At 34.9% G+C, this 72,089-nt stretch overlaps 2 protein-coding genes across 2 annotated transcripts; one reads left to right on the plus strand and one right to left on the minus strand.

Moving 5' to 3' along the window:
- Positions 1 to 44,869: 44,869 nt before the first annotated feature.
- LOC140874688 (monothiol glutaredoxin-S5-like) lies at positions 44,870 to 45,472 on the plus strand. The gene has a single exon (XM_073278044.1). The coding sequence runs from the start codon at positions 44,913 to 44,915 to the stop codon at positions 45,222 to 45,224; it is 312 nt and encodes a 103-aa protein (XP_073134145.1). The 5' UTR covers positions 44,870 to 44,912; the 3' UTR covers positions 45,225 to 45,472.
- Positions 45,473 to 46,919: 1,447 nt separating this feature from the next.
- On the minus strand, positions 46,920 to 51,941 carry LOC140882312 (zinc finger CCCH domain-containing protein 34-like). The gene is made up of 7 exons (XM_073288251.1): positions 51,588 to 51,941; positions 51,325 to 51,470; positions 50,719 to 50,784; positions 48,906 to 49,025; positions 48,464 to 48,793; positions 48,059 to 48,376; positions 46,920 to 47,896 (listed from the first exon to the last, which is right to left on the minus strand). The coding sequence occupies exons 1-7, from the start codon at positions 51,670 to 51,672 to the stop codon at positions 47,528 to 47,530; spliced, it is 1,434 nt and encodes a 477-aa protein (XP_073144352.1). The 5' UTR covers positions 51,673 to 51,941; the 3' UTR covers positions 46,920 to 47,527.
- Positions 51,942 to 72,089: the final 20,148 nt, after the last annotated feature.

Consider the following 72,089-nt stretch of genomic DNA (forward strand, 5'->3'; position numbering starts at 1 on the left):
TGAAATGGAGGCCTAAGAGTACTTAACAACTCATCAGTTGGCATTATGAGATCATGATCTAAGGGAGTTCATCATAGACCGGTTTAAATTGCCTTGATGCGACTGGTCTTCCTGATGAACGCTGCTCTGTCCAAAAAAATAGGTTTTTAAAGAGGCATAGCCCTACCTACTACTGGGAGTACTCTTAGAAAGTGGCGATGATGTCGCTATGAGAGACTGAACTCTTGGAAATCTGTTTTGTATTTTTCTTTTCTAACACTGTGGACCCAAAAGAACTAAAGGGTACCAAAATCTCTTCTTGTAGGGAAATTGGAAAATTGTTCTCCCTAGCATATGGTATCTAGACAGTGGATGTTCTAGACATATGACGGGGAACAAGGAGCTACTTCAATCAGTCAAACCAAAGGAGAAGGGAACTGTAACCTTTGGAGACAACAACAAAGGAATCATTGAAGGAATCGTCTCAATAGGTATATCTGAATCTTGCCTGATTGATGATGTACTCCTAGTGAAAGGGCTTAAGCATAATCTACTAAGCATAAGTCAATTATGCGATAGAGGTTATGAAGTCAAATTCACTCCCCAACACTGCACTATATCACTCACAACTGACAAATCCGTAAATTTCAAAGGGTATAGAAGTGAAAATGTTTACAAGGTTTCTTTAAACAATTTATCTTTATCAAATATTAAAAGCCTTGTATCCTTGAATGTTGATGACAACATTCTTTGGCATAGACGACTAGGTCATGTTGGTCCTAGTACCATAGAAAAACTTTTTAAACTTGATTTAGTTGTTGGTATGTCAAAACTCAATTTAAAATTAGATTCTATTTGTGATGCATGTCAACTTGGCAAACATACAAGAGAATCTTTTAAAAGCAAAAATTTTATATCAACTTCTATGCCCCTTGAACTTCTTCACCTAGATCTATGTGGTCCCTCGAGGAACGCTAGCCTAGGAGGAAAGCTTTATGCATTTGTCATTGTGGATGATTTTTCACGTTACACGTGGACATTGTTTTTAGCCCACAAAAATGATGCCTTTGATTATTTTAAAACTTTTGTCAAACGAGTTGAGAATGAGAAAAATCTTTCAATAAAGCAGATCCGTAGTGACCACGGAACTGAATTTCAAAATGAGAGTTTTTCAAACTTTTGTGAAGAGAAAGGCATCGGTCATAATTTTTCTTGTCCTAGGACTCCTCAACAAAACGAGGTCGTTGAGATGAAAAATAGGACACTTGTGGAGATTGCGAGGACCATGATATGTGAGCATTCTCTACCAAAATATTTTTGGGCTGAAGCAATGAACACTGCCTGTTACATTATCAATCGCGTATCAATAAGGCCAATTCTCAAGAAAACTCCATATGAATTATGGAGAGGGAGAAAGCCGAACATTTCTTATTTTCGAGCTTTCGGTTCCAAATGCTACATACATAACAATGGTAAGGACAACCTTGGCAAATTTGATGCCAAATCCGACAAAGGTATCTTTCTCGGATATTCTACCTCAAGTAAGGCCTTTAGAGTTTTTAATAAACGCACTTTACTTGTTGAAGAATCTATGCATGTTATTTTTTATGAATCTATGTCTACTATTGTTCGCACTAACATTGATGATGTAGAATTACTCGAAGAAGAGTTGGCTTCCTCAAGCCTAAATGATATAGATGTTTCCATTGAGAAAACACCACTTCCGAAGGATTGGACGCTTCACAAAGATCACCCAATGGATCTTATCATCGGAAGTGAAAGAGTGGGTGCCCGGTGAGCCAACTTGTGGCTAAGGGCTTTGATGACTCTTTGTATAAACAAGCTTTTGTTTAATATAATTTACACTTTTATCAATGGCAATGACTTTATCTTTCTTCATATTGTTATATTGTGATATACTATTGTTGTTTTGATAAAGACCTTGAATATACTATAGTGTATGTAAGATGTGGTAGCACATGGGGATGGCTATCATGAAACACATCTTATAGTCACTGTATATTCTAAACTGTTCCTAGTCGATTGAGCCGTCCGATAATAAGGATAAGGATCGCTCGAGATTGAGACTAGCATTTGCGATGCAGAGTACCACGTTTCATTGGTAAGGAACATAGAGATGTTCGAAGCATGCAAATGGATATTCATACGATGAATGATCAAACTACCCTATCCGGACTTTCCAAGTGGTTATCACTTATCGAGTGGATAAAGTTTGCGGTTTTGGTTGTACACCATTAGTCCTTACTACTTGAAACATCATTGAGACTCTATATGCTAGTACTGTGCTTTGACTCGTTTACCGACTCTATTGGGGTCATCAGGTGTCGGGATTGGGTACAGTTACAACACATATAGGAGTCGATGCTTTGTTGTCAAGGATTCACCACATACTTGCGAGTGTGGATATCCTATGCGATCTGAGGAGATATTAGTGTGACGAATCTCTGGCCAGAGTACATAATGTGTTTTAAGAAATGGTTTCTTAGTAGCACATGCGATGTCAATATTTGATCTTCAAGATGTATTGCATAGTTATCGAATCTCGAACGACTCTCGATTTACCAATGGTTGTTGATTCGATCGGGATATATGGTTAAAGGGACCGTATTGTACGCTAACCACAATCTATTGGTTCTTGTAGGCACTATCAGTGATACCTAGGGAATCATGGGGCGATGTTGCTAGGCGCTCTTACCATGATTCGATGGGCAAGTCGAAAATTGTTGTTCCGAGTCACAAGGAGTTGTGAGCCCACGGCTAGCTGTATCTCTGAACCATTGAGGGTCACACAGAGTAATGGATTTTTAATCCCCGTTGAGATAGTTAAATTTAAAGAGTTAAATTTAATGAACAAAGAAGTTGGACTTTTTATTTAAGAGTAGAGGAGTAAGATTTCCTAAAATGACATAGGGATGGACATTTTTGGAAATCACTGAATTCGGATTCAGAAAAATTTATCTTGATTTTAAAAGGTGCAGAAATGGTTTCTGTGAACATTGGTAAAATCGGTTTATCAATCAGAGTCACGATGAATTTTATATTAATTTCTGAACATGCGGGCTTTGCTTGTCAGGCTTGAACTTATGACTAATGGGCCCTAAGCTGTTAGCAGCCCACATTATAAATAAGTTATTGCAGTACAGAAATTATATAACAAGGGTCACAATTTTCGAAAACCTAGCTGATTTTCTCTCAAAGTGGCCGCCCCCATTCCCTCTCTGCTCAAGAAAAATCCAGCCTGTGAATTTTGAATTACAGTCTGGTTTAACGAATAAAATTCGTTAATTCTCTTCATAGAAACTTCTGATAGATTTTCTAGTGCAATCTATCAGAGGGATTAAATCTCTGTTCGTGGACCTGATTGAAGAACAGTTCGTCCATCAGTTCCAGGGAGATACAACAAGAGCAGAGCAATCTGTTGGTGTCCATAATCTCGATTCGAGATTAGAGGTAAAAATTTATAATTGTTATTTAATTTTTACACACATAATTTAATCGTAAAGTTTTGATACCCATTATGGAATCGTTCCATATAAAATTTTTAAACTTCCGCTGCACCGGGTATCAATTCTGATTGATCTGATCGCCGTTCTACAACAGTGGTATCAGAGCCAGGTTGCTCAGATCAAGCGATTAAATTAATCGATTGTACAAAAATTTTTAAGCCTCGGTTTTTGAAACAAAATAATTTTTTTTTTTAAATTAAAAATTTTTCAGGCAAAAACACGGGCAGCGATTGGATCGCTGCCAGGGGGGCAGCGATCGTCGCTGCCCTAGGGGCAGCCGGGCTGCCCGGCCCGAGCCCTTTTGGGGCGCGGGCAGCCCGGGAGTGTCCCCGGCGGCCCGCGAAAAATTAATTTTTAATTTTAAAATTAAAATTTTAATAAGTTAAAATTCTATTTTTGGTCCGATCGAAAATTGTTTTTGATTGGTCCACGAGGCATCGGATCGAATTGTTCGAGTCCGAAATTTTTAAAATTGATTTTTGGATAAATTTGAATTTTTGGAAAATTTAAATATTTTATCCGTTAAATTGAATTTTGAAATTAATTATTTTTGGTACAATTGATGATAAGATATGATCTTATGAAAATATTGAGTAAAATATGATTTTATGTATAAAATTGGATTTTATATGTAAAATATGATTTTATTTGATAAAAAGATAAAATATGATTTTGTATGTAAAATAAGATTTTATATATGGAATATGATTTTATCCTTTTAATTTAAATTGTCATTGCATGTTATCCAATAAATTAATTTTGAATTAAATATTATTGGATAAGGATGATCGATTGCCATGACCAATTTTGTAGGTGTATGTTAGGAATTTACATTTGTTTTTATTGTTGTTAGATTTATTAATGGGCCTGGTTTATGGCCCAATATGAATTGTCATATGTAATAAAAGTGGGCCTGGTTTATGGCCCGTTTCCACCCCTTAAAATGTATCCCCTACTTGTCATGGTTATTTATTGTAAATACATTAAACTTAGTGGGAGATGAAGATTTGAAGACGGAGGTGGGCCCAGCAGACAATAAAGACAGAAGAAATGTAAATTGGAAGCACAATGTAATAGGATTGCATTGCATACCTGCATATTACCTAGGATTGGACTAAGACTCGTGATTGGCAACCACGGGTCGATTAGAAATGGAATCTATAATCCTATATAATATATGATATTATTGTTGTATGCATGTTTTAGACAAAATTGTGTGAATCCGGCAAGCATACAAAATTTTAAAAATGATGAGACAAATTTTCAAAATTAAAATCCCTCATTTTAAATATGATTTAAAATTGATATCAAGATAAATAAAAGAAATTTAAAATTGTTTAAATGTTCCTACCTTCCATCAACGATCAATGTATGAGATGCTACCCGCGGATACGGTCCGGCTCATATTATTGGGGGGGCCCGTTCGTCGAAAAGCTGTACATTGGATCGACACATGTTGTAAGTTGGGTGGAACTCCCATGGGATCGGCTCATATTATTGGGGGATCCACATGGCGACCGTCCATCACAACTTAATATTGATGGGTCATCTTGACATGTCACAATAAACGGCGTCATATTATTGGGCCCTTATTGGACATGAGGTAAAAACGTGGAGGTTGCTTTGGAAGCAATTGGGCTCTACCTTTTGAAAATTATGGTTGGCTGATATTATTCGGGACCATAGTTTGTCAATTGGACTCCATGTTCTCACTAAGGAAAACAGTTTCCCGTTTTCACTAGAGGGTAGTGAAATCGTTAAAATAGTGGGAGTGAGATTCATAAAATAAATTTCGCCTATTTTATGTCTTAGTAAATTAATTAAACAATCACTGATAATTGTCTGTTTCTTTTCAGTATTTCATAAAGATGAATTCGCGCAATCCACTATTCTCTATCCTCGAACAAAATAAACTGACTGGCGCAAAGTATACGGAATGGTTCCGTAAGTTGAAGATTGTCTTGACCTCGGAGAAGATGCTCTACGTGTTAGAAAAATCTCCTCCGAAGGAAGCACCAGCTGATATAAGTCCAGAAGAGTTGGTCAAACTTGATACATGGTGGGACCATGATATCAAGGCCAAATGCTATATGCAAGCCTCGATGTCTGATGAACTCCAGAGGCGATTTGAGGACACCGTGAATGCTGCTGACATTCACGTACAACTCGAGGAATTTTTTGGGGCTCAATCGAGGGCTGAAAGGTTCGCTACTGTAAAAGAGCTAATGAAGTGTCGCATGCGTGAAGGGACTTCGGTCCGTGATCATGGGGTACGAGTGATTTGGCTCATACAGAAGTTGGTAACGCTTGATTTGGTGTTGGAGCATGAACTCAACGTGGACTTACTACTTCTATCTCTTCCTTCTTCGTTTGACGGATTTGTGGTGAATTTCAATATGAACAAGATAGAGGCCTCCCTTGAAGAGATGGTCAATATGCTTGTAACATATGAATCCACTTTAAAGAAGGATAAACCGGCTTTCTTGGTGGGCTCCTCTTCTTCTGCTAAGAAGGGGCCAAGTACAAAGGGTAAGAAACGTTCTGCCCCACCCAAGAAAACCGAACCCGAGAAGAAGTACAAGACAAAGGCTTCAAACATGGAAAAGTCCAAGGATGTTTTCCATTACTGCAAAAAGCCCGGTCATTGGAAACGTAACTGCAAGGAATATCTAGAGCAGTTGCGAACTGCGAAGGGTATGTTCTATATTGAAATAAATGTTTCACTTAATACTACTTCTTGGGTATTGGATACCGGATGTGGATCTCACATTTGCAATGATTTGCAGGTGATGACAAGAAGTCGCAGGCTTAGAATGGGTGAGACCCAGCTGAGGCTCGGAAATGGTTCCAGAGTTGAAGCTAAAGCTGTGGGAGATGTTTATTTAATTTTGCAGAACAATTTTAAGTTACTTTTGAGAGACATTTTATTTGTTCCAGATTTAATTAAAAACATTATTTCTGTTTCTATGCTTGATAGAGATGGTTTTTCTTGCAATTTTGTGAATGGGATTTGCAATATTTACAAGAATGAATGTTTGATTGGAAATGGACAACTTGAAAACGATCTATATAACTTAAAATTAAAAGACGTTCCAATAAATTATGTTGATAAACCGGTAACAACAAACAAAAGGAAAATCGATAGTCAAAACCCGGCAAACCTTTGGCATGCTAGGCTAGGTCATATTTTCTCAAGGAGAATGAACAAGCTAGTGGGAGAGGGCATGTTTGATATGTCTGATATTAACTCTCTACCTACTAGTGAATCCTGCCTGAAAGGAAATATGACTAAATCTCCTTTTAAGGGGAAACCTGAGCGTAGTCAAAATCTGTTGGATTTGATCCATACAGACGTTTGTGGTCCATTTAGAATTGGTACTCAATATGGCCACACCTACTTCATTACCTTTACTGATGATTATTCAAGGTATGGGTATTTATATTTAATGAAATATAAGTCTGAAGCATTTGAAAAGTTCAAAGAATTCAAGGCTGAAGTAGAAAACAAGCTAGGTAAAAGTATTAAAGCACTTCGATCGGATCGAGGTGGAGAATACTTAAGTACCGAGTTTTTGGACTATCTGAAAGAGAATGGGATTCTCTCTCAGTGGACTCCTCCTATGACACCACAGCTGAATGGTGTATCGGAGCGTCGTAATCGAACTTTGTTGGACATGGTTCGATCCATGATGAGCTTCACTGAGCTTCCACCTTCATTTTGGGGCTATGCGCTTGAAACGGCGGTATTGTTGTTGAACAACATCCACACCAAAGCAGTGGACAAAACACCATACGAGTTATGGAATGGCAAAACTCCTAAGTATTCGTACTTAAGGATTTGGGGATGTCCTGCTTACGTGAAGCAGACAGTGGGAGATAAGTTGGATAGTCGATCCACCTTATGTTATTTTGTAGGGTATCCGAAGAATTCAATCGGATATTATTTCTATCATCCTGCTGAAACAAAGGTGTTTGTTTCAAGGAATGCCACCTTCTTGGAGAAGGAGTTCTTATTGGATAAGAAAGGCGAGATGATGGAACTCGAAGAAATTCGAGAAGAACCCGAAATACAAAATAACGATCCTACACCTCAGGAACCATTGATAGACACGCCTATACCTAGAAGATCCGAGAGGACTTCTAGACCTCCTATTCGATATGGTCTTCTTCTTGAAGGGGATCAAGATGAACCCGATGTTGGGTGTGATCCAAGAAACTTCAAGGAAGCAATTTCTGATGCGGATTCAAATTTATGGCTTGAAGCTATGCAGTCGGAAATAGATTCGATGCATACAAACCAAGTTTGGTCTTTAGTAGATCCTCCCGATGGAATTGTTTCAATAGGGTATAAATGGATCTACAAGAGAAAGCTTGGGCCTGATGGTAAGGTATTGACCTACAAGGCGCGATTGGTGGCGAAAGGTTATACTCAAAGACAAGGAGTTGACTAAGATGAAACCTTTTCACCAGTTGCAATGTTCAAGTCCATAAGAATCCTTATTGCCATAGCTGCTTGCTATGACTATGAGATATGGCAAATGGATGTGAAGACTGCATTTCTTAATGGAAACATTAAGGAAGAGATCTATATGACGCAGCCTGAGGGATACACATCCATGGGAAACGAGCATAAGGTATGCAAGCTTCAGAGATCAATCTATGGTCTAAAACAAGCATCAAGAAGTTGGAACCAGAAATTTGACGAAACAATAAAGGATTTTGGTTTCATCAAAAACCCGGAGGAACCATGCGTGTACAAGAAAGTAGTTAAGGATGCTGTGACATTCTTAGTACTTTATGTTGATGACATCCTACTCATTGGGAATGATGTAGGGATGTTGCAGTCAACAAAGATATGGTTATCAGGTAGATTCTCGATGAAGGATTTGGGTGAGGCATCCTATATTCTAGGGATACAGATCTATAGAGATAGATCTAAGAGAATGATAGGACTTACTCAAGCTACTTACATCGAAACCATATTGAAAAGGTTTTCAATGGATGGGTCCAAGAGAGGACATCTACCTATGTGTCATGGAGTTTCTCTATCCAAGTCTATGTGTCCCAAGACTGATGAAGAGATAGAGAAAATGACACATGTACCATATGCGTCAGCCATAGGTAGTATCATGTATGGGATGATATATACCAGACCGGATGTAGCATTTGCTCTGAGTGTCACGAGCAGATATCAAGCTAATCCCGGTCAAATGCATTGGAAAGCCGTGAAGGACATTCTTAAGTACTTACGAAGGACTAAGAATATGTTCATGGTATATGGAGGAAGAGAACTAAAATTGGAAGGCTATACCGACTCTAGCTTCCAAAGTGACGTGGATGACTCGAAGTCAACCTCTGGATTTGTGTTCATGCTCAATGGCGGTGCTGTCTCTTGGAAGAGTTCCAAGCAGGACACCACAGCGGATTCCACCACTGAGGCAGAATACATTGCAGCATCAGCTGCTGCTAAAGAGGCCGTTTGGATGAGGAATTTCGTCCAAGAGTTGGGCGTTATTCCGGAAGTTGTTGGTCCAGTCCCGGTGTACTGTGACAACACGGGTGCCGTTGCTCAGGCAAAGGAACCAAGGTCTCATCAAAGATCCAAACACGTACTGAGGAAATACCACATCATCCGGGAGATTGTGGAAAGAGGAGACATCACTGTCAAAAGAGTGGCCTCTGCAGACAATATCGCTGATCCACTTACTAAGCCCTTGCCAGGACCATTATTTGACAAACATCGCGAAGCAATGGGTCTACGTAGTATGACTAGTTGGCTTTAGGGCAAGTGGGAGATTGAAAGAGTGGGTGCCCGGTGAGCCAACTTGTGGCTAAGGGCTTTGATGACTCTTTGTATAAACAATCTTTTGTTTAATATAATTTACACTTTTATCAATGGCAATGACTTTATCTTTCTTCATATTGTTATATTGTGATATACTATTGTTGTTTTGATAAAGACCTTGAATATACTATAGTGTATGTAAGATGTGGTAGCACATGGGGATGGCTATCATGAAACACATCTTATAGTCACTGTATATTCTAAACTGTTCCTAGTCGATTGAGCCGTCTGATAATAAGGATAAGGATCGCTCGAGATTGAGACTAGCATTTGTGATGCAGAGTACCACGTTTCATTGGTAAGGAACATAGAGATGTTCGAAGCATGCAAATGGATATTCATACGATGAATGATCGAACTACCCTATCCGGACTTTCCAAGTGGTTATCACTTATCGAGTGGATAAAGTCCACGGTTTTGGTTGTACACCATTAGTCCTTACTACTTGAAACATCATTAAGACTCTATATGCTAGTACTGTGCTTTGACTCGTTTACCGACTCTATTGGGATCATCAGATATCGGGATTGGGTACAGTTACAACACATATAGGAGTCGATGCTTTGTTGTCAAGGATTCACCACATACTTGCGAGTGTGGATATCCTATGCGATCTGAGGAGATATTAGTGTGACGAATCTCTGGCCAGAGTACATGATGTGTTTTAAGAAATGGTTTCTTAGTAGCACATGCAATGTCACTATTTGATCTTCAAGATGTATTGCATAGTTATCGAATCTCGAACGACTCTCGATTTACCAATGGTTGTTGATTCGATCGGGATATATTGATGAAGGGACCGTACTGTACGCTAACCAAAATCTATTGGTTCTTGTAGGCACTATCAGTGTTACCTAGGGAATCATGAGGCGATGTTGCTAGGCGCTCTTACCATGATTCGATGGGCAAGTCGGAAATTGTTGTTCCGAATCACAAGGAGTTGTGAGCCCACGGCTAGCTGTATCCCTGAACCATTGAGGGTCACACAGAGTAATGGATTTTTAATCCCCGTTGAGATAGTTAAATTTAAAGAGTTAAATTTAATGAACAAAGAAGTTGGACTTCTTATTTAAGAGTAGAGGAGTAAGATTTCCTAAAATGACATAGGGATGGACATTTTTGGAAATCACTGAATTTGGATTCAGAAAAATTTATCTTGACTTTAAAAGGTGCAGAAATGGTTTCTGTGAACATTGGTAAAATCGGTTTATCAATCAGAGTCACGATGAATTTTATATTAATTTCTGAACATGCGGGCTTTGCTTGTCAGGCTTGAACTTATGACTAATGGGCCCTAAGCTGTTAGCAGACCACATTATAAATAAGTTATTGCAGTACAGAAATTATATAACAAGGGTCACAATTTTCGAAAACCTAGCTGATTTTCTCTCAAAGTGGCCACCCCCTTCCCTCTCTGCTCGAGAAAAATCCAGCCTGTGAATTTTGAATTACAGTCTGGTTTAACGGATCAAATTCGTTAATTCTCTTCGTAGAAACTTCTGATAGATTTTCTAGTGCAATCTATCAGAGGGATTAAATCTCTGTTCGTGGACCTGATTGAAGAACAGTTCGTCCATCAGTTCCAGGGAGATACAACAAGAGCAGAGCAATCTGTTGGTGTCCATAATCTCGATTCGAGATTAGAGGTAAAAATTTATAATTGTTATTTAATTTTTACACACACAATTTAATCGTAAAGTTTTGATACCCATTATGGAATCGTTCCTTATAAAATTTTAAACTTTCGCTGCACCTGGTATCAATTCTGATTGATCTGATCGCCGTTCTACAACAGGAAGTCCTTCGAAGGGAGTAGCCACTCGTTCTTCTCTTAATAATATTTGCAATCATCTTGCTTTTGTTTCGCATGTTGAACCTAAGTGTATTGATGATGCTTTATTAGATGATTCTTGGATTATTGCTATGCAAGATGAGTTGAATGAGTTTAAACGCAATAATGTTTGGAATCTTGTTCCTAGGCCGCACGATAGATCTATCATAGGAACTAAATGGGTGTTTAGGAATAAACTTGACGAGCATGGTACTATCACTAGAAATAAAGCTAGGCTTGTAGCGAAAGGATATAGTCAAGAAGAAGGCATAGATTATGATTAAACTTATGCGCCTGTTGCTAGACTAGAATCTATTCGCATGCTACTTGCTTTTGCTTGCTCTAGAAATTTTAAATTATTTCAAATGGATGTCAAAAGTGCTTTTCTTAATGGTGAATTGAAAGAGGAGGTGTACATTGAACAACCTGATGGCTTTGTTGATGCATTATTACCTGATCATGTGTATAGACTAAACAAAGCTTTGTATGGTTTGAAACAAGCTCCTCGAGCTTGGTATGAAAAACTATCAACTTTCCTTATTTCAAATGATTTTTCAAGAGGAAAGATTGATATTACTTTGTTTACCAAACATGTCAAAGATGATTTATTGATTGTGCAAATTTATGTTGATGACATAATTTTTGGTTCTACTAATGAAACTCTTTGTCAAGAATTCTCTAAGTTGATGCAGGAACACTTTGAGATGAGTATGATGGGGGAACTTAACTATTTCCTCGGATTACAAATCAAACAGTGCAAAGATGGGTTCTTTGTGAACCAAAGCAAATATATCAAGGAGATTCTAAAGAAGTTTGGGATGGAGAACACAAAATCATCATCCACACCAATGAGCACAGCAATCAGACTCGACAAGGATGAAAATGGTAAATCTGTAGATCAATCTTCCTTTCGTAGTATGATTGGCTCCTTATTATATGCTACTGCTAGTAGACCGGACATTATGTTTAGTGTTTGCCTGTGTGCACGATTTCAATCATGTCCAAAGGAATCACATTTGTTCGCCTTAAAACGCATTTTCAAATATCTTTCAAATACTCCAAATCTCGGCTTGTGGTATTCGAAAAATTCTTTCTTTGATTTAAAAGCATATTGTGATGCCGACTTTGGTGGATATAAGGTGGACCGTAAAAGCACTAGTGAAACTTGTTTCTTTTTAGGAAACTGTTTAGTTTCTTGGTTTTCCAAAAAGCAAAACTGTGTTGCGTTATCAACGACCGAAGCCGAATATATGGCTGCCGGTAGTTGTTGTGCGCAAATTCTTTGGATGAAGCATCAATTGCTCGACTATGGCGTCTCTTTTTCAAAAATCCCTATTTTTTGTGACAACACTAGTGCCATATGTCTAACAAAGAATCCGATTCAACATTCGCGCACCAAACATATTGACATTCATCATCATTTTATTCGTGACCACATCGAACGAAATGAAGTTGAACTTCAATATGTTGACACGACAAATCAAATTGCCGATATTTTTACAAAACCACTAGATGAAAATACTTTTATTCGTTTGCGTGGTGAACTTGGCATGATTGAGTTGTAATCACTTGTTGACATATTCTAAAGATAATGACATATTAAGGGGGAGCTTAATATAAAATTCGAGCAACTTAATTTTGGATAATACAAATTAATTGTATTTATTCAATATTATACGCTCATATTTTGTTATTTATGTGAAATTTATGTGTTGCATTTTAGAAATCATATTTCAATTCTCATGTTTTTGCATACTTTTCCAGTCTTTTTGATTATCACAAAAAGGGGGAGAATTAGTTTGGTTAAATACTTTAACTAAAGGGGAGAGTTAGTATGGTTAAATGCATGAAGAATAAAATCGGTTATTTGATAAACAAACTCTTCTTCACTAAAATCGGTTATTTGATAAACAAACTCTTCTTCACTAAAATCGGTTATTTGATAAACAAACTCTTCTTCACTAATTGTTTAATTTAGGGGGAGTTTTATTCATGCAATTATATTGTGCAAATTTAAATTATTTATTTAATATTGTACATTTATTTCTCCTATTTAACCAAGTTTTGTGATCATCAAAAAGGGAGAGATTGTTACGCCTTAAACGCATACAAATCTGGTGTTATGAGATTAATGTTTTTAATGCATTAACAAGTCTCATAATATTATGTTTTGATGATTACAAAACTCGGTTAATTGTTACTAATCATTTAAAGTGAGATTTTGCAGATTAGATTTATTAAAAAATAATTTATTGGAAGTTATTTTGAAGCTATACATGTATTTATAAAGTCTTGTATTGCTCATTGAATGGATGGAACATTGTTAAGAGATATGAAGAAAAAGACAAGAAGAAGCCAAAGTATGGAGTAGCAACTTCCGAAAATTACTGGAAATTTTCTATGACTCCAAATCGGATCTCCACCTATCATAATCTAGAAAACAAAGTTTTACAAGTACTGTCCACATTTGAGAGCAATCCAACGGCTAGAATGAGAGTTATGAATTTTTCCATATATGCTGCACAGTACCCACTTCTGCAAGGAATGAAACCATGAAGATTCGACTTCAGAAAATAACTAGGCATGTTTGAGAAATCCAAATCAAATCTCCACTGCGCAGATGCCATATTATGATGTTATAAAGCTTATGTCCAAATTTCAGGTCAATCCAACGGATGGATTAAGAAATATGAATTTTTCAAATTTGTTGCACAGAACAGGTTCGAAAACATGATGAAGTGACTTCAGAAAATTATTGGAAATGTTGGACTCGTTCAAATCCAATCTCCACCGTTCGGAATGAAGATCTGGATGTTTGAAAGCTTCAGTTACAATTTCAGATCAATCCAACGGTTATATTTGAAGATATGATTTTTTCACAAAATCCGCTCAGTGCTGGGAAAAAGATGGCAGCGGCGCCAAACACTTTTTTGTCTCTCCTTGAATTCTTAACACACGCTCCAAGCACTTAAATCAGATTCAAATCTTTGCCAACTATAAATAGAGGCCATCCAAGTTCATTTGGAGACATCCTTACTCATCTCTTCTCTCCTTTGCAAGCAATTTCTCACTATCAAAGTGTTTGTGTGATATATTTGAGAGTGTTTGTAAAAATAGTTTGTGAGTTGGTGGTGTGCTATTGTTGTAAACACTTGAGTGTGAAGCCAAGTGTGTTGTGCTATCGTTGTAAGCACTTGAGTTTGAAGCCAAGTGTTGTGTTGAGGCTATCCTTGGAGCCCTTAAGGCCAAGAGTGTTGAGTTGTATCGGCGCGGTGATCGTGTCAAGTTGTAAGGCTATCCTTGGAGCCATCAAGGCCAAGACGTTCGAAGTGCTAGTGGATCCTTGGTTAATCGACTTAACCAAGAAGGGGAGACGTAGACGATTTATCGTCGAACTTCCATAAACATCTCTTATCTCTTTTACTGCTTTATTTACATTACGCATTTATTTATCGCACTTATTATTTGATTGCTTAAGTCTTCCGCTTGCATACTTGCATAATCGCTTTAAATTGCTAAAGTTGACAATAGAACCTAAATCCCCCCCCCCCATTAGGTTCTAACAGATCGAAACACATAGATGTAAAGCTGCGTTTCGTGAGAGATGTGATTGAAAAAGGAGATGTGATCCTTGTGAAGATAGCATCAGAATAAAATCCTGTAGATGCTATGACGAAGTCACTGCCGTATGCTAAGTTCAAGAAATTTTTGGACTTAGTTAATGTGGTGATTGGAAATTAGCCAAGGCGGCTAGGATGGAGAGCAACATTCAACCTAAAAGAATCAAGGTGAAGATTGTTAAAGTATGCTTCTATCAGATTGAATGGGAATAGAGAATAGATCCGATCAAATAGTACTGATCGGATGAGCTCGGTGATCAGATGATTTCATGGCCAGATCGAATATTGGGATCAGATCGATGTGAGGGTCAGATGAGTCTTCGAATGAGTTCATGCAGATAGATCGTTTGAGTATTGTGACTTGGTTAGAAGTCAGATGAAGTTTCCGTAAAGCTGGAAGCTTGCAGGCAGATCCATGCAGATCGAAGTACAAGAGCATATCAGACTGATGAATGTAGGCTTATCGGGTTGGACCATGTTGACTTTATAATTAGGTCGTAAGTTACTGTTGACCTAAAGTCCAAGATGAAAGTCGGTGTAATTCTCTATTTAAGCAGATGGAATATGGCCGCAATGAAGATAACAAAAAATCAAATTCTTCAGAATATATTGAGAGAGAAGAAGGAGAGATTTCGGAGGAGAAAACTTAGGCGTAGATTTTGACGGAAAAATTCAAGTATCAATAGCTTGAATCGTGTCTGTATCTAGCATTAAGAGTTTTCTGGTCTATCTCTGTAATATGCTCTGTTGATTGAGCTTGGTTTGTTCTGTTGGTATTAATAAAGTGATTGTGTTGCTCTCTCGTGGACGTAGGCAAATTTCTTTTCGAACCACGTAAATACTTGCATCGTTTATTTGCTTTCGCGTGAGTTGGTGTTTGATCTGTGTGGGTTGGCTTTATCTGTTCTGGGATTGTGTTGTTGTTCTTGTGTGTTTGTTTGCGTGGTGAATTTTCGAATATTAAATTTCGGATTGATTCCTAACATAGTCCCTTGTAGTCAGTTTTAGGGCTTTCTAGGTGTCCTACTTGAAGGCCGGGAGTGGCGGAGCACTACGGGGATAGTAGGGGAGCTGCGCCTAAGTTTTGAGACAGTTGTCAATAGTGGACTGACGACAGACGCAGGTATGGTCCGAGATCCCTAAAAATATTAGGGAGTATTTAAATGCTTAGTTAAGGCTTTTATAGCATGATTAGTGAGGCATGGATATTCTGCATTGTAGTGTTGGACTGTAGATGCGGGGCATCTAGGAGTGTATATTTGAGGTACGTAAGTACTGAATGAGATTGCCAACGGGTATGCAAGCTTATATGTTGCATTTATGTGTAATGATTGTATGTTATTACATTAATATATTATGGAACATGTGCATATCATATTGAGTATGTGTTCCCTTGAGATGAGCCATATAGGGTCGCTCAGCACTTTTTATGAGACGTTGTGACACTGAGGGTCCTGCCGACCGATGGGTTGCGCTGACTCTAGTGATCAGTGGACATTTTAGATCCGCGTCCAGTTAGGAGTGCGTGGATGTACCCAGTGGTTTGATTCCCCAGTCGGTATTGCTCATATCCTAGGCACCAGTTTGAGCAGTTTGGATTTGTATATCCCATATATGGATACCCAGACATTGTACTTGTGCATGCATCATATTTGTATGTTTACTCGTACTAGCTTATTGAGCTTTAGCGCTCACGTCGAGTGTTTTCTGTGTTTTTCTGTACACCACATTCGACGGGGCAGTTACAGATGTTTCATCAAGATTTGGGATTTGGTGGAGATCAAGCAAGAGCTGCAGTAGTAGTAGCTAGTTCATTATATTATTTCAATTGGGTTGTATATTTGTTATTATCCGGTTGTATTCTGCCGGTCTAAAATTATTTAAGTTTTCACAATTTATCTATGATTATTGTATATTGCATGCTTAATTAAGAACTAACTTCTAAATAGTAGTGGATCCGGGTTGGGTCGCTACAGACTTTAACACTTAGAGTTGGACCCGAGACTGGTTCTTGGATATGAACTCGAACTGGCTTAAACTAGTGATGAGCTCATTCGTGGGGTATCACCGACAAAGATAAAACATTAACCAAATGCAAACTACCATTTCAGCTTTTTATTCGTTAATATGTTATATGCTAACAAATTTGTCATGGATTTGCATTGTTAAAATCACAAGTTTTAACATTTTTCTTCGAAAACTTATTTACTATAACACAATATATATTAATTTTGAATTTGATTACTCTTGAGTTTAAAAAATAAATGACTTGCATGCAAAGGAGTTCAAAAATATTATCCAAAAAAAAAGATTGTATAATTTAACAGTAACACACAAATAGAATAATCGGATTACTATGCTATATAATGGTACAGTGTTTTGTTTATACAATGAACAAATTAATGTGAATAACATTGATTACATTAGACGAATCGTTGATATGCTTCAAATTATTGTCTTTCGACTTTTGTTGTTCTCGCGATTTGGTGCATTTGTCCGAGTGTTCTCAATTTGAGGAAAATCGTTTTAGATACTGTTTTAGAATATTTAAAGGGAGATGTGCTGAATCTCCATTAGATTTTAATGGGTAGATTACGAGAGGAACTGAATTGGGATAATTACGAAACACTAGGGGATCATTTTGGTGTCCTGAACAGAAGAGAAACTATTTTGGAAATAACGACAAACAAAAGAGATCATTAACTCATTTCAAAATCTTCAAGGGAGAGACGGATCGTATCTCCGTTATTTTTTAACGGGAAGATGATGACAGGGACCAAATTGATAATAATTACGAAAGATTGGGATCATTTTGACAGTCCGAAAAGAAGATGGACTATTTCAAAAAAAGAAGCGAACAAGAGGGACCAAAATGAATATTAACCCAGCTAGTGATTAGGAACACGCAATGTGTATACACAATATAATATATTATTAGAGAAAATGATTTTGATTATCAAACATTAATTTTTTATTTTTGTGGAAATAAATTTTTTTTTGTGAAAAAAAATATATAGGCAGGTTTTGGTGGTTTTTAAAACATCAAATGGAAGTTAATTTTTCTCTTGCATTTTAAAGGTTTAAAATTGAAATTATTTAAAATATCAAAACAGTTTTTTTATATATCTCTTGCTTTATAATAGTAATAATAATAATATATGTATAAGCGGTCGAAATATCAAAATTGCTATTTGAACCATACCGAACAACATGTAAAATCAAACCAAATCACATATATGGTTTTGAATTAATTTTCAGCCAACACTCAGTTGGATTGGTTTTAAAATTTTAAGTCCAAACAAACATAACCATAGTCCGAAAACATAGGGTTTTTTTTCTAAATTGCACAGATCTGTATATGCATAAATACTTTAATTTATTATATTTTACTTTTAATCATTTTAGTTTATAATCAAATAAAATGTTCCCTCTACTTGGTTTGGTTTGGTTTGGTTTGGTTATTGTATTTATGCTTTGGTTTGAAATTATGTAAACCCGATAAAATAACATTAAGTTCGAATTTCACCTAAAATCGAACCACAACTAGACTACTCTATGTTATCAAATTTTAGTATGTTATCTTTTTTCTTTCAATTTTAATCATTTTTTTCTAACATGACCATAATGTGATGTCGACATAGCGCTAACGTATGCAATGTCAAATCAACACTCAAATGGAGAAGGAAAAAAAAAGACTAGAAATTGTCATGATTGAAAAAATATAGAACTAAAAGAGAAATTTAACGACATATAAATTTGCAGAAAAGCAAACATTAGCTGTGATAATATATAAAAATATTTTCCACATAAATTGACTTTTATATATATATATATATATATTTTCAAGCACGTCAACATGAGATTGGATCAAGAAGCAATTAATCGATCTAGAAAAATCTATTTCCTTTTAGCAAAATCTTATCTGTAATTTTCTTCTCTATCACAAGGAATAAAATTCAGCAACTTGAAGAAATAATTCCCTATACCTCAGCAACCAACCTTGTGAAGCACTGAAATTCGTACGCCAGAAACCTCCCACGACTCCATTTATCTACGTACGTACCAAAGTTGACATTCTCCGCACAATTAGTTTCAAGAATCTTCTTTCTTTCTACATGAAATATATACATGATTAATTTAATTAATTTGCTTTTTGCATTATTCATTATATATATCGGATTAACCACGATTTATTCGCCATTTTAAACTATCGATCGAGCAAGAACATACAAGATCGTGATCGTAAAGGGAATTTTAGAACTTAAAATCGATTAGTTACATCAACATTTGAAGATTCACTGCTGTCATTCTAGAAATCGGCCTTTGGGGTATTTTAGGGCCGATTATGTAATATGGCCTTACGTAGAGCACTTGCTTGGCTTCAGCTATATATATATGCTATTATATTTATATTCCTTTAATTTTATGGGATATATGTGGACCAGAAAATAAAAGAACTTCCATGCAAAGGATGATCGATATATGCACGTGATCAAAAGGCAAATATGCTCGTATTGTTTTATATATATATATATATATATATAATTCTTGTAAAATTATGTAATAGAAATGTGTATTTAATATTATACTCAAAAATTTAATTGCGAGTTAAGAAAAATAGAAAACGGCAACGGAGACAAGCACACAATGACACAATGTAGATATATATGTTACGCTTGTGGAAGTGTTGATGTTAGCAGACTAAAATTACATTTAACAATATAGAAGATAAAAATCGTAAAGACACAAATATACGAAACCAAAAATACAATTTTCTCACCTTTTTTTTTATCCGGTCATGGGGACAGGTGCAATAAGTGAAATTATATAAATAACAACTATCATTCTTTTTCTTGGTTTATTAATAAATATTTTGAGTTGAATGGATTGTGGAAAGATATGATTTTTGGCATGTGATAAACAAATCATTGTTAAAAGTTGTGATATGATGAATTACGTATTATAAAAGATTTTTTTAGGATTTGATTGTACCGCAAAATTCTATCCTCCTATTGGATAAATTTAAATTCCTTCTCCAGCTCACAAGATGCCTTTTCGAAAGTTACACTAGAAAGTTAAAATGGACCCATTAATGTATCAAATTAAATTAATTCCAACATCTAACTTTCTAACATAAGTACATTTCATAATTGTTGAATTATGCTTCTATCAGATTGAATAAGAATAGAGAAGAGATCAGATCAAATAGTGCAAATCAGATGAGTTCAGTGATCAGATGAATTCATGGTCCAGATCGAATACTAAGATCAGATCGAAGTGATGGTCAGATGATTCTTCGGATGAGTTCATGCAGATCAATTGCTCGAGTACTGTGACTTGGTTAGAAGTCAGATGAAGTGTCCGAGAAGCTGTAAACTTGAAGGCAGATCAATGCAGATCGATGTACGAGAGCAGATCAGACTGATGAATGAAGGCTTATCGGGTTAGACCATGTTGACTTTATAATTCGGTCGTAAGTTGGTGTTGACCTAAAGCCCAAGATGAAAGTTGGTTTAATTCTCTATATAAGCAGATAGAAGCTGGCCGCAACGAACATAACAGAAAATCAAATTCTTCAGAATATATTGAGAGAAAAAAAAGAGATTTCGAAGGAGAAAACTTGGGCGCAAATTGTGACGGAAGATTCAAGGATCAAAAGCTTGAATCGTGTCTGTATCTAGCATTAATAGTTTTCAGGTATATCTCTGTAATAAGCTCTGGTTATTGAGTTTGGATTTGTTCTGTTGGTGATTAATAAAGTGGTTGTATTGCTCTCCCGTGGACGTAGGCAAATTCCTTGTCGAATCACGTAAACACTTGTGTCGTTTATTTGCTTTCGCATGAGTTGGTACTTTGATCTGTGTGTGTTGGGATTGTGTTCTTGTTTGTTTTTCTGGTAATTCTCAAATATCAAAACTCTTTCGGATTGATTCTGTAGTGACCCGTATCCAAAATTAATGATTAATAAGTAATTAATCGTGTGATCATGTTTTGATTTATTAATACATGATTAAGGAAGTCTCTGTTAGATTAACGAACATCAGAAATGGATTCAGAATGATCGAAAAAGGCCCGAAGGGTGACCAGGAACGGAAGCAACGTGTTGTGAAAAATGTTCGCAAGCGTACGAGTGTCAAGTTTTAATATAGTGATAAAATCAGATATCGATCCCACAGGGATTAAAGTGAATATTTAGTACTTGTAATTAAAATAGTCTAAACTTTATCTAGAAAATCAAACTTTGAGAATTTTTGCAGAATAATAAAATAATCAGATGATTTAAAAGCACGCACACAACTTTCAAATGAATATCAATCAGAGAAAAATGGTCTAGAGGTATAGATTTCACCTGGTTTCAACAACAGTCAATCCTAATTAATTTAGTTTCATGAATTCCAATCAATTAATAGCCAAGAACACTTACGTGTATTATTCCCTCTCCCGAGTGCCGAATAAAATATATCAACTACAATTCAATTCCAATATCCCTATTAAGAATCTACTTGCAGTGATCAATTCAAAACAATGTTCTTTTTAAAAGCTCTGTTAAAATTATACACTCTCCCGAGCGATATAAATAAATAACAGTGTATTTTCTAATGGTCATATTCAAAATCTCCTCTCCCGAGTGCCAGATTTTAAATAAATATTATAAATCAATTATTGATCAGATAATTGAAAAGACAATCAATTTTAGAAAAAACAATTAATCTATAAGAAACTCAATTCAATAAAAATCAAAAATTCATGAAAGCGTCTACACCAGATTTCATCCGACCTCTAGACTATAAAAATTAGTTCATAACTGAATTCAAATAAAACCAAAATATATTCAAAAATCTAGACATGAATTCAGAATTAAATAAATAAAAGATAAAGGAACAAATCCGTCGTCGATGTCGTGTCCGGTCTATCGATCTCCGTCTTCGTTCTTCAATTAAAGCTCTCAAATCTTCAGAAATCACGATCAAAACCTTTCTCTGATATGTGTGTGTGATTGTGGCGGCTCTCCCCTAATTGTCTGATCAAAATCTTATATATATGTTGACACAAAAGCCCACTCAAAAGCCCAAGAAAATATTAAAGTTTCCTTCCCATAAAAATTTCCAACTTCAGAATTCGCGACACGCGCCCGCTCCAGGACTCACGCGGGCGCGCATAGGGCTCTGTCTCAAATCTTCACTCTCAGAGAATAGACGCGTGATAGCTCTCTTCCTCTTTTCTTCGGCGCTTGTTTTAGCGCTAAACTTTAAGGCCCAAATGAGAAAGCCCAACACTATTCTCTTCTTTTCTTTGTCTGATCATTTCTTTTCTTCTTCTTTTCCTTTCTTTTATTTTCTCTTTTTCTTTTAATTCTTTTAATTCCCTATTTTCTTCCTCAATTTTTTTTTTTTACTCTCTTTTCCAAATAAATTCAATAAATCACTGTAAACACAAAAACAATAAAATACCCACATAAATCAGCTCGAAACAAATATTTAACAATTAAAATTATATATAAATTAAGTGTATAAAATATACTTATCAAATACCCTCAAACTTAGACTTTTGCTAGTCCCGAGCAAAACTATTAAAAACAACATTCCAAAAACTAATACTCACCAACACCCAACAAGAATAGTCAAGAAATATTATGGAGCAATGGCATCAGCAATGATTTCAAAAAATTTTCAAATTCAATCATATCACACCCAACTAACACTTGAAAGTTTCAGTCATAACAAAATAACCGCATAAACTTACAATCTCCGCAACTCAAGTTCAAAACACTCTTATCCAAGTTCAATTCACACATTCATAGATCATGAGGACTTTTCAAGGTAGCATAGGATCAAATTTAGAATATTAATCAAAAACACTCACAATTAGGTAAATGCAACGAATAATAGTGTGTGCGTGTTTTGATCAAAATTCATAATCATTAAAAGCATCAATCAACAGTCCATAAGCTAAATTCTCGCAACTCTTTTCCACTAGTACATTGGGCAACTGAGACTCGGTCAATAGGACTTAATCAGCTTATAATGTAAGGTCTGGCTTATGGCTACAAACAAAGGATAAGAATTCAAAAATAAGGAGTAATTTATATTTATGCTCTAATTCTAATCTCAACTCCTTTCATTCACAATTTCACACTATTTTTCAGTTCAGTAATTTTTCATATTCTCACAACTTTTTCAACTCTCTTTTCTACTACCTCTTTTCATCTTTTCAATTCATCCACCACACCATTCCATTTTTCACAAATAAAACTAGGAGCATATAACATTTTAGCATTCAAATTACTCCCTTAAAGGTAGGAATTAGTGTTTGGGCTAATTAGGTAGTCAATGTAGGACCTTGAAATAATAACGAATGGGGGTTTAATCACGCGTTTACACGCATGCCATTCGATTTTCAATAAAGCTCAAACAAGGTACTAGGGATAAAATAGATTAATAGGTAGCTTGAAAGGCTCAAACGAATTCAGAAAAATCGCCTAAATCATTCCTAATCTCAGTTATGCCCGTATTTCACCTCGAAGAGTGTTCAAACTAGTTCTAGATAAGTCTCAATCCACAATTAAATCATACAATTCCATCAGTGCAGAAAAGAATAATCATCAGTAGTAAACGATGATTTTTACAACAAAATCAGATTATTCCGTACCTCAATGTACCAATATATACGTGTAAGCTCAAATGGGCAACTAAAGATAAATTTTTAATAAAAATCAGGCCCAAAAATTCCAAAAAATGCCTCAATCATATCTATATTTGTATGTCTCAAAATTCAGAATCAAATATTAAGCACAGAGTATATAGGAAATTGTTCATCTAATTGGTTCCAATTTTTTCTCAAAAATATTTTGTCAAATAGGTAGACAATCATGGATTTCAGTTATAGCATAAAAAATATTTTCATCAGCCATGCATCCATTTCTTTCTCGACTTCTTTTAAACTCAAAACTTCAACTCACTTAAACAACAAATAAACTCAACAAAAATTTTATCTATGAAGCACATAGTAAAATTCAACTAATCAACTATCAACCAAACAACTAAATCAAACATTATGATTCACCCCCCCCCCCCCCAAACTTAATGTAATCATTGTCCCTAATGATTAAAAACAATAAAAATAACAAGGGACTCATACCTTCGACACCGAGCATCAGGACTCGGCGTAACCATCATGGTCATAAAAAATAATATCCAGCATGTAGAACACCATCAGAAACCGATCATCGCGGGAAATTGAAGACGCACAACATGCACATCCAAGTGTACCTGAAAAGGAGACATGCACACGGTGAAGAAACAATAATAAAACCAAAGCAATAAAGACAATAGCAAACTCGTAATGATTAAGGGAAAAGGAACAAATGCGATGAATAGTAGCCATGAAGGTCGATGGTGCATTGAAGAAGGCCCTTGGATAAGCTGTTAGCATGCTGCTGGGAACACATAGCGCATGGGGCATGTTGGTGCATGATGATGAGCAGGTGGGAATTGCTCGTTTGCACAAAGTAGCTGTACAGAAGAGAAGCTGGATGGCTGCACGATTGCTCTGAAGTGAGCGCTGATGAGGAATTTGTTAGCGCATGAAGGAGTAGCAGCTGGAAGCATGCGCGTTTGCTCATGGAAGAAGCGCTAATGGTGGTTGTTCGCGCAGGGAAAGATAGCAACAGTAAGCGCGATTGCGCTGTGGCTTGCGCTCTTGGGGAACACAGATGCGCGTTAGCGCAGATGGAGGGCGCAGATGGTGAGATGGAGGCGCGATAGCACTAAAAATAAGCGCAGATGGTGGAGTGGTATGCGCGATAGCGCTGAAGCTGGCGCTGTTTAGTAGCGCGATTGCGCGTGTTGGAGCGCTGTTCGTGCATCAGTGAAGCAAAGAGGAAGCGCGGGCGCTCGAATGGAGTGGCGCGGACGCGCCTTTTGCTCGCATTTGAGTTTTTGAAGCCTGAAAAATTTTGAAAATTAAGAAAAAAAACTTCAAAAATTGATAATAAAATATACTTAAAAACATTTAAATAACAAAAATTAAATAAACTAAAAAAATAAAATAAAATAAAATAAAATAAAATAAAATGCTTGGGTTGCCTCCCAAGTAGCGCTTGGTTTATAGTCGTCAGCCCGACTTTCACCGGTGTTAGTTGATTTTTTCCTTCGCTCTCACACGCCAAATATATTCACTAAAACTGCAATGAAAACAAAAGAAATTAATTAGAAAATTAAAAATCAAATAAATAAAAACTCTAAATTAAAATCTAAAATAATTGGTAACAAGACTAAAAACTAATCAAAACTTACTCCCCGGCAACGGCGCCAAAAACTTGTTATGAAAAATGCTCGCAAGCGTACGAGTGTCAAGTTTTAATATAGTGATAAAATCAGATATCGATCCCACAGGGAGTAAAGTGAAAATATTTAGTACTTGTAATTAAAATAGTCTAAACTTTATCTAGAAAATCAAACTTTGAGAATTTTTGCAGAATAATAAAATAATCAGATGATTTAAAAGCACGCACACAACTTTCAAATGAATATCAATCAGAGAAAAATGGTCTAGAGGTATAGATTTCACCTGGTTTCAACAACAGTCAATCCTAATTAATTTAGTTTCATGAATTCCAATCAACTAATAGCCAAGAACACTTACGTGTATTATTCCCTCTCCCGAGTGCCGAATAAAATATATCAACTACAATTCAATTCCAATATCCCTATTAAGAATCTACTTGCAGTGATCAATTCAAAAAAATGTTCTTTTTAAAAGCTCTGTTAAAATTATACACTCTCCCGAGCGAGATAAATAAATAACAGTGTATTTTCTAATGATCCTATTCAAAATCTCCTCTCCCGAGTGCCAGATTTTAAATAAATATTACAAATCAATTATTGATCAGATAATTGAAAAGACAATCAATTCTAGAAAAAACAATTAATCTAGAAGAAACTCAATTCAATAAAAATCAAAAATTCATTAAAGCGTCTACACCAGGTTCCATCCGACCTCTAGACTATAAAAATTAGTTCATAATTGAATTCAAATAAAACCAAAATATATTCAAAAATCTAGACATGAATTCAGAATTAAATAAATAAAAGATAAAGGAACAAATCCGTCGTCGATGCCGTGTCCGGTCTATCGATCTCCGTCTTCGTTCTTCAATTAAAGCTCCCAAATCTTCATAAATCACGATCAAAACCTTTCTCTGATATGTGTGTGTGATTGTGGCGGCTCTCCCCTAATTGTCTGATCAAAATCTTATATATATGTTGACACAAAAGCCCACTCAAAAGCCCAAAAAAATATTAAAGTTTCCTTCCCATAAAAATTTCCAACTTCAGAATTCGCGACACGAGCCCGCTCCAGGACTCACGCGGGCGCGCATAGGGCTCTGTCTCAAATCTTCACTCTCACAGAATAGACGTGCGATATCTCTCTTCCTCTTTTCTTCGGCGCTTGTTTTTAGCGCTAAACTTTAAGGCCCAAATGAGAAAGCCCAACATTGTTCTCTTCTTTTCTTTGTCTGATCGTTTCTTTTCTTCTTCTTTTCTTTTCTTTTATTTTCTATTTTTTTTAATTCTTTTAATTCCCTATTTTCTTCCTCGATTTATTCTTTTACTCTCTTTTCCAAATAAATTCAATAAATCACTGTAAACACAAAAATAACAAAATATCCACATAAATCTGCTCGAAACAAATATTTAAAAATTAAAATCATATATAAATTAAGTGCATAAAATACACTTATCACAACGTTCTGATAGTGATGTCATCCGTGATGTCAAAAATATTACTTCATTGCTTACGCACTTGATGGGACATCGGAAGCAACGAAGAGGAACGGAAGCAACGTTCGTCGGCAGAACGGACGCAATGATCCTGATCGAAAGCAACGTTCTGTGTCTATAAATAAAGGAGCCGAGGTTCATTTGTAACTCGCTCATTTCCTCTCTTCTCTCTCGATTCCTTAGCCTTTCTAACTCAGATCTAGGGAAATCCAGGCATCCTATTGGGATTCCGAAAGTGGCATAGCGATCCAGACGTCGTAGCGAAGCTGTGGCCTAGTTTTGAGGCAATTGAAATCAGCGGGCGGACGACGGACGCAGGTATAACTATGGTCTCCTTAAATTATTTAGGATTATGCAATAGCTTAGTTAAGGATTTTAGAGCTTAATTAATGATGCATGAGTATTTGCATTGTAGAGTTGATGATAGGCTTGGAACCTAGAGTGGGACTGCTAGGACCGCCTGTAGAAAAGTACGTAAGTACTGACTGAGATAGCCAGCGGGTTTTTCATGCTGATATGTTGCATTTGTGTGTCATATTATTATGCAGCATGTGCATATCATATTGTGTTTGTCCATCTTTTGAGATGAGCCATGTAGGGCCGCTCAGCTCTGTTCGGACGGTTGATGTTGAGCGCCCCGCTACCGACGGGTTAGCCGGCACTGGCATCTGTAAGACATGGTCTACGTCCGTTAGGAATGAGCAGTGTACACAGGGTTTGCTCCCCTGGTTGTACCACTCATGTCCTAGGCGCCATTACTGAGGAGTTGTATACAGTTATCCCAGATATGGATACCCTGTCATTTGCATGCATCATATTTGTATGTTTTACCCGTGCTTTCGTATTGAGCTTAGAGCTCACGTCCAGTCTTTTCTGTGTATCTGGACACCCCATTCGACGGGGCAGGTGTAGGTGCAGGATTGAGCACCAGGAGCTTGGAGTAGCTAGTGACCAGTGGAGACAGCAAGATTAGTAGGTTTTGCCTTTAGGTTTATTTACTTGATTGGGTTGTATAATCGAATTTGTTTAACCAGTTGTATTCTATCGGTCTGCTTTTATTTAAGTCTTCCGCAGCAATTTATTTTAATGCATGCTTAATTATGCTCTTTAACTCTGATTAGGTAGCGGATCCGGGTTGGGTCGCTACATTTATTGGTATCAGAGCGCATGCATGCAAGAAACTTGGGATATAGTAATGGGACTTTGGGTTATCCTTATAGGATTGATGAGACCTTGGAAGAGGTGGTGATGCGGTGATTAGTTTGCCAGAGACTATCATCATCGGCAGGAATTTTGAAGATTTGGCTTATGGGATACCAGCCAGTACGGACAGGAGTAATGGATCGTGTCCGAGCGTTCGAGATTTCTAATCATGTGGATCCTAACTTTGGATCGAGTACCGGATGCCAGAGGCAGTGGCAGAGGATTGGTGGGGACTTACTTGATGCTTGCATCTGTACAGTCATTACCATGATGACACTACTCTCAAGATTCTCCAGTCTTAGTTGGAGAGATTGTCAGATAGACCTTTACTAGGGAATGCCTCGAGTGTCTAAGGCATGACAGGTTTCAAGCGTAAGGTCTTTAACCTCATGCAGAACATGGTTTTGTCGGTATTCTTATATCGATGCGTTCGATAGGCAAACAGGAAACTTCATGTTCAAAAGCATGATTTGGTTACAAGAAGAAAGCTGACGGTAGATCGTGAGCAGAAGAGGTCGACTGACAGGCACTGACGCAGAGCATAGCTGGTTAGGGAGCTCGAGTTATTTCTCTGGAAGTCTTGGTAGGACGAGATACCGAGAGGATTGGTCAGGATTATGCTTGTATCGATGCGTGTGTCGATTAGAAGTTTCATGCCCAAGGAACGAAGACTTGTACGATGATTTAAATACTGTATTGTTGTAGTTGTAAACAGTATTTCAGTTGTAATGAATCATCATACTTTGGTTGTATCATTTCAAGTTCGGTTGTACATTTCATTGTATTTTCGAAATATTGTAATTGTATTACATGGAATTGTAGTAAAGAGAATTGTACATAACTTGAAGCAATGATACATGTTTTATTTATCCAGTAAATCGTGGATGATTGCATGATTGTGCGAAAGGTTGGCGTGGGTTTAGTTGATTAGTGTTCAACTATTGCAGCTCATGGGATTTGAGTGGGCCGACTGTGACTGTTTGACTTGTGGTTAGTCTGGGCGTTTTCCTAGGATTGACCTAGTTAGTCAGTGGACTAAGATAGTGCCAGCAATGAGTGGACTCATCTAGAGGCATTAAGATTATTGTTCGGTTTAGAACATTGGGCTTTGTTCTAGGTTGTTTTCTTAAAACAGTAAGCTGTCTGACCTTCGTTAGGTTGAGACTTATGATGATGGGTTTTCATCGAGATGCCAGGTCCAGTATATGCCGAGAGTTGTGGGCTATGACCATGACTAGACGTGATGGAGCGCGACCCTATGCTAGTGTTACTCTGGGAGTCCTTGTACTTCAGAGGGTACCTGGGTGCCTTCGTGCTTCAGGATTGGCGGTGGGAAGGCTACTCAGTCTAGGGATTTGGTAGCAGTCACGACAGGGTATGACCTTGGATTAAGATATCAGGTTTGATATCGATGGTTCGATATCATCTGGTGTGCCAGAGATATAGTTGGAGTGTTCTGCTATGGGAACCAGTCAGGGAGGGATTTCCTTGACGAGTGTTTATTTTGAGCAGATAAGTTTTAACCTTTGGATTACTGATAGACATGTAGATCTAGTAGGTGGTCGAGTTCTACCAGCGATGACTAGGGGTTGTCATCAGAATTATGGTTAGAGTTTCCCTGTGATAGGAATCATCCAAGATACTGGATGGGATGCTATTTCAAGAATTCGACTCGAATACGAGGACTACTCTATGATGATTGACTTCATCTATAATAGAATTATGTCAAACGCTAAGGATTGTATAAGACTAATTGAGGCGTGAGGAAAGTGTGATTTATGCCAATGTACACTTGGTCGTGATTCCAGGTGGGACATCGTGGTATGCTACCTCAGTCTTAAATTGTTGTACAGTCTTAGCAATGGATATGATCAGGAGCGTGTCTGAAGATTGTGGAAATCTTTGGGATTCGTTAGTTATTATTTTAGGACTTGACGAGCCTTGGTGTTCATTCTAATGAATGAGGCAAAGATAGTGAGTTCAGTGGTTGCGCTAAGTACTGTCTGATATTTTCAGATGTTGAGCGTAGGATTTTCCATGGGATGAAAATGGGCTTAGTTTATCTCGATGTTTGCCTTTGGTAAAAAGACAACGATTGGTAGTTCCCAAGACAGTGTTCTTGTGATGATGTCTTGGTATACCGTTGTGTTTGGGATCCAACGAGAATTGTGTACTCGTATGAACATCAGTAGGATGATCGTGAGATGTGACATTAGCTAGGATCTAGTTCTCGAGATCCAGCAGGTTGTGTCACTAATATTTCAGCGAGTGATGTGCGATATCTCTGAAGTGACTGAGATAGTCAAGGATCTACTTAGTAGCCAACGTGGTTTGCCTTTGGGGTCGAATATTTCGCAAGATCGTGACAGATCGAATTTGTTCTTTTGAGTCAGTGAGTCACATCCATGCAGACTATTTGTCAAAGATATTGCGTTTTAGCAATTAACGACAATCAGAGGTGTTTTGTGAGACAAGTTACTTCAAGCGTAAGTGTTTTCCCGGAGTGACTAGGGAATAGATGAATTAGTCTTTTCAGCGCTAAGGCTGATGCCTTCAGCAAAAAGGAATGATTTGACTCTGGAGGATCCGTTGGGATTTAGTTTCCAGGATCTTTATGTTCAACCTTGGGAAGTTGGAACGAGCGATGATGGTATCACCAGAGACTCCGAGTTGAGTTATATCAGACGCATGTAACTGTCGAGTTTCGAGACGAAACAGGAAGCGTTTCCATATGTCTGTTACTGTGGAATGTCTTAGTCGAGCATATTTGTGGAAGTTTGCCTTAGTCTTGATGTGTGCACAGTAATTGCGAGTATGTGTAACTAGCAGGAGGATGTCTATCAATTGAATTCGTGGATGAATAACCTATGTTCGAGGCGATTTAGATCATCAGATGTGTGATAACTTCTATTGCAATGTATGTGTGGCTTCGTAGGCCAATGGCTAGGAGATGACTTAGTGTCATTATCGGTGAGCGATGATAGTTTTCATCAGGGCACAGTGTTGAGTTATACTGAGAAATATGAACTGTGATTTGCCCTGGACATGGTATTGGATTCCCAGTATTGCTTGGGAAGCTCATTGCTTCGGTATGGCATGGGAAGGATGACCAGTCTGAGGATTGTGATAAGCAGTTATGTTGAAGTATGACTTTGTGGCAACTAAATTCTCTTGGGAAGAATTAGGGCTTTGTTGTGTCAGAACAGTGTTGGGAATGATGTTTCCTGACTAGAGGTGTTGAGCACCGAGAAATTTTGGAACCATTAGATGATTAGATCTAGTTGGTAATTCGACGAATACAGTAAACCAATCAGGTTATGACTTGTTCTTCGTCAGTCTAAGATATCCTTGGGATGATGATCTTGATCAAGCGGGTGTTTGTATCCTTTGTGGTCAGAGAGATCGTGGTCAGTATGGAAGACGTATCAGTGTTGTGATACATTAGTGCCAAGAAACGGAAGCAACGTTCTGACAGTGATATCATCCGTGATGTCAAAAATATTACGTCATTGCTTACGCACTTGATGGGACATCGGAAGCAACGAAGAGGAACGGACGCAACGTTCGTCGACAGAACGGACGCAACGATCCCGATCGGAAGCAACGTTCCATGTCTATAAATAGAGGAGCCGAGGTTCATTTGTAACTCGCTCATTTCCTCTCTTCTCTCTCGATTCCTTAGCCTTCTAACTCTGATCTAGGGAAATCCAGACATCCTATTGGGATTCCAAAAGTGGCATAGCGATCCGGACGTCATAGCGAAGCTGTGTCCTAGTTTTGAGGCAATTGACATCAGCGGGCTGACGACGGACGCAGGTATAGCTATGGTCTCCTTAAATTATTTAGGAGTATGCAATAGCTTAGTTAAGGCTTTTAGATCTTAATTAATGATGCATGAGTATTTGCATTGTAGAGTTGATGATAGGCTTGGAACCTAGAGTGGGACTGCTAGGACTGCCTGTAGAAAGGTACGTAAGTACTGACTGAGATAGTCAGCGGGTTTTTCATGCTGATATGTAGTATTTGTGTGTCATATTATTATGCAGCATGTGCATATCATATTGTGTCTGTCCATCTTTTGAGATGAGCCATGTAGGGCCGCTCAGCCCTGTTCGAACGGTTGATGTCGAGCGCCCCGCTACCGATGGGTTAGCCGGCACTGGCATCTGTAAGACATGGTCTACGTCCGTTAGGAATGAGCAGTGTACACAGGGTTTGCTCCCCGGGTTGTACCACTCATGTCCTAGGCGCCATACTGAGCAGTTGTATAAAGTTATCCCAGATATGGATACCCTGTCATTTGTATGCATCATATTTGTATGTTTTACCCGTGCTTTCGTATTGAGCTTAGAGCTCACGTCCAGTCTTTCTGTGTATCTGGACACCCCATTCAACGGGGCAGGTGTAGGTACAGGATTGAGCACCAGGAGCTTGGAGTAGCCAGTGACCAGTGGAGACAGCAAGATTAGTTGTAGGTTTTGCCTTTAGGCTTATTTACTCGATTGGGTTGTATAATTGAATTTATTTAACCGGTTGTATTCTGCTGGTCTGCTTTTATTTAAGTCTTCCGCAGCGATTTATTTTAATGCATGTTTAATTATGCTCTTTAACTCTGATTAGGTAGCGGATCCGGGTTGGGTCGCTACAGATTCCTAACAATTGGCGTCGTCCGTGGAAAACTAAGCAAAGATGGTGGGATCAATGAAGTTTGATATTGAGAAGTTTACGGGCAAGAACGATTTCTCGCTCTGGAGAATTAAGATGCGTGCAATCCTGATACAACAAGGATTGGTGGAAGCTCTTAAGAAGAAGGACGAGATGTCCGATGATATAAAGAACAAGGATGAATTGCTTGAGAAAGCACACAGTGCAATTATTCTCTGTCTGGGTGATAGACCTCTTCGAGAGGTGGCCAGAGAAGAATCTGCAGCGGCGGTGTGGTTTAAACTTGAGAATTTATATATGAAAAAATCCTTGGCTAACCGTCTGTACATGAAACAGATGTTGTATTCCTTTGTGATCGAGGATGATAAGAACCTGGAAGACCAGATCGAAGAATTCACCAAGATATTGGATGACTTGGAGAATATTGAAGTGAATCTTGAGGATGAAGATCGGGCTTTGATACTTCTAAATGCTCTTCCAAAATCATATGAAAATTTCAGAGATGTTTTGCTCTATGGAAGAGAACAGACAATAACCTTGGAAGAAGTTATGTCTGCTATTCAATCCAAGGAACTTCAAAGAAAGTCAAACACTAACACTTAATCACATGGAGAAGGTCTTACGGCAAGGGGCAGAAGTGATAGAAGGAAATCCAATGGGAAATACAGGCCAAAATCCAGATCGAAGAGTCAAGGAAGATACCAAAACAAAAATTTGGGTAATATGAAGTGTTATGCATGTCAGAAGGTTGGGCATCTTAGAAGAGATTGTCCATAAAGGAAAGGGAAGCAACAAGAAAAACCCAAGGAAGCTGGTACTCTGGCCATAGCTTCAGATGGATATGACTTAGCAGAAGTATTGGTGGTTTCTAAAGGTGATCAAAACCACGAATGGATATTGGATTCAAGATGATCCTTTCACATGTGTCCTATAAGATCTTGGTTTGAAAAGTTGGAGGAATCAGAACATGGTATGGTATTGTTAGGGAATAATCAATCATGCAGAATAAAGGGCTCTGGAAACATCATAATAAGGATGCATGATGGGATTGACCGAGTACTCACTAAGGTGAGGTATGTGCCCGAGTTGAAGAGAAACTTGATATCATTGGGAACACTTGATGCTCAGGGATATTCATTCAAATCAGGAGAAGGAAGTATCTCAGTGTCAAAAGGATCTCTGGTTGTTATGAAGGCTATCAAAAGAAACCTCTTATATGTACTACAAGGTAAAACAATTATTGGAAGTACAGCAAGTATTCAGGAACAGCAAGAAAGAACCAAGCTATGGAATCATAGGCTTGGACATGTAAGTGAGAAGGGATTACATGAGCTGTCTAAACAGGGTCTGTTAGGTGGAGATAAGATCAAATCACTGGAGTTGTGTGATAGTTGTGCTCCTGGGAAATCAAAAAGAGTATCGTTTGGACAAGGAAGTCACACAACTGAGCAACCATCACTACAACAAATATGCTAATTAACCACACTAAAAAGACAACGGTTTTATACACAAACTGTTGTCTTTTGACATTTAACAACGGTTTTTTCAAAAACCGTTGTCGTTGGCCGTATTTTAATTAAAAACTACAACGGTTTTTAAAAAACCGTTGTCTTATATGTGTTAAAGACAACAGTTTTAAAAAACCGTTGTCTATGAGCGGGTTTTTTATGGCCTACGACAACGGTTTTAATTAACCGTTGTCTATGTGCGTGCTTTTTGAGCTCTACGACAACGATTTTTTGTAACCGTTGTCTTTTTGTATTGCTTTATGTAGTCTAAGACAACGGTTTTTTGTAACCGTTGTCTTTTTGTATTGCTTTATGTAGTCTAAGACAACACGTTTTTAAACCGTTGTCTTTGTTTTTTTTAAATATATATATATAACCTACAGCGTGTCTACACTCTTTAAGGGAAGAATGAAAAAAAGAAAGAAAAGAGAAGCCCAAACCCTAGCCCCAACCCGTCGCCCCTCCGACCCAGCTCAGATCCAGTGCCTTAGCCATCGATCGATCGCCGGAAACATCTCCAGCTTCGATTTAAGCCATCTCCAGCTTTGATTTAAGCCATCTCCAACTTCGATTTAAGCCATAAATCATAAATTTTGAGCAAGGAATCGAGCTGCTCGAAGTATTGTTCGGTGAACTAATACACGCGTTGTTATTAATCTTTCTTGTGCGAGTTTGCTTCGATTTTTTGTTGTAAGTTGCTCTTAACCTAACTTCAAGCTATTTCGAGCATAGTCCAGTCTTTCTCTGTTCCATTTTTTTCTATTTTTTTTTTTGGGTTTTTTTTTCATATCACTTGAAGATCTTTCGGTTTTGTGTTCTTGGGATGCATTTCTTCGTCGATTTGTATGAAGTAAACTTATAAGTTCTAAACCATAATTTCTGCTGCATTCGCTAATGTCGCTAATGTGTCTGCTGAGAAGGCGTAAGAGCACAAAAATGCCTAGTTTAGTCGTGTTGGAGAGTGATTTTTTTTACTGCAAAATAATTTTACATGGATCCAGGATTCTTTGTCAAGGTGGAACTCTGGACCAGAAAAGGTGAAGGGGAAATCTTGGTCTGTCTACGAGGAGAAAACGCGAGGGTCAAAAAAGGACAGCAAGCGGCCTTAACTGGAGCAGTGAGAATGGTTTTAGCCAACAATCAGGCTTCTGGTTATGAAATTATTGCTGATCCTCATGTCCTACCCGCTTCACATATCAATTATATCAAGACCCAAGATATATCCCCTGCTTTCATTAGTAGGGAATAAAATGAAAATTTAGCAACTCTTACCGCAGGTCTGGTGTAGCTTCTATCCCCCGACCCCGGACTCAATTAGGTACAAAACCAGCTCCATCCATGGCGGCCTTTTCGTCCAAGGGTCCTAGCACTATCACACCAGAAATACTAAAGGTTTTTTGACATCAAATTAACTAACTTAATAAGTACTTCCCTTTCATATAAAAAGGGGGTGTGATACATTTTCATGTTGTAATTTCAGCCTGATATCATCGCTTCAGGAGTGAGTGTACGTCATAGCTGCCTACACGGAAGCTCAGGGACCAACAAATCAAGATTTCGACAAACGACGTGTCAAGTTCAATTCTAATGGTATGATGGTAAGATGGTTTGTTAATATTGTGGAATTTTATACTAACTTAATAAGTACTTCCCTTTGATTTGGATTTTTGTGCTACTCAGACGACAAGAGACAATTGAGTTTCTAATATAAAAATTCTTCCTTACATCTTCGGCTTCGATTTAAGCCATAAATCATAATTTTTGAGCAAGACTTTACTTGTTAATGCTAATGGTATGATGGTTTGTTAATTTTGTGAAATTGTATACTTTATCGGTTGAAAAGGACACTGATGAAGTTTATGCACAGATTACATTGCTGCCAGAAACAGATGTAAGAACCTATCTTTATTTTTGTGTTTTCTTTTATTTTTTATGTGATATTCAGCAAAATTCTTTAAGGTTTAAATTATGAAATTTACATAAGTTTTATGGTTGCATTTTCAGCAGACTGGGCCAAGAAGCTTTGATAACTCCCCGGAGGAGCCTCCTAAATCTGTAGTGCACTCGTTCTGCAAGGTTTTGACTGCATCGGATACAAGTACCCATGGTGGATTCTCCGACTTGTATTTGAAAATTTTATGGTAGCAATGGCATCAATAGGTTTGCTCTATGGCTAGATTTATGAAGTCTCACATAGTTTAGTGTTACTTCTGTTGTGATTGATATTCATGTTTATGTATGTTACGAGTCTTCTTATTTTTCAAAGCAAGGTTTGCTTTTGTATTCTTCATTGTCATTCGTTTCAGCATTTAATATGATTGCTACTGTTTCATGTTCACTTAGCAGCTCATGGCTTCCTTCATGTGCAAGATATTGGAGGGGCACAAAGGTACCTTCACTCATATTAAGCATAAGAAGGTACAACTAATCAAGTTGATAAGATTTTCAATCACTTAAAATTGGGATTTTGGAGCAGATTCTTTTTATTTTTTTGGTCAAGTGAGTATTTATTATGTTGCATAGTCTACATCAAAGATTAAGTTTGGTAAACACATTCATCTAGATTTTCTGTTTTATTATACTATATTAATGATTTTTACACAAAAGGATTCCTCAAGATATTGTTTATGACCTTGTGGAGATCATCATTTTGTTGCAGTATATATGTTCATGGAATCTGGAGCAATAAACATACAGGCTTTCTCTTACCATTCATGATTTCTGCCTGAATGACAAAAGCGATCATGCACCTTGGAAGCTGGTATTACTCAATTTACTGATATTAACTGTACCAAAATATTTTGTTACCCCTATAATCTGATTTTTAACTAATCTGATTGTTAAGATGCTTGGTTATTATCGCTTTAAAAAGCTTCCAAGAATGTTCTCTTCAGAAGCAATGAAGTTAAATTAGATGTTGTGAAACCAGACCCGTCATGGTCAGAGTTTCAGGAATACTTCAAACAAGATTTGTTGTAGTAAAAGTGCACTCTTCATGGTCAGAGTTTCAGGAATACTTCAAACAAGAGGTTTCTTATTTTCATTCTAAATATGATTCGAGTTAATTTGTTATTTCTATTATATGAGGACAACTCTGTTCTTGATTGTGCAGGATGGAGAAAATAGGTTGCTAGCATTCACCAAGAGAGGGACAAATATTCACTCAGTAAGTCTAATATAAAGTAACTTGGCTTCTGGAATTGTTCTGCTTGAGAAAAGATTTAAACCTTAAAGACCTACTTACTAGGTATTATGTGGTGTTCGGTACCTCGTTTAGCTGTTTCCAACTCTGCACAAAGAATTATATGTCTTACCTTCCCACACCCTTGATAATTTTGAGAAACGACTAGTACAGCACACACCTTCGATTTCTAGACCACATAGCCTCAAGGAAAGCATACATGTGTAATGCTAACAACGTTGATTTCTATTTTATCTAGTAAAATATCAAGATGATTAAAAAGTAGGGAGTTTATTTTTATCATTAGGTTTCGCCATCACATGACAAAAACATTATCAGAAAATTACATTTCCCCTACAAGAATTGATTCATAGAAACTTTCACGATGAGCCGAGAAATATGAGAGTTAAATGTGTTAACCACTGTATGTATGCCTTTTTTACTGCTTGTATATAATTCTTTATAATAAACGGGTTGTGATCAGGTATTTATTCAAGAAAATCTAATATCTTTTTTTAAAAAAAATAAGAAAATCTTCTTTAAGCTAATAATTGGCAGTCTTTAACGATTTTCTTGACTATAAATCCTCCTGTATGTAGGAATTTTCCTACAGAAAGGGCGATTGGCTTGTATTCGGCTCGGAAACAAGTGGTTTGCCTCCGGAAGCGCTGCTGGATTGTAAAAGCAAACCACTCGGTGGAGGAACCATTCGAAATCCGATGGTCAAAACGTACGTTAGATGTCTGAATTTGTCAGTGAGTGTTGGCATTGCCTTGTATGAAGCGTCTAGGCAGCTAAATTACGAGCATATGCAGACAAATACAGGTTAACCACTTATATATGCAGACAAAAACGATTATATGCAGGCTTGTACTGCCTGCTTCCCATGAAGCAAAATCCATGTTGAAAAACACATTTGGTTTCGAAAACCATATAACAGACAAATACAGGTTAGTCATGAGCTTTTTTTAATTGGTCTATTAGCAATTTAATATACTTTAAGCCTTAACTTCACTTTTTTCAATCTCTATGCCACTACAGCTACAGTGTCTGCAAGGTTGAAATTAAGTTGCTTGGAATATTGTAGATGAATTAACTTGTGGCATGTTTATTTTTGGTTTCAGGGTCGTGAAACTGCACTGAAAGACATTCCAAAGGGTATTCATTTTTCATTAATTTCCTCATTTCTGTACCATGCAAGCACTACTCCTCATTTCTGTACCATGCAAAAGCCTTAAGATCAAGAAAGTTAATTTGATCGATCTTGTAGATGCTTTGATCTTGAGGAGGTAAAGACATGTTTCGAATTGCAGGTGTCAGATGAAGGGGGGATAGCGAAGAGGCTGTGGAAAAAGTTCAAGAACGAGAGGGCTTTAGCTCTTTACAGCCCTTTTCCAGTTTGCTTGGCTGCCGGAACTTTGGACCCCAAGTCTTTTATTCATTGCATCTCTCAAGATGTCTATTTTCTTCAGGCTTTTGCTCACGCGTAAGCCACCATGTCTCTTTATGTGTTTTTTTTTTTTTGAAAAGAAATCATCTGTGTTGTTTTGACTATTTGTTTCTGCATATATTTTTGGATTGGATCAATTTGGTGTATATGTGATTCGAGTGTCCTGCCGTTTTAGGCAGTAGGAAGTAGGAACTAGTTTTTTTGGTTGATTTAGGACAGGGGAAGGTCATGATAAATTATGCTTGGAATTCGAAAATTTTTCGTTGAAGGTGGTTGGATCGAATAGGAAAGGATTCTCTGGAATCTGAATCATAGAACTATAGTGAAATATATGATGGATAAATGTCTTTGAGAAAGTAAGAAGGATGGTTCGATCCTCTTATCTTTACTTATTTAGCCAGGAGATCCATAAATTGAGATAGAACATCTTGTTTCGGGGGCAGAACAGCTGTTTTCAGATTAGTATTTGATCTGGTGGCCTCTATGTGTGTTTATCTTTTAACTGGATTGACTTTGAACATCTACTGCAATTGTTTGATTGAGTGAAATAAAGTGAAGGAAAAGAAATTTTGTTGAATTGAGGGGGAAGCATTTGTTTTTATGTTGATAAAGTTTGCGCATTTGCAGGTACGAATTGGCAGAGCAATATGTAGATGACGAGGAGGACAAGGAGCGCCGACAGTCAAATGATATGAATATTTATAGTTTTGTTTACGGTGATTCTTTATATTGCCACTACTCATTTTCCTAACATCGACAGGAGGAATTTTTGTTTTATGGATTCGTATTGGAACTTTACCATTAAGTCTTCCCAGCATTTTCGTTTTATGGATTCGAATTCCAGAATTTTGACATTTTTTCTACTACCTGAATTCGTCAACTTGTGCAGATAGTCGGGATGCAAGGGATAATGGTGGATGTTAATCTAGAAGGAATATTCCAAGTTAATTTATATAGATTAGTTCATAACTCGATGTATAGAAAAGTTTCGAGTTAATTTATATAGATTAATTCATAACTCGATGGATATATTTTCTAGTGTAGATTGATTTAGAATTTAGAATTAGAATATTGATTTGTAATATTGAAAAATTGTATATTAAAATTTATTTTAAAAATTTTAATTTTTTTTTCATTTATAATATTAAAAATTTGTATATTAAATTTTTTTTTTGTTTTTTTTAGCAACGACAACGGATAAAATCCGTTGTCTTTGTAATTTCAAAAATATTGTAATTTTCGGTGTTGTTAAAAGTTTTATATACGAAACCAGATAAAAACCGTTGTCGTTTCAAGGAAAAGACAACATATAAAATCCGTTGTCTTTTGAAAGAAACGTGTCGTTTCTTGGACAAAAACTCATGGTGGAGGCAGATACTTCATATCTTTGATAGATGATTACTCAAGGAGAGTATGGATATTCATCTTAAAGACTAAGGATGAAGCTTATGACAAGTTCAGAGAATGGCTGCTGGCAATTGAGAACAAGAGTGATCGAAGAGTAAAACCCCTGAGAACAGATAATGGGCTGGAATACTTAGCAGATAGGTTTGTGAAGTTATGTAAGGAGAAAGACATTACCATACACAGAACAGTGGTAGGAATACCACAGCAGAATGGTCTAGCAGAGAGAATGAACAGAACTCTTCTGGAAAGGGTCGGATGTATGTTGATCAATGCTTCTCTTCCTAAGTACTTATGGGGAGAAGAATTATCTACTTCATGCTATTTGGTCAATAGGTGTCCATCCAGTGAGATTGGTTTCAAGACACCAATGGAAAAGTGGAGTGAAACACCTGCAGACTATTCAAACTTGAGGGTATTCGGATGTCTTGCATATGCTCATCTGAAACAGGACAAGTTGGAATCAAGGGCAGTCAGATGTATATTCATTGGGTATCCAAATGGTGTGAAGGGTTATAAGGTTTGGAACCTGGAGTCAAGAGGTCCAAAGTGCTTCAACACCAGGGATGTGAAGTTTGATAAATTGAAATTGGAATATAAAATGAATACAGATGGAAAGGATAGTCAGATAAGTGTAAATGATAAACTATCGTTTGAGGTGGAGTCTTCTGTGCCAGATAAAGAGTCAAAAAAGATGCAAGATGAGAATGTGACAGCAAGTGATCCAAAAGAGGATTTGAGTACTTATAATCTTGCAAGAGACAGAACCAGAAGGGAGATCAGAGCTCCTAAGAGGTTTGGTGAAGATGATCTAGCTTGGTATGCACTTACAGTAGCTGAGGAGGTGGAGTATTCAGAGCCGAATACATATGATGAAGCTATGGCGAGTAAACATAAAAACAAGTGGATGGAAGCTATGAATGAAGAGATGAACTCTCTTGAGAAGAATAAAACATGGACGCTAGTAGACAGACCAAAGCATCAGAAGACATTGGGATGCAAGTGGATCTACAAACAGAAGGAAGGAACTCCTGGTACAGATCAGATCAAGTATAAAGTCAGATTGGTTGCAAAGGGTTTTGGTCAGGTAGAAGGAATAGATTTTAATGAAGTATATTCTCCAGTGGTCAAACATTGTTCCATCCGGATTATGTTAGCACTGGTGAACTAGCTCGACTTGGAGCTTGAACAGATGGATGTGAAAACTGTGTTTCTACACGGTGACCTTGAAGAAACCATTTATATGGAACAACCTAAGGGCTTTATACATCAGAAATCACAGGATAAGGTCTTCTTACTGAGAAAATCATTGCATGGGCTAAAGCAGAGTCCAAGGAAGTGGAATAGGAGGTTTGATGAGTTCATGATTGGTATTGGTTTTGTGAGAAGCCAATATGATAGATGTGTCTATCTGAAGAAGGATGAAGGGCAGGTTATATTTTATCTACTGATTTACGTTAATGATATATTGATTGCAAGTAAAAGTAGGACAGAGATATCCTTGAAACAACAGCTCAACTCAGAGTTTGAGAAGAAAGATCTGGGAGAAGCGAAGAGAATATTGGGCATGGACATAGTGAGAAACGGGAAAAGGCAAGAGATTCATCTGAATCAGAAGAACTACTTGAAGAAGGTTGTTCTGAGGTATAACATGAATCAAGCAAAATCTGTCTTGACCCCTCTGGGACGGCATTTGAATCTATCTGCAAGTCAGTCACCTGAAAGTGAGGGAGACAAGATGGAGATGGCTGGTATTCCATATGCTAGTGGAGTGGGGAGTCTCATATATGGAATGGTGTATAGTAGACCTGATCAAGCATACGCAATCAGTGTTGTGTCAAGATTTATGGCTAATCCGGGTACATATCATTGAGAAGCTCTGAAATGGATTCTCCGATATCTCATAAACACAACTGGACTGAGGCTGAAGTTTGAGAAACAGCAAGATGGGATTGATCCGGTAGTTGGATATGTGGATTCAGATTTTGCTGGGAACTTAGACATGAGAAAGTCATTGATTGGATATGTGTTCACCTTTTATGGCACAGCAATCACCTGGAAGTCTAATCTACAGTCAGTGGTTGCCCTTTCTACCACTGAGGCAGAATTCATAGTTGTTACTGAGGCCATAAAAGAAGGATTTTGGTTAAAGGGGGTGATAGCGGAGCTTGTTGTGAAACAAGATCAAGTTGTAGTACACTGTGACAATCAAAGTGCAATACACTTGACGAAACACCAAGTCTATTATGAACTATCGAAACACATAGATGTGAAGATGCATTTCGTCAGAGATGTAATTGAAAAAGGAGATGTAATCATCATGAAGATAGCATCAGAATAAAACCATGCAGATGTTATGACGAAATCACTGCTGTATGCTAAGTTCAAGAAATTTTTGGACTTAGTCAATGCAGTGATTGAAAATTAGCCAAGGAGGCTAGGATGGAGAACAGCATTCAACTTGAAAGAATCAAGGTGAAGATTGTTGAAGTATGCTTCTATCAGATTGAATAAGAATAGAGAAGAGATCAGATCAAATAGTGCAGATCAGATGAGTTCAGTGATCAGATGAATTCATGGTCCAGATCGAATACTAGGATCAAATCAAAGTGATGGTCAGATGAGTCTTCGGATGAGTTCATGCAGATCGATTGTTCGAGTACTGTGACTTGGTTAGAAGTCAGATGAAGTGTCCGATAAGCTGTAAGCTTGAAGGCAGATCAATGCAGATCGATGCACGAGAGCAGATCAGACTGATGAATGAAGTCTTATCGGGTTGGACCATGTTGACTTTATAATTGGGTCGTAAGTTGGTGTTGACCTAAAGACCAAGATGAAAGTTGGTTTAATTCTCTATATAAGCAGATGGAAGCTGGCCGCAACGAAAATAACAGAAAATCAAATTCTTCAGAATATATTGAGAGAAGAAAAGAGAAATTTCAGAGGAGAAAACTTGGGCGCAAATTGTGACGGAAGATTCAAGGATCAAAAGCTTGAATCGTGTCTGTATCTAGCATTAATAGTTTTAAGGTCTATCTCTGTAATAAGCTCTGGTTATTGAGTTTGGATTTGTTCTGTTGGTGATTAATAAAGTGGTTGTGTTGCTCTCCGTAGACGTAGGCAAATTTCTTGCCGAACCACGTAAACACTTGTGTCGTTTATTTGCTTCGCGTGAGTTGGTACTTTGATCTGTGTGCATTGAGATTGTGTTCTTGTTTGTTTGTCTGGTAATTCTCAAATATCAAAACTCTTCCCGATTGATTCCTAACAATAATTAATAATAAAAAGCTATATATTAATTAATATTATCTGTTTTCCTAACAATTCAATAATACTTGAAAATAGGACACTTAAAAAATGATTTCTCAATTAACACAATAAAAATATTGAAATAAGTTGGTGTGACCAAGATTTCACAATGAGGTGGGAAATATAAAATTTTTTTTAAATAGCAAATTTAGTCTTTTTTTAAGTTATCATGTGTTTTTTTTCTTTTTAATTTTTCAAATTTGTGTTTTAATCTTGTAACTTTGCATTTTGTTGGTGTATTTTGTTAGTTTTTAGTCTTACTAAACCGTTGACGTGACACTAAAAATGATAATGTAGCACTGAAAAATGTTGATGTGACATTGTAAAATTTATTATATATTTGGCACCACGTCAGCACTTCCTATATAAGATGCATCTCTACTGGTTATCCGTAAATAATTTTTTTCTACTTGAGAAAATGATCAAAACATGTTATTTTGACTGTAATTATATGGTTAAAAAATTTGTTTTCATTATAGCTCGCCCGACGAATTAATTACATTTTTTATGGTTTAAAACTACTATATATAAAAGTGGTGAGCCAAATAAATTAAAATTATTACTACACACTTGTAACAATTTTGTTGGGCATAAAATCGCATTCAGAATAAAGAGAGGCATGTAGACAATATAAAATGCAGAACATTGTTTAAAATTGACCATTCTCAGAAGATATCAAATCAAATATTCCCAATATTTACATATATCGGATCATTATCTTGCTAATATATAGCTTTTATTGATTAATGTTCAAGGGAATATATATTAATAACAAAAATGTATTATCAAAATGTGGGAATATTGTTATCCCAAATAATAATGTTGATGGATCATCAATTAATCTTTATACTATGAGAGGAGAAATTAAAAGGCCAACCGTACCAAGGACATATCTCCATTTCCTCCGTATATATGTAGAGATTCGTTATCGTGCAATGCCCACTTTTTCTTTCCCCTGTCGTATTACACATAAAAAAAAATGATAGCAAAATTTTATTTTCTAAAAATATTTACAAATATTCCGAAGAGACCTAGTGCATTCGAGGAAAAAAACAATTATGGGTTTCGAATCCATCGAAATTTGTCAACGTTTCGAATGAAGTATATAAAACCAGTGGTTCCAAATCCATCATTTCGAGTTTATTAAACATGTTTAGATAATAAAGCGGCAAATGCAATTTTTTTTTATGAAAACATACGTCTCGCGGTTCAATTTCTTGAGATTGATTGATCTTTTACGTGACCCGGTCCGGTTCATGAAAAAGTATGATTTTTTATGCCAATATTATTACTTTCTACTCCTAATATCGATTAAGTCGACTCCTCTTACGAATATAAATAGGTGAAACTATTTTCTAATCAAGAGACCTACTCTGTTAACTATAAATGATATGTTTCATGTATAGATATTTTTTGTCAATATATAGTACAATGAATAAAATATTATATATTATATATTGGTTTCATCCATATTTGAAAAAGGGGAATCAACCCATCGAGATTTTCTATATAAATAGTCCCATGCACTCCCCCATTATCCTCACACCAAAACCAACAACTCTCATATCACCAACAAACAAATTCAATATTTTCCCCGTCTCAATATAATGGAGGGAGTACTACGCAAGATGGCAGCCGAAAAACCCGTCGTGATCTTCAGCAAGAGCTCGTGTTGCATGAGCCACACGGTCTGGACGCTCTTCCGCGATTTCGGAGTCAACCCTACGGTTCATGAGCTCGACGAGATGCCGATGGGCGCGGAAATCGAGCAAGCGCTGTCGAGGCTCGGCTGCAACCCCACCGTGCCCGCGGTGTTCATCGGCGGTGAACTGGTGGGAGGGGCGAATGAGGTCATGAGTCTTCATCTCAAGATGATCCTAAAGCCCATGCTCAAGAAGGCTGGGGCTTTGTGGGTCTAACTCGGGCGGGCTCGGATCCGATTCGAATAATGATGCATTAAGATCATGCATATGTATGATAATATATAGTGAGATTAGTTATGATCAGGGAGAGAGAGTGAGCAGATTTTATATGTATGTTTGCTCCAATTTTCCTAACAGCACTAACTAAATATATAGTGTGTGTAATATATGCATGGCATGCAGCTTATGATTAACTAGCAATAAATCTTCAATTTTTGAACTAAATAGGTGTCCCTTTAATTTTATTTGTATGATTCATTCGCGTACGGTTATTTGTTTATGTGCATTAATTACGTACTCATGATCATGAAATCTATCTATACCAACAAAAGATTATTTAAGAGCTTAGTTCGTTTTTTAATTTGTTTTTTTTTACGTGGGAACCCGCAGCCGCTACCTTGCGGTGCGCTCTAGATAAACCCCTGAACTAACGCAATAGCCTGCAAACTACGCTAGTTAGTCAGATAAACCACACTAGACAAGTCATGTGTGACAGGCTAGTCCAATAAGATGTTGGTAGGGGGAATCGAACTCCTGACCTATGGCCAAGAGTTTACCTATTCCACCAACTTGGACATCCCCTTGTGGGCTTAAGTGGTTAGTTCTTTTCCCCAAGGCTCGTGGCTCGTCTTTTACCTAAGTTTAGAACGAGCTCTCGAGCTTAAAACTCTACTTTTACCCAAGTTTGGAACGAGCTCTCGAGCTCAAATTTGATATAATCTCATTAGCTATGGTCATATTCATATGGAGTGGACACCAAATTAATTTGAACAAGCTAGGTAGAGTGTGACTTTGTCAACTGTTTCGAACTCTTGGTTTACTTCAAAAAAAATAAAATAAAATAAAATAAAATAAAGTAGAATAAAAAAATTTGAACTAGCTAGGGGTGACAAGGCAGAGAGTGAGAGGAATTTATATATTTGATTTTAAAATTTTTCATCTTTTGTTACATTAAAAAATGATATTGGTAAGTACGGTTCGGAAATGTTTGACAAGAATATATAATTGTCATCTATATTTTGTCAACTAGAAAGTAAAGTACACGATTTGTTGAAATCGTGCTAGCTAGAAGTCGAAGACTTATAACCCCACATAAAGAAATTTTTGGAACATTTAAGTGCGACATCTATAAATGTCGGTATCGATTGTACAAAGTGCATCATCATTTGTACTTTTTATCTACAAGAGAATCTGACCTCGTGAAAGGCCTACAGCGCCCACCATACAATAAAGTTTATTCAACCACATCCATTTCATAGTTCATCACCTAATTGAATATGATCAACAAATGCTAGATTGAGATTTATTCCATGAGCATAGAAAGATATCGATTTAGATTGAAATTTACTTAATGCGCATCGAAAGATAGCGATTTGCAGATTTCCATGTAATAAAAAAAAATCGATCGAAAAAAGAAAAAAACCATGAATATATAATTTCCCCGTCGTGCAATAATAAAAGTTTTCCGTGATAGTATAAATGCTTGACCACCCTAAACTAGGTTGAGTTATTTCTCTCATATTACTCTCAGTGTAGATCCAATGACCAAACTCACCAAAAAATAATGCTCTCGGGTGGAATCTCATTAGCCCTAAATTATAAGTGGTCGTCTTTGCTGTCGTAGGATGTGAAAAAATAAAATATGTATTTCAAAAATAAACAAATAAACCTCTTAATGAAGAAGGGTGGCATCTCATGAGCCCTAAATTATCTTGTATATATGAAAAAAAATATGAAGGGAAAAGAAGCATTCAGTCAATTCATACTCCACAACGAAACTACATAACTTACATAAAGAGGCAGCATTAAATTGCCCTGTAATTCTTGGTTTATCATTGCTTTCAACAACAAAACCCCAGGCAAAAAGAAGGGGTGGAACTGGCACGCCTTCGTGTTCATACCCTGTCAATTCTTCCGATGAGGGAATGAATGAAAAGGGTGCGGCGCGATTACAGTTAAATCTGGGTGGAGAATGGTGAGCCACGTCGTATCTTTTTCGTTCTGAAAAGTAGAGCATAAATAGAGACAACAGGATCCAAAATTTGAGCAGCGATGCAATGCAAATACCTAAATGGGAAGTTGCACTGTTTGTTGTTATTCAAAAGGCTAGTGAAAAGGCTAAGGTGTTGCAAGATCTCTCGAGACTCGAGGGGATGTATGGATTTATTCGAAATGAAAATGGTGGCCATGTGATTGTATCAAGAACACAGATGATGCATTTTGCAGAAAATATATGCAAAAAACCTATGCTCGGTTTTCAAAGGGAGGCAACGGATAATGTGTTGAGTTGATAATTGTTTTCAGCTCGAGGTGCGAACCTTGCTTCCCTGACTAGGGTTACTGCCACCAGGAACACTAGATTGGGGAAGGTGGTCACTCTTAGACAATATTGAACCGACTGAAGAACTTGAACTGCTTGTCGAAGACACTTGCAATGGGAACGCGTCTTTTCTTGAACCAGAAAGAATTTCGGGCCTTAGGTTTGATGAGGATGATGATGGAGCCAAAGTTGCGTTTGTAGATCCCACTGGATAAGGCGCAACAGGCATATCGCTCAGAGATGATGTGGATGGACTGTAACTCAAAATGCTCATTGGGTGGTCGAATTTGCATGATGGACCAAATTTGCATACTCCATTTTGGGAATAATGAGAGCAGACTGATGCGCCCTGAATTCAAAACGAGAGATTATGAGAAATGTTATCATGATGAAACATAAGAGCACATGGACAAGGGACCCCAGAAAAGGTTTATAAATAGCAGTTAGGGAGTGCACACAATGATAAAGATTGAGTGAACGTAAAACATTAAACATAGAGTTCAATTCTTACTGGGCGTAAAGGCAGACCCATCAGGCTAAGCACGAAATCGGGTTTTGGTGCATTCCATTCTGATGGATGGTGATACTTACATGTAGGTCCAAATTTACAATGCCCAGTCCTTAAATAGTACCGACATTCTGGTTGGCCAGGTCTTTCTGGAAAGGCGTGTTCCTCCAAACTGCTTCGTGAGAGGCCAGTAGAAGAAGTTACAGAAAGATATGGTCCTGCATACGCAGTCGCTGAAGGAGATAACTGTGCTAACCCATAAACTGGCCCTGCACCACTGGTGGGTCGAGTACCTGGCGAGGCCACAGGACTAACTGACGCCTATACCAATGTACTTGTACATGTTAATGTAAAATAAAAGTATCGAAATATTCTTCAGATTAAACAAGAAGCTTCAGCTACACCTACCGGATAGGGGGTCCAACCAGGAACAGGAACAACTCCTGGGGACAGGAGCAAGGGGCCATAATTCCCAGGAACATAAGAACCCGAAAGCACAGTTTGTCTGGCAATGGGCCAGTTGCTGGATACCAACCCATATTGTTGAGAAGATTGAACAGGAGAATGCATGGTTGGATAAACAGCAGGTGCAGACAAGGTTGCTGAGGCAGCCAAACCCCCAGGGAGAGGGGTTTGAGGTGGCAAATGTATCCCAGATAGCTGAGGATGATCAAATTTACAAGTGACGCCAAACTTGCACTGCCCTGTTTTAACATAATACGAGCATTCATTTTCGCCCTGCAACAAGGACAACATAAGACAGCTCGATTGTTTGAGAATATCATGTAAAATGAAAGCATAGATATCGGATAAAAGTATGAACATGACCAAAAATTCCAGAGTGGCATACCGGCCTCAAGGGATATCCGTAAAAATTCAGTGTCACCGGGGCTGGTGATTCGGCACCGTGCTTTGGATGGTCATACTTGCAGGAAGCACCAAATTTACACATTCCAGTACGCATGTAGTACTACAAAATTGGTGCAAACAGAGTAGTACTTATCATTTCACCACTGAAATTACTGTATACATAAGAGGGAAGATTGGTGCTCAACAGAAAGGAAAGCAGGTTACTTAAATGAAAAGGATAAATTATATAACGGCAGTTGCATTGATGACGAATAGCGAGTCGTAATGAAGTAAGTGCTGATTGCTATCTGCAGCACAAATGTTTAAAGCATGTGACCTAATAACTATATAGGCCACATCAAATGTCAGAGCAAATATTGGGAATCATGAAATTTGCATTCAAAATAGCATGATCTTATTGAATTGTTAAATAGAATTAGCTCTTTTTCTTGGTTGTTTATAGAATCAATGTCATAGGCAACATAAAACACTTAAATGAACAAAACACGGTGTGACACATTTCTCTGCAGAAATTATTGAACAAAACATAGTCAATCTGAAAGATACAAGACTAGGATGGTGAAGGAGGAAATATGGGGGAGAAAAAAATCAACCTTGCATCTTTTACTGGTATAGCTGATTCAAATTAGTATGGAAGTAAACTTGGAGAATTATAATCATGATGTCCTCCTTATTGCAACAGAAGTCATTCAATGTTCCAGTTCGAACTAACTAAGAAATTAATACTTTTTACTACACACTGTTAGGATCTAAATCTCCTAACACACTTTACAAGAAGAATAACTCCTTGCCCCTAGCATAAGCTAGTAACAACCCTAGCACAAGCTAGTAAGAACCAAATACAATAAGCGTGAATAATCTAACTAACTATCTCTTCTCTATTTATTCTTTTCTCCCCATCTAGATCCTTCTGATGAGTCTTAAGATAAGGGCTTGGGCCTTTGGTATATTGGGCCTAACACACACACAATCGAAAAAACAGAGAATGAATAATTGATCAGCAACATAAAATTTGGTTGTTTAAGAAAAGGAAAAACTGAAATTCTATGCAAGAATCTCCCATGTGTATGTTGTAGATTCTGACATTTAACTCAGCAATTAAATCTTCATATACAGGAGACAGATTGGAAAAAATAATTTTGAAACATACGCCAAATGAAACTAAGGGAAATAATACAAACAGCAAGCAGATGAAGCACCATCGATCAATAAGGAAAAGCTTAGCCTCCCAAAATAGGCGAGGCAATTAACAAACTACTCAAGGTTGTGTCTAAATGATGCATCTTTTGCGAACACCAAGTATTTGAGAGCGAGTCAAAACTGTAGAGTTCTTAATAAATGCAGTAACGAGAAGTAATTGGTTATATAATTATGGACTCGTCAGTAAATGGATTTTCCCAATTCTGCGGACCTAAACAACATTAAGAACTTGCCAAAATGAGAACAACCTTTCAGTTACCCATTTTATATAAGGAAAAGGACAAATGCATAACAAACAAACAGAGACTCACTCTTCTAGAAGCAACAATAATCATTGAATTAATCATTAAGAAGCACCATCAAAAATGGATGTTTACTCTAAAAACAAATGGATGTTTATTATACAGCATAATACAAGCAATGAAAAACTCAAGTTCAAAAGGTAATATGTAGCACTTAAGAATATGAACAGTATAGTGTATGCTTATAGAATTTGGCATGTCAATTTTATACTGAAGAAGGATTAAACATTTTGTTTACATGAACGTTTAAAAAGATTCTAAAGCCAAAGAAAAACACAAGTAAGTATATACCTGACAGACAGGTTGCCCAAATCGTTCGGGGAATTCGCGTCCACCAGCACTCAAAGTTCCCACTGCCTATGGTTAGCAAAACACCAATATTTCTATCAGCTTATGAGATCATCTAAAAGTAAATTTTTTCCCAGCCTTTTCTTAGCATACATCAGATGATAACAAGAAAGTCTCCACTTCTGCCCAAAATCATATCAAATTTAAATTCCACTAATACTCCACAGTACATGTGCACCAGAGTATTGCCATCATGGAAATGCAAATGTCTTTTTTCCAGTTTAATCCACTTCCATATAATCGATAGAGCATAAACTCCTACTAAACAGCAAAAACTTAATATTTAACTCAAAATTGCAATAAAATATATGCAGAGCCCGTCAAACTCACGATCATCCTATTGACGTAATCGTCTTAAAGCAGATACTTTTTCCCAGTCAGTATCATCAAAACAAGAACCAAAAACATAAGGCTTCGATTTTCACCGAAACCGTAATAAACAAATTAAAAAAACTTGACAAAATCCCGCCTTTTCTCCAAGGATCACAGCAATCGTGCATTGAAAAATCAGAATAAATCACTAAAACCTAGAAAACCCGATGATTTTACCACGCTACGATCACGGGGATGATTGAACCTGCAGCGATTGCCGTATCCACAGAACCCAGTCCTCAAGTAATAGATACAAACGGGCTCATCAGGCCTCTCGGGGTATGAATCGGACCCACCACCAAAACCTAATCGCCACATGGGTTCTGCATTCAGGAAAAAACCCACCTCAACTCAATCAACATTACCAAACCTCGAGCCAAAATCCAGGAAATCGGACTCAAATTCAAGCGAAATTCAGATGAAACTGAAATGCAACAGACCTTCAAGCCCTGTTTCACCGCCCGGTCCCACCCATTCCTCCACGGGCACCCCCTCCATTGCTTGGATCCCACTGTACCTCGCCATATATGTGCACACACAGACACCCCTTCTCTCTTTCTCTGATATTTACACAACTACACTGTACTATTAACACATAATATATTACGCAAAATCTGTGTAAAAACAAAAAGATATTTGCAGAGATACTGTATGTGTGTAGGTACAAAACACACAGCTTTAGCTTTGTGTGTGTGTGTGTGTGTGTGAGAGAGAGAGAGAGAGAGGCCGTAGGGGAGAGAAAAAGAGAGGAGTTCTTGATGGAGATAGCTTGGCAGTTTCGGAGAGAGAGAGAGAGAGAGAGAGAGAGAGAGAGAGGTTTATTTATTTATTCCCTAAATAAAACACTCGCCATCTCTTGAATTCATTCACACTCAATTGTGCGTGTCAGCGTGTGATATTTTCATTTTTAATTAAATAATTAATTTAGGGTAACAACAATTTTGGTCTAAATATTTTTTTTTAATGAGTAGGTCTGTTATTATGAGATCTATTACAGATCGATATGATATATATTTATCAGTCTAATAAAATTGATCCATCTTATATCAATTTTTGTGCTATTTGTTTTATGTTGATTGTTTGTGTCGTCAAATTTTGGGTTTTAATTCACTGTTGTTATACGTTTATAATTTTAGTTTTCTATTCGACATGTGACGTTGATTTAGCATAGATGTAATGCGGACATGTGTAGTCACATTAATACGTTAAAAAGTTGATAAAATTGTCAAAATGTGAAAAATATGTGATTAAATATGAATTTAACGATATCAATATCGAATAGAATGGACACGTGGAACCGAATTTATAATTTTTGTTGATTTAATTATATCAATATTCATATAGTTTATTGGGAAATAGCTAAAGCACAAGATATTTGTAATATATGACTAAAATTATATGTTTGACTCTTGTTGTTGTGTCTAATGTAAACAACCGAAAATAAAAAAGAATTAAATCTCACACTCCAAAGTCAATTTTCACTTGTCAAAAAAAAAAGTCAATTTTGAAGAATATGATCTACACAACATAAAGTAATATTTTCTAAAAAAATATTTAAAAAAAAAATACATACGCATTTGATATGAAAATTAGTCTAAAAGATTGATAATGTATATATTTTGTAAAGTTTTAAATTTTAAAAAAAAAACAGCAAAGAGATGTCTCTAGAAACTTTGGTTAACCTCGGAAAAAGAGGAGGAGAAGAAAAATATTATTTCTTGTCCACTAAAAGAGGTTTATGGTTTAAAAATGAAGGCTATTCTTGTCATATTATGCGAAAACAAACGAAAAACTAAATAATTGAATGAGTGACGTTAAAAGCTGACGGAGGGGTATAAAAGTCCTGTCGGAATCAAATAGCAAAGTGCCACGTGGATTACTTGTAATATTTGACTTCAACGAGGACCACACCCTCCTATTTCAACGCGTGCTCAGGCTTTACCATAATACACATTTAATTAATTCACATCCATTTTTGGTTCATTGTCTTGAGTATTTCTATTCACGACTTGAATCGCCACGACGAGAAGACCCGAACCATGCCACAAGTTTATCGAGAAATAATCGTGTCTAATTTATATATGTTCGAATTTTTTCGTTGGATAGCTCGTGAGCTTCTAAAAACCTTTGATATTTTATCAATATTGTGACATTTCAAATTTGACGATTGTCTCTATTGTATTCATGTTGGTTCTTTCAATGGATCAGGATGCTCATGTTCTTACTCACACTCATCATATAAAACTTCACGATTGGTTACTTATTTCATAACGGATTCAAGTCGAGCACGCCTGATTTTGAGTTTTTTTGTTATGAACTTCTTATAAGAATATGCATCTTGTAAGTATGAATAATATTTATCAATTTTTTTTTAAGTTATCAACAATTATATAGTGTCTACCTCATACTTGCACAATCTTGAAATATCTTTTATTTCGATGTAATAATATATCAATCATTTTTTCCCTAGCCAAAAAATTCGTCAGACACCACTCTTTATCTATGCAATCTTGACACCAAAAATCAGCCTAAGAAGACCCCAAGCGTCACAAGTATAACATGATTATATTGTTAAATTAATATATTTTGAGTTTCCGAAATTATAATTAACACATTATTTTATATATATATATATATATATATATATATTTTGATGAATAAATATATTATTATTATACTATTATGTTTCTAGAATTGGTGGGCCTTGCGTGCCCCCACGCTATTTATTACATTTGCCCTAATATTAAAATGAATTCTTAATTTTTTGTGAAAAAATTAAAATTAGAATTATTTAACTGCGTTGATTTTTTTATTTTAATTTTAAATAAATAAATAAATGCGTGGAATAAAATTTAAAAATGAATACATATTTGTATTTAAACCACGAAGTATAGTTTATCACACACGTGTGAGCCTTAACAATATAATTATTCAATACATAAAAAATCAATAGAATTATTTAAAAAGCAATTTAAAACAATCTAATAATGTAATAAACTAAAAATATTTTTCCTTATATATAATAGTAATTGACTTTAGGTGCGTAATCTAGTATAGATTATGTGTGGCGTCCACAAGATTTTAAGCACTTTTAAAAATGGGAAGACATGGGGGTTTGAGTGGGAGCACATTCATGCCTAATTGTCTATGGGAGCACATTCATGCCTAATTGTCTATGCATTCTTCTCTTCCTTTTTTTACTTTATTTAGCATTTCATGCTATCGTATCTCTTACTAATAAAAACTATTAAGTGGCTATCAATGTCATTGCATTGGAGTCATAAAATAAAAATAAAGTTCGATTTTTTAATAAAAATATCGGTTTTTTTTTTTCCATCGTGATGAATTCCAATGTAGTTTCAAACTTGTAGCATGGGCTAAAACAATGTAGCATAAATGAGTGATGGATAATTATTTTTAACTCATGTGATGCTGATCTCCAACTATAAGTGAAAATTGAATTTAAATAAAGAAAATGCTACATGTACATCTAGGAGTGTAAACGAGTCGAGCTACTCGTGAGCAACTCGCGAGATCGAGCTCGATCGAGCATACAATCGAGCTCGAGTCGAGCTTTAAAACTATGTGATCGAGCTACTCGATAAGCCACATATATATATTAAAAAATAATATAAATATATATATATATATAAATATAATATATATAATATTATATTATATTATATTTATATATTAATTTATTTATATATTTATTTATAATATTTAATTTAATTTATTTAATTTATTATATTTAAATATTTATTTATTTTATAATATATATAATATTTTATTTTATTTATTTATTTATTAATATATTTTAATTTATATATATAATATAAAAGCTAAAGCTCGAGCTCGAGCTCGAGTACTCGAACTACAACCGAACTCGAGCTCGAGCTGATATTTTACTACTCGGTCGAGCTCGAGTTCGAGTAGTAAAATATGAGCTCGAGCTCGAACTCGAGTAGTGTGCTACTCGAGCTCGGCTCGGCTCGATAACACCCCTATGTACACCTAGAGTTATACATCATTTTGATATTACAAAATTATCTCTGCACTTTATTTGGAAAAAATATTTCAAAATTGCACGTAGAATAGCTATTTAATTTCAAGTATAATGTGTAATTCAATGTATAACCATATCTGTACATATAGCATAATTCTTTAAACAAATGTATCTCGAGCCAAGTGCATGCCTTAAAAGTTAAGAGTAGGGTTGAGAAAAAATATCGAAATATCGCATATACCGTACCGAAAAATATCGTATAAACCAAAAATTCTGGATTACGATTTTTAAAATTTTGGTATACCGAAAAAATATTTAAAAAGTCGGTATACATGGTATCGGTACCGATATTTTTTTAAAAAAATAGTTTAAAAATATCGGTATGCACGGTATCATACCGATATCGTACCGAATTGCGGTATACCGAAATTTTTCGGAAAGAACGGTATGGATTTATGTCATATATACCAAAATTTCGGTACGGTATGCGGTATTTGTTGAATACCACGATATACCGTACCGATCCACCCCTAGTTAAGAGTGTGATTCAATGAAGAGTGTAATATATATATATATATATATATATATATATATATATATATATATATTCAGCTGTCAAACAAATGATGTCCACTTCGTGTCTGACCATTAAAATCTGATGCCGTGTTTTAGTAGTGCGAAAAATCAAAATACCGATTTTTAGTGATCGGAGACAAAATAAACAGGAATTTGTTGGGCAGTTTAAAAATTTTAAATATATATATATATATATATATATATACTTAAATGCTTTACTTAATCAGTTTTTTTAAAAAAAAATCCTCGAGCAAGAATTTTCGGAAGCTTTATAAATAAATTGCTAATGTGAAGCTACATAAATATTTTGTTTTATATTTTTTATTACAATAAAATACATCAGTACTGTTATTTTAACATCAAGTGAGCGTAGTAATTTATAAATCAAGCTAGTTAGATATATCGAAGTGAAAAAATCACATATGAAATTATATTTATTTAATACTATTTATATATTTAACACGTGTCTTCTTTAATTTATATCTTAAATGAATAATGTATCCTCATTTTTCTCTAACATCATTATCTTATTTTTTTTTTATCTTATTTTTAAATTTTCATTATCCATTTTTATTAAATTATCCAAATACACTTTTACAAGTTTTCTTTACTTTTTAAAACTCACATGTTTTTTCTCTATTATAATTTTTTACATTTTTTCTCAAATAATTGAATTGTCGAGCAAGCAAAAATCATGTGTTACAATTGCTAGTATATATATATATGGTGTGTTGGTTAAAAAAAAGAAAAAAAAAAGAAGAAAAATAAGAAGAGTGAGGTTCGGAGGACCAAATGGCATTAAATGCATCCAATGGGGAAGAGTATGACCCATAATACGATCGCATCTTCGTATTTTCTCCAAAAGCATGCATGTGTCGTCGTCTTATATATTTTGTTATTATTGCCAAGTTATCCTCGGGTCCCACCCTTCATATTTTCGTCAAATCAAATTTCATTATTTCATTAATAATAATAATATGGTCTCTATAATAAATTTGGACATCATCATATATCATCATAATTATTATTATCATCATCATATAATAGAGAACATATATATATATATATGTATATATCTATATTATCTATTACTATTATTGTGCAAGAGACCCTTAGTTGGTCTCTTGGTATGCCAAGATATTAAAAAATATTTAAAAATAAAACACACACTAAAACTGTTTCTCTCCACTATCTCTATTTTTTTTCTTTTTTATTTAATTATTTTTATTTAATATATAATACAATCATTTTATTTATCTATTTTCAAATTCCTAATTATTTGTAAAAACTAATGGAATAAGAAATATCTAATAGAAGAAATGATGTTTTAACTACTTATGGTTATCATGCTTAACAAAAAAAAATTATTTTTACTGCTATAAATTTATTAGATTTTTTTTATTGAACTAAGTTTTAAAAAAAACTTTCGTCAGACACATCGTGTGTGCAAATATGCCAGTTATATATTATAGAAGAACACCTTAGTGGTCTCTTGGTATGTTTTCCTTTAATTTTTTTTAAAAAAACCCCACAAAATTATAAAATTGCAAAAAAAAAAAATCAAAGACTTGAAAAAAATAAATTTATATTATATACACATAACATAATATTTATATATAACATTACACACACAACGCGTGTGCAGTGCGACTAGTATATATATGTGTGTGACAATGAGAAGCACATTTAAGTTTAAAATATTCAAATCAAATTTGTATAATTCTTTTAATATCACGACTTCGATTATGAAGGGATAATTCTCAATTTAGCCCCTTGTTTTGTGATGCGGTCCCAATTTCGTCCCTGATTTTTTAATTGACACAATTTCGTCCTCCAATTTTCGAACGCTTTTCGAAATTGGTTCTTCCGTCAAATTATCTATAAATAAACGGAATAAAAATACCTAATCTGTTTAACTCATCTCTCATTTTTTTATTTTTTTAAGGATAATTCCCAATTTAGTCTCTCGTTAAGTGATACGTTCTCGATTTCGTCCCTCATTTTTCAATTGACTCAATTTGGTCCTCCAATTTTCAAACTCTTTTCGAAATCGGTCCTTCCGTCCAATTAGCGGTTAAAATATATGGAATGAAAAGACCTTACATGTTTAACACATCTCTCTCATTTTTATTTTTCTTTTTACGTAATCTATTAATCTATTTCTTCATATTTTTATGTGTTATGTCTTTTATATTTTATGTTTTGAAATTCAATTTTCTTTCGTTCTTTTTTATTTATTATTTTCTTGGAGAATTTGCTACTTTCATTTTTCGTATTTATTTTCTTGAGGAATGCGTTGTTTTTGTTTTTGTATTAATTAATTTTATTTGAGATTTTTTTATTTTCATCAAACTTTATGTTTTGAATTCGTATTTGTATTTTTTATGCATAAATTAGATTAATTATCGGGTTTTTCTCGATTGATGTTAAATCATTGCTATTAATTATTTTTTCGTTTCATGTGAAAATTTCCATTAAATTTGTAAAATATAATGAAATGTTTGATTCGACTATTGTTTTGTTGTAATATTATAGCTTTTGTTTATATTTGAAAATTCTAATCGTGAAACTATATTATTCAGACATATATAGTTAGGATGACGGGAGGACAGGGTATGGAAGCGGCGGAAAGGCATGATTGTAAGTATAATAGTAGACAAATGGATTGATCGAAGAAATATTTTATTGATAATCTTGAAAAAATGAAATACAAAAACTATTGAAAGATTGAATACAAAAACTTGAATTGAATTCGAGGAATTTAAAACAGATACAGAGGGAAAATATAAGAATTTATCTCTCTATGTTTTGCTCTGTCTAAATTGGCTCTCCTATTTGTTCTTGAATTGGCTCTCTTATAGCAGTTGAGGGACGCCTGTAGTAGGATTCCTTCCTTGTCAATAATGGTGAAGGGTCTTGTCTCGTTTTCTTTCTTGAAAGCACTTGATGAGAATCTTGACTATTGAGCGAAGTGGACGTCTTATCTTCTTTTGCTTTTCTTTGTGGCGAAGTGGACGTCTTGTCTTCTTTTCCTTTGCTTTGTCTTGAAGAAAATGTCTTGTCTTCTTTTTCTTTTCTTTGTCGTAAAGAAAAATAATTGCTTGTGTTGGCCGACATAATCTTTACATCTTTTGAAAATAAAATTGTGACTACTGCTTTTTCTTGACGTGTAGTCTGCTTTTGAAATGTATTTTTTCTTGACAACTGACTACTGATTTTTTCACGTGTAGTCTGCTTTTTCTTTTTCTTGTTTTGTTTTTTCTTGATTTTTCTTTTTTTAATAATTGATTACAATAATACAACTTCTTGAAAGTATTGTCATCATTATTCCCTCCCCGGGTTTTTTTTCAAATTCCAAGGAACTTGAATTTTAAAATTGAACATAACATTGAATTATGTATCAATATTATGTAATCCTTCTTCTTCGAGAAGATCCATGAGGTCATAATGTTCATCATCATTTATTGGTTCTGGATCGAAGTCATCTTGAAGCATGTCGATAACCATTCTTGAATAGAGTTTGCAGTAATTGTCAAAAATATCCGAAGTCTTTGTTTTGAAATGGAACTTTGAATCTTGAAGATAACTTCCAAATTTGATGTAAACCTTGAGAATTGGAGTTGATCCGAACAGAGTGTAATTTTCACATCTATGGTCTAGGAAATGGTGTTTGAAAGCAAAAGTCTTGAGTCTTTGATGTTTCATCTGTTCGTCCATAGGTCTTGAACAATTGTCAATATAAATTGTTTTCATTGGATCTGTAAAAATATTGAAAATTGAAGACCTCTGACCCATACTCTATGGGTAGCTGGGTGAAGTTCTGTTGTTATCCATTCTGGAACCGTTGAAACAATTTCTATTTGAACAAAAGGAAAACCTTTACTGAATTGATTTTGAATAGCTTCTTTCAATAACGAACTATTGAGACTTTGAAATTGATCATCATCTTTGAATATGAGTTGGGAAATTAATCCTAAATCGAAAAGGTCATTGATATTGAGATCAAATGTTGTTTGGTTATTTGATATATGAAGTACTTGAAAATAAAAGGCTACAATTGAAGTGGTAACAAAAGAATAGGTGAGATGACCATCTACTGGATTTGTTCCAATCATTGTTTTAATATTAATGGCTGGACTTTGTGGGTTTGAAGAAAGACATCTTTGGATAATGAAAAATTTTGAGATAAAATTTTTCTTGGCTAAAGAATAAATATAATCAGAAATGAAATTTGGAAGAGGACTAAGTATTGATGTAGTTTTGAAGTAAACTCGAGCTGGGTTTAATTGAACTAATGGACTGGTTCTGTCCAATTCAACAGAACTGAGATTGTTCTGAATAAGATAATGTTTTTTAAGAAACTCTATCTCTTGAGATTTTGCAATAAGTGCATTTTATAATTGAAAAATCTCATATGATGGTTCTACTATCTTTTCTTTTAATTTTAAATTTTTGATATCTGATTCAATAGAAAAAGGATCAGATAATTGAGAAAACTTTCGAACTGCTTGAGCTCTGGAGGCATCTAATCTTGCTGCATAATCAATGACAAATTTAGGCCCTAGTCTATTTCTTGCATACTTGAATGCATCTGTCAGCTGGACAAATGAATGAAAGACAGGGTTTAGAGTATCATTGATAGATTCTTGCAATCTTTCGAGAGAATTGTAAATTCCAGGAAATTTACCATTTAAGAGAACAAAATACTTGGACTGTGTTTGAGGAGATTTGTACTCAAAAGAGAAATAATTGGCTAAAGCATTTAAAACAAAGGCTTTTTGTCTTGAATTATTTGGGAAAATATTCCATAAAGAATTTAAAAGGGTTTTTTTATATTGATCTAGGTTATAAGGCTGGCTTGGCTTGAAACATTTGTTTGATGACTCTGGAAGTAAAGGAAGAGACATATCTCCAAATACTAAAAACTTATTTACTTGTGTTCTAACTGGACTTTTACGCTTATTTGTAGTACTAGACTATTTTTTTTATAAGAACTTGATGAACTTGAAGGATTTAAAGTTTTTACCTTTTCAGAGGCAAAGTCTTGCGTTGGAGTAATAAAAGATTTGGATTTTTCTGACATGTTGCTTTCAGAGATTTTGAAGAGGTGAGTAAAATTGAGATTAAATGGGATGTATTTATAGATGAAATTGAAGTGAGAGAAATTTTGTCTTTTTAGAATTATTCTATTTATTTTTTGAAAAATAGATACTTGTTTTAGAGTATGTATATCTCTACTTGTTGGTGGATTGAGAAAAGAAAATGTAATTTCTTGATTCAAAATTATTGAATGTATTCCATTTTCATTTACATGAAAAGGATATAATTGAACTATAAATGGAGTGCCAAGAATAACATCTTGTTCTAAATCTTTAACAAGATAAAATATATTTTTAAAACAAATATTTTGATTACACACATGTGCATTTGAGAGTTTGTATTTAATTTGTAAAGGACTTCCATTTGCACCAAATAACCTTTCGGTTGTTTTTTCGAAATACTTGGTTGAAATTAATCCTTCACGGATACAGTTTTAATCTGTACCAGAATCAATTAAAAGTTTTGTTTTTAATTTGAATTGTTTATTGACAACAATTGTTCCTTGAGAGTACCATTTTTGAAGACTAATTTTATTTATGACACATTGAAGTTTATCTTCTTTGTCGTCATATTCAAAATCAGAATTTTGAAGAGTTGTATTTTTACTTGAAGATGGAGAATTATTATTTGAATTAATATCTTCATCTTTTTGTAATGGAGGATTTAGAAGTGTAAGTTCTATTTTGACATCAGAAATATCTTTCTGAAGTTCTTGAATTTGATTCTTCATTTGATTAATTTCAAATCGAAGATCAGAACTTGTTGAAGGTGTTTCTTGAACTTTTGAATTAAATCTAGACATAACTTTATTTAAACTATAATATTCTTGTTTTGGTTCATGAAGAAGATTTCCAAATTTGGCTTTTAATTTTAGATCAGTTATTTTACTAATAACATCTTGTAATATTTCTTGTTCATTTGTGATAACATTTATTGTAGATTTGCAATCGCAAACTTCATCATTGCAATTACAGAATTCTTTTCCTTCTTCAAAAGAAGAAGAGATTGAATATTCAGAATCAGATTCTTCTTGGATAGGATTGGATAGGAAAAAGAATATCTTCTTGATTATCATCAGAAGATGAAGGAATTAAAGTTAATAATTGATTTTTAAATTCATCATCTACTTGAAGTTCATTGATTTTTCCTTGCATTGGACATTTATTTGAATAATGTCCAAGTTGTTTACATTTAAAACATGTAACTTGGTTAGATTTATTTTTGAAACGATTTTTTGATTTTTTATTAAAAGTTTTTGATTTTCTAAAAGGTTTTGAATATCTTGAATTTTCAAAATAATTTCTTTTATAAGATTTCTTGTAAAACTTTCTTTGAAATTTATGTTTATTGTTTTTATTATGTTTTCTTGAAGGAGGAAGTAATTGTTCGAAACCATATTGAGCACAAAAAGAACCAAGTTCTCTTCTGCTCTCATTATGCTCCGTTTGAGTTTTTCTTTAATTTTTAAATCATGGCACAAAGCTAATCCTTCGGCATTGATGTAACTTATAATTTCACCATAAGTTAGAGAAGGATAAGGAATTGAATTTGCATTTTGCTTGCGAATAGATTCCCTAACTCTTTCTGCAAAGAGTTTTGGTAATCCTGCAATAAATCTTTCTTTCCAAAAAAAAAAACTGCAATCATCTCGTAGAAGTACTTTAGATAAAAACATATCTTTGTACCAACGAAAATCATGTAATTTTGGACATGTTAAATTTATCAGAATTTCTGAAGATTTTTCTTGAAATTTTTTGGGTTCGCCTAGAAAATGTTTAATAATTGCATAAATTAGGGTATTGACAGTGTTTTGAATAGGAGTTATTGTTGCGTCATCAACTTCATGTTTGATGGCGGTTAGAATTGTTGCTCTATCGAATTCAGTGAGGAAATTATCCCACCAACCCTTGAGCTGGCCGGTAAATCCTGCAATTAGATTGAAAGCTGTGTTGTAATCATCAACGCCTTTTGCTTTGTAAGCGGTGGAAGCCATCATCATTTCTTATAACATAGAAATGATTTGATGTTCAGTTCTTCCATCGAGATTCCATTTTAGGAGACTATCTCCAGAAAAGGATTTTTGATGTTTTTGAGGTTCTTCAAATTGCATATCTGGAGAAGATGGTCTACTATAATAATTTGGAAGAAAATTATAGTGTTGTTTGAAAAAAGAATTGTAATTTTTATTTTGATTTTGATTTGTTTGAGTATTACGAATTTTGAATATTTCATCATTTGAGTCAATAAATTGATTTTGAAGTTCGTCAATTTCATTGACAACATTTATTTTATTTAAATCGTTAATTAAATTTAATTTTAAAAATTAAGTACTAAGTTCATTAAGAACATCTAAAGAAGTTCCTAATTGAATTTTTGCTTTACTTGTAGAAGGAGTTTGAATTGGTTTTAATAAAGGAGAAGTAATTTTTAATTTTTCTTTTGAAGTTTCTATTGAAGAATTTGACAAAATATTAGGAATTGAATTCTCAACTCTAGTGAGCTGATGAGCCACGGAGTTAAGAAGAACATTTGTATAATTATTTTGGAGATTAATATTTTTTATTTCTTTTATTGTAGGAGTTCCTTCAATGACAGAAGGTTGCTTGAATGGAGAAGCAATTATTTCAGTATTATGAACTGAAATTTTAATTTCTTCTAAAGGAGGATGGACAGATTGAAATTGATTTCCATTACTTGTTTTTCATATTTTTGAAGAAGATGCTCCTGTATTAACAAAATAATTTTTTGTGGAAATTTTTGAAGATTTAGATTGAGATTCTTTTGTAGAAGATTATGAAGATTTAGATTGAGAGTCTTTTGTAGAAGATTTAGCTTGAGAATTTTTTGTAGAAGATTTTGATTGAGAATCTTTGGTAGAATATTTTAGAGTACTTGAAGAGTTTTGTTTTTGATATTTAGAAAATACTCTTTGTTTTGCCCAATCATAAAAACTCATTTTTGTGTCTGAATTTGAGGAATAATATAAATCTCAAAAACAATCTTGTTGTTTTTTTGATGAAAAGTGAAGTTGAACACTTACATCATCATTTTCAATTATTTGAAAAATATTTTTATTTGATGATTCTTGAGGGCGTGTATGTACATGCTCAAGATTCCAACTTGAAGAATTAGTTATAGTTTCCCAATTTAATCTTTTAGGAATTATAACACTTGTATGTAATGGATTTGATTCCATTAAAAGAGTTTCTCCTTTTGGAGAAGATTTGAGTGCACGAGGTGCGAGAGTCGTACTCATTACCTTGTAATAAACACGGTAAATAAGTGCAACAGCTTTTGATCTTTCATCAATTTGTAAATTTTTACTTTGAATATCTAAAGTAAGAGAATTTAAAATTGCACCATCATCTAATGATATTGAATAATTTGGATAACAGTTAAAATAAACTGGACCACTTTCTAAATTTGATTCTAAAATTGATAATAAAAAATTTGAAAAATTTAAATGTCTTTTATCTCTTAAGAGTAAAAGAATTGGAATATCTAAGACTAATCGAAATAAAGGCTTTACTGCTACTTGAACTAAACTGTTATGAAGAAACTTATGCTTCTTACGGTGTTCTAAAATTGTTTCTTTTGAAAATAATCTTATCTGTGTAAGATTTTTAGTAATTAAAATTGTTTGTTCACAAATCTTGATTGAGTAATCTTGTTTAAAATCAAACTTTCCTACTTCATAAATTGTTTAATAATTTATTTTAGAAATTGACCAATTTTGTAATCTTTGTTCAATTTGAGCTATTTGTATTTCTTTACAATTTAAACTTTCTTGATTTCTATCAATATTTATTTCTTCTTCTTCATCTATTTGAATACTACTACTACTACTACTACTACAATCATAATTCTTACTTGACTTCATACTACTAGACCTTGACATCTTAGAGAACAAAGGAATAGACCAAGACATAGCTAATTCAAACAATTAAATTTTACCTTGCAACTTAATCGCTTAAGTTTACCTTGTAATCTGACGTAGAGGGAACACCAATCGTCTTACTGCTCTATCAACGAGACTTACTGCAACCCCTTAACGGCTTACCAACACCAAATCAGACTTAAAGGCTTGCTTAATTGGCTAAGAATTAAGGCTTGTTTAATTGAATAAATTGACTAAAACTTGGCTTTGATACCAGATGTACCAGGACGACGGGAGGACAGGGTATGGAAGCGGCGGAAAGGCATGATTGTAAGTATAATAGTAGACAAATGGATTGATCGAAGAAATATTTTATTGATAATCTTGAAAAAATGAAATACAAAAACTATTGAAAGATTGAATACAAAAACTTGAATTGAATTCGAGGAATTTAAAACAGATACAGAGGGAAAATATAAGAATTTATCTCTCTATGTTTTGCTCTGTCTAAATTGGCTCTCCTATTTGTTCTTGAATTGGCTCTCTTATAGCAGTTGAGGGACGCCTGTAGTAGGATTCCTTCCTTGTCAATAATGGTGAAGGGTCTTGTCTCGTTTTCTTTCTTGAAAGCACTTGATGAGAATCTTGACTATTGAGCGAAGTGGACGTCTTATCTTCTTTTGCTTTTCTTTGTGGCGAAGTGGACGTCTTGTCTTCTTTTCCTTTGCTTTGTCTTGAAGAAAATGTCTTGTCTTCTTTTTCTTTTCTTTGTCGTAAAGAAAAATAATTGCTTGTGTTGGCCGACATAATCTTTACATCTTTTGAAAATAAAATTGTGACTACTACTTTTTCTTGACGTGTAGTCTGCTTTTGAAATGTATTTTTTCTTGACAACTAACTACTGCTTTTTTCACGTGTAGTCTGCTTTTTCTTTTTCTTGTTTTGTTTTTTCTTGCTTTTTCTTTTTAACAATTTATTACAATAATACAACTTCTTGAAAGTATTGGGATAATTTCCTCACTGAATTCGATAGAACAACAATTCTAACCACCATCAAACATGAAGTTGATGATGCAACAATACCTCCTATTCAAGATGCTGTCAATACACTAATTTATGCAATTATTAAACATTTCTAGGCGAACCCAAAATATTTCAAGAAAAATCTTCAGAAATTCTGATGAATTTAACATGTCCAAAATTACATGATTTTCGTTGGTACAAAGATATGTTTTTATCTAAAGTACTTCTACGAGATGATTGCAGTTTTTTTTTTTGGAAAGAAAGATTTATTGCAGGATTACCAAAACTCTTTGCAGAAAGAGTTAGGGAATCTATTCGCAAGCAAAATGCAAATTCAATTCCTTATCCTTCTCTAACTTATGGTGAAATCATAAGTTACATCAATGCCGAAGGATTAGCTTTGTGAAATGATTTAAAAATTAAAGAAAAACTCAAAAGGGAGCATAATGAGAGCAGAAGAGAACTTGGTTCTTTTTGTGCTCAATATGGTTTCGAACAATTACTTCCTCCTTCAAAAAAACATAATAAAAATAATAAACATAAATTTCAAAGAAAGTTTTACAAGAAATATTATAAAAGAAATTATTTTGAAAATTCAAGATATTCAAAACCTTTTAGAAAATCAAAAACTTTTAATAAAAAATCAAAAAATCGTTTCAAAAATAAATCTAACCAAGTTACATGTTTTAAATGTAAACAACTTGGACATTATTCAAATAAATGTCCAATGCAAGAAAAAATCAATGAACTTCAAATAGATGATGATTTTAAAAATCAATTATTAACTTTAATTCCTTCATCTTCTGATGATAATCAAGAAGATATTCTTTTTCCTATCCAAGAAGAATCTGATTCTGAATATTCAAGCTCTTCTTCTTTTGAAGAAGGAAAAGAATTCTGTAATTGCAATGATGAAGTTTGCGATTGCAAATCTATAATAAATGTTATCACAAATGAACAAGAAATATTACAAGATGTTATTAGTAAAATAACTGATCCAAAATTAAAAGCCAAATTTGGAAATCTTCTTCAAGAACCAAAACAAGAATATTATAGTTTAAATAAAGTTATGTCTAGATTTAATTCAAAAGTTCAAGAAACACCTTCAACAAGTTCTGATCTTCGATTTGAAATTAATCAAATGAAAAATCAAATTCAAAAACTTCAGAAAGATATTTCTGATATCAAAATAGAACTTACACTTCTAAATCCTCCTTTACCAAATGATGAAGATATTAATTCAAATAATAATTCTCCATCTTCAAGTAAAAATACAACTCCTCAAAATTCTGATTTTGAATATGACGACAAAGAAGATAAACTTCAATGTGTCATAAATAAAATCAGTCTTCAAAAATGGTAATCTCAAGGAACAATTGTTGTCAATAAACAATTCAAATTAAAAACAAAACTTTTAATTGATTCCGGTGCAGATCAAAACTGTATCCGTGAAGGATTAATTTCAACCAAATATTTCGAAAAAACAACCGAAAGGTTATTTGGTGCAAACGGAATTCCTTTAAAAATAAATTACAAACTCTCAAATGCACATGTGTGTAATCAAAATATTTGTTTTAAAAATATATTTTATCTTGTTAAAGATTTAGAACAAGATGTTATTCTTGATACACCATTTATAGTTCAATTATATCCTTTTCATGTAAATGAAAAAGGAATACATTCAATAATTTTGAATCAAGAAATTACATTTCCTTTTCTCAATCCTCCAACAAGTAGAGATATACATACTCTAAAACAAGTATCTATTTTTCAAAAAATAAATAGTATAAATCTAACAAGACAAAATCCCTCTATAAATAGATACAAGTTAATCTCATTTTTACTCACCCCTACAAAATCTCTCAAAGTAGTTCTTTCTAAGCTAGATCTCAAGATGTCATATAAGCGCAAGAGTCCAGTGTCACAAGTTAGCTCACAAGAAAATAAGTTTTTAGTATTTGGAGATATGTCTCTTCCTTTACTTCCAGAGTCATCAAACAAATGTTTAAAGCCAAGCCAGCCTTATAACCTAGATCAATATCAAAAAACCCTTTTAAATTCCTTATGGAATATTTCCCCAAATAATTCAAGACAAAAAGCCTTTGTTTTAAATGCTTTAGCCAATTATTTCTCTTTCCAGTACAAATCTCCTCAAACACAGTCCAAGTATTTTGTTCTCTTAAATGGTAAATTTCCTGGAATTTACAATTCTCTCGAAAGATTGCAAGAATCTATCAATGATACTCTAAACCCAGTCTTTCATTCATTTGTCCAACTGACAGATGCATTCAAGTATGCAAGAAATAGACTAGGGCCTAAATTTTTCATTGATTATGCAGCAAGATTAGATGCCTCCAGAGCTCAAGCAGTTCAAAAGTTTTCTCAATTATCTGATCCTTTTTCTATTGAATCAGATATCAAAAATTTAAAATTAAAAGAAAAGATGGTAGAACCATCAAATGAGATTTTTCAATTACAAAATGCACTTATTGCAAAAACTCAAGAGATAGAGTTTCTTAAAAAACACTATCTTATTCAGAACAATCCCAGTTCTGTTGAATTGGACAGAACCAGTCCATTAGTTCAAATAAACCCAGCTCGAGTTTTCTTCAAAACTCCATCAATACTTAGTCCTCTTTCAAATTTCATTTCTGAATATATTTATTCTTTAGCCAAGAAAAATTTTATCTCAAAATTTTCCATTATCCAAAGATGTCTTTCTTCAAACCCACAAAGTCCAGCCATTGATATTAAAACAATGATTGGAATGCACCCTTTAGATGGTCATCTCACCTATTCTCTTATTACCACTTCAATTGTAGCCTTTTATTTTCAAGACCTTCATATCTCAAATAACCAAATAACATTTGATCTCAATATCAATGACCTTTTCGATTTAGGATTAATTTCCCAACTCATATTCAAAGATGATGCTCAATTTCAAAGTCTAAATAGTTCGTTACTGAAAGAAGCTATTCAAAATCAATTCAGTAAAGGTTTCCCTTTTGTTCAATTAGAAATTATTTCAACGGTTCAAGAATGGATAACAACAGAACTTCACCCATCTACCCATAGAGTATGGGTCAGAGGTCTTCAATTTTTAAATATTTTTATAGATCCAATGAAAACAATTTATATTGACAATTGTTCAAGACCTGTGGACGAACAGATGAAACATCAAAGACTCAAGACTTTTGCTTTCAAACACCATTTCCTAGACCACAGATGTGAAAATTACACTCTGTTTGGATCAACTCCGATTCTCAAGGTTTGCATCAAATTTGGAAGTTATCTTCAAGATTCCAAGTTCCATTTCAAAACAGAGACTCCGGATATTTTTGACAATTATTGCATACTCTATTCAAGAATGGTTATCGACATGCTTTAAGATGACTTCGATCCAGAACCAATAAATGATGATGAACATTATGACCTCATGGATCTTCTCGGAGAAGAATGATTACATAATATTGATACATAATTCAATGTTATGTTCAATTTTAAAATTCAAGTTCTTTGGAATTTCAAAAACCCGGGGAGGGAATAGTGATGACAATACTTTCAAGAAGTTGTATTATTGTAATAAATTGTTAAAAAGAAAAAGCAAGAAAAAACAAAACAAGAAAAAGAAAAAGCAGACTACACGTGAAAAAAGCAGTAGTTAGTTGTCAAGAAAAAATACATTTCAAAAGCAGACTACACGTCAAGAAAAAGTAGTAGTCACAATTTTATTTTCAAAAGATGTAAAGATTATGTCGGCCAACACAAGCAATTATTTTTCTTTACGACAAAGAAAAGAAAAAGAAGACAAGACATTTTCTTCAAGACAAAGCAAAGGAAAAGAAGACAAGACGTCCACTTCGCCACAAAGAAAAGCAAAAGAAGATAAGACGTCCACTTCGCTCAATAGTCAAGATTCTCATCAAGTGCTTTCAAGAAAGAAAACGAGACAAGACCCTTCACCATTATTGACAAGGAAGGAATCCTACTACAGGCGTCCCTCAACTGCTATAAGAGAGCCAATTCAAGAACAAATAGGAGAGCCAATTTAGACAGAGCAAAACATAGAGAGATAAATTCTTATATTTTCCCTCTGTATCTGTTTTAAATTCCTCGAATTCAATTCAAGTTTTTGTATTCAATCTTTCAATAGTTTTTGTATTTCATTTTTTCAAGATTATCAATAAAATATTTCTTCGATCAATCCATTTGTCTACTATTATACTTACAATCATGCCTTTCCGCCGCTTCCATACCCTGTCCTCCCGTCGTCCTGGTACATCTGGTATCAAAGCCAAGTTTTAGTCAATTTATTCAATTAAACAAGCCTTAATTCTTAGCCAATTAAGCAAGCCTTTAAGTCTGATTTGGTGTTGGTAAGCCGTTAAGGGGTTGCAGTAAGTCTCGTTGATAGAGCAGTAAGACGATTGGTGTTCCCTCTACGTCAGATTACAAGGTGAACTTAAGCGATTAAGTTGAAAGGTAAAATTTAATTGTTTGAATTAGCTATGTCTTGGTCTATTCCTTTGTTCTCTAGGATGTCAAGGTCCAGTAGTATGAAGTCAAGTAAGAATTATGATTGTAGTAGTAGTAGTAGTAGTATTCAAATAGATGAAGAAGAAGAAATAAATATTGATAGAAATCAAAAAAGTTTAAATAGTAAAGAAATACAAATATCTCATAAAAGAAACCAGTTATTTGTTATATCTCAAGAAATTGATAGTGAACAAGAATTTTTAAAAAGTAAACATCCAAACGAAAGAATGTTTCGAAAAAATGTTCTTCGACTTTTATCAGAAAAACAACAAGATTATTTTTGGGATTTATATTATTCCTCAAATTCAGACAAAAAAATGAGTTTTTATGAATGGGCAAAACAAAAAGTATTTTCAAAATATCAAAAACAAAACTCTTCAAGTATTTCAAAATCTTCTACCAAAGATTCTCAATCAAAATCTTCTACAAAAGATTCTCAATCTAAATCTTCAAAAATTTCCACAAAAAATTTTTCTGTTAATACAGGAGCATCATCTTCAAAAATATGGAAAACAAGTAACGGAAATCAATTTCAATCTGTCCATCCTCCTCTAGAAGAAATTAAAATTTCAGTTCATAATACTGAAATAATTGCTTCTCCATTCAAGCAACCTTCTGTCATTGAAGGAATTCCTACAATAAAAGAAATAAAAAATATTAATCTTCAAAATAATTATACAAATGTTCTTCTTAACTCCGTGGCTCATCAGCTAACTAGAGTTGAGAATTCAATTCCTAATATTTTGTCAAATTCTTCAACAGAAACTTCAAAAGAAAAATTAAAAATTACTTCTCCTTTATTAAAACCAATTCAAACTCCTTCTACAAATAAAACAAAAATTCAATTAGGAACTTCTTTAGATGTTCTTAATGAACTTAGTACTCAATTTTCAAAATTAAATTTAATTAACGATTTGATAGAACCAAAAAATGCATGTTAAGTTAGATTATTTTGGGTTCCATTGACCATGTCATTTGTGGTTTGTTTCGTGTTTCCGTTTAAAATTCGAGTTTTCAAGCTTTATAGTATGCACTCATGCGTTTAAGTTGTTTTGTAGGAAAAAGACGGAAGATGGAGCTCGAAAAGTGCTGTGTTAAAGCTGGAGGCAGAGATTTTCACGCTATGGCGTGATGTTTCCTGCGCCATAGCATGAACTGGGAAAAAGTGAGAAAAGAGAACAGAACTTTTCACGCTATGGCGTGATGTTTCCTGCGCCATAGCATGAACTGGGAAAAAGTGAGAAAAGAGAATAGAACTTTTCACGCTATGACGTGATGTTTCCTGCGCCATAGCGTGAACTGGGAAAAAGTGAATAATGGAGACAGAACCTTTCGCGCCATAGCGTGACATTCTTAGGCCATGGCGCAGGTCGTTGAGTAAAAAAAGGAAATTTGCAAAGCAAGGACTCTTGGAGATAAATAGGGATTGATTTTTAGAATTTAAGGGATCTTTTTTGGCACATCTTGGGGGCGAAAAATATCAGAAACTGGAGAAACGGGGCGGAAGGAGTGAAGAACAATCGTGAAGCAATTTCTCCTTTTCTTCTTCTTAAATTCTTTTCTGTTATTTTTGTTTGGAAAAAAACATTTTGACGTTAGTTATGAGTTTTATTTGTAGCTAAACCTCTTGTGTTGAGATTTAGGGGATCCGACCCAGTTGTCGACTCACGAATATTGGTTTTTGACTTCTAATGAATGTTTAATTATGCTATTGATTTGTTTTGCATTGTTGGAGCGTAGCTAACTCTCTCAATATTTTTATATCATGTTTTATTTCGAAAGAAAATTTCATGATAGGAACAAATAGCATGATTCATGGATCTA

The sequence above is a fragment of the Henckelia pumila genome, chromosome 1, assembly GCF_033568475.1.
Source record: "Henckelia pumila isolate YLH828 chromosome 1, ASM3356847v2, whole genome shotgun sequence".
Taxonomy (NCBI): domain Eukaryota; kingdom Viridiplantae; phylum Streptophyta; class Magnoliopsida; order Lamiales; family Gesneriaceae; genus Henckelia; species Henckelia pumila.

Coding starts and splice junctions, on each gene's coding strand:
- LOC140874688 (XM_073278044.1), top strand. CDS start 44,913: ATGGAGGGAGTACTACGCAAGATGGCAGCCGAAAAACCCGTCGTGATC.
- LOC140882312 (XM_073288251.1), bottom strand. CDS start 51,672: ATGGCGAGGTACAGTGGGATCCAAGCAATGGAGGGGGTGCCCGTGGAG. Junction 51,471..51,587: donor CGGTGAAACAGGGCTTGAAG/GTCTGTTGCATT, acceptor TCCTGAATGCAG/AACCCATGTGGCGATTAGGT. Junction 47,897..48,058: donor TGGGTCTGCCTTTACGCCCA/GTAAGAATTGAA, acceptor TTTTGAATTCAG/GGCGCATCAGTCTGCTCTCA.